This window comes from Prunus persica, chromosome G6 (assembly GCF_000346465.2).
Source record: "Prunus persica cultivar Lovell chromosome G6, Prunus_persica_NCBIv2, whole genome shotgun sequence".
NCBI lineage: Eukaryota > Viridiplantae > Streptophyta > Magnoliopsida > Rosales > Rosaceae > Prunus > Prunus persica.
In genome coordinates, this window is record NC_034014.1 from 19,292,455 (window position 1) to 19,364,303 (window position 71,849).

General features: G+C 40.1%; 6 protein-coding genes and 1 non-coding gene across 7 annotated transcripts in view; 6 read left to right on the forward strand and 1 right to left on the reverse strand.

Moving 5' to 3' along the window:
- On the forward strand, window positions 11,313–14,175 carry LOC18775561 (putative receptor-like protein kinase At4g00960). Its single transcript, XM_020565820.1, is given in 8 exon segments — window positions 11,313–12,119; window positions 12,434–12,565; window positions 12,678–12,757; window positions 12,760–12,810; window positions 12,906–13,116; window positions 13,240–13,477; window positions 13,582–13,732; window positions 13,834–14,175. Coding segments are annotated over 8 exon segments (2,010 nt in total). The 5' UTR covers window positions 11,313–11,314.
- LOC109949714 lies at window positions 31,598–33,334 on the reverse strand. The gene is made up of 2 exons (XM_020565821.1): window positions 33,236–33,334; window positions 31,598–33,091 (listed from the first exon to the last, which is right to left on the reverse strand). The coding sequence occupies exons 1-2, from the start codon at window positions 33,332–33,334 to the stop codon at window positions 31,598–31,600; spliced, it is 1,593 nt and encodes a 530-aa protein (XP_020421410.1).
- LOC109949902 lies at window positions 41,079–42,394 on the forward strand. Its single transcript, XM_020566790.1, has 2 exons — window positions 41,079–42,206; window positions 42,286–42,394. The coding sequence occupies exons 1-2, from the start codon at window positions 41,340–41,342 to the stop codon at window positions 42,331–42,333; spliced, it is 915 nt and encodes a 304-aa protein (XP_020422379.1). The 5' UTR covers window positions 41,079–41,339; the 3' UTR covers window positions 42,334–42,394.
- LOC109949715 (cysteine-rich receptor-like protein kinase 29) lies at window positions 51,584–54,438 on the forward strand. Its single transcript, XM_020565822.1, has 6 exons — window positions 51,584–51,777; window positions 52,520–53,037; window positions 53,266–53,373; window positions 53,500–53,737; window positions 53,842–53,992; window positions 54,094–54,438. Exons 1-6 carry the CDS (start codon window positions 51,584–51,586, stop codon window positions 54,436–54,438), a joined length of 1,554 nt encoding a protein of 517 aa, XP_020421411.1.
- Window positions 55,002–55,086, forward strand: TRNAM-CAU. The gene is given in 2 exon segments: window positions 55,002–55,039; window positions 55,051–55,086. It is a non-coding gene; the product is annotated as a tRNA-Met (tRNA).
- LOC18774634 lies at window positions 64,355–66,335 on the forward strand. The gene has a single exon (XM_007205141.2). It carries the CDS (start codon window positions 64,684–64,686, stop codon window positions 66,010–66,012), a length of 1,329 nt encoding a protein of 442 aa, XP_007205203.1. The 5' UTR covers window positions 64,355–64,683; the 3' UTR covers window positions 66,013–66,335.
- Window positions 70,703–71,849, forward strand: part of LOC109949716 (protein FAR1-RELATED SEQUENCE 12-like) — a 1,766-nt gene continuing 619 nt past the window's right edge. The window contains exons 1-2 of the mRNA XM_020565823.1: window positions 70,703–71,450; window positions 71,685–71,849. The exon at window positions 71,685–71,849 is cut by the window's right edge and continues 226 nt beyond it. Coding sequence (XP_020421412.1) covers window positions 70,703–71,450; window positions 71,685–71,849 — 913 coding nt within the window. The remainder of the gene's footprint in view (window positions 71,451–71,684) is intronic.

The window sequence follows — 71,849 nt, forward strand, 5'->3', positions numbered from 1 at the left end:
TAAATGACTTTCGGCGACAGTACGATCGGCAATTGAAACAAACTCATATTGTTGAAACAGATGATAAAAATAATAATAAACTTTTAAATTAAGGATGCCCTCGTCACCAATACGTTCAGAGTACATGAAAGTTTAAATCTAAATTTACAAGTACAAGTTCAAATTTAATAGGCCCTCAGGCTTCGTCGCCGGCAGCAGCCTCGGCAGAACCAGAGCCTTCCGCAGCGTCCTCCCCCTCGTACTCCTCGATCATTTCCTCAGTTATCCCTTCTGGTAAGGGGGAGGGTCGGCGATGAAGTTCAGGTTCAGCTTTTGCCCAGGGTTGTACCGTTTGAATCGGTACAACAGGTCCGCCATCTCCGAGCCCACTTCCTTATCCAGAAGGACAGTGAACTCTTCAGACGAGCGGTACCCCCGGATCGCTGACTGAACGGCACCTTCGATCTCCGCTGCCTTGGCCCGCTCAGACTCCTCCAGGGCCACCTGCACCGCCTTTTTGGCAGCCTCGGCATCCCTCGCTGCCACCAGCGCTGCCTCCAGGAGACCCTTCATCTCCTTCACCTTCGCCTCCGAAGCGAGAACCTGCCGTTCGGCAGACTCTTTCTCCTTCAGCAGATGGGCATGGTCCTGGAGCGCTTTGCCAGCCTCAGCAAACTTGGCCCTGCCGTCCTCGTACGCCTTCTTGGCGCGCTCGGCAGCAGCAATGGCCCGCTTGATGCAGAGCCACATGTCCATGGACGCCTGCACAAAACAAAGTCAGAAGCATGCTCCACTTACAAAAAAAAAAGGGCGAAGGAAGAAAGAAAATCTTACCGAGGCCTGAAGCAGAAAGGCGCGTCCAGCCTCCTCCCGAAGAAGCTTCTTCGGTAGCTCGTCGATCTCCGGCAGCTCCATCTGAGAGCCGAGGATCATATGGTTGACGAACGGGACCGTCTTCGCTGGGCAGGCAATGGTGACGGCTTCGGAAGGACCGTCCTCGTCCTCCACCTCAAGGACAGCCCTTGGGACCTCCGATTGGCGAGGGGGTTTAGGGACTGGCTCGGCTTCCAGATCGACTGTCTTCGGCAGCCTTGGAAGCGGCGGCCTCGGTATCCCGATGCCTCGGTGCAGAGACTTCATCGGCAGTACGCCCCAGAACAGGCTCGGCGCCCAGCTATCGCAGGCACTCCGCGAGGGTCTGATCCTCCGGATCCACCACCTCCTGCCGGACGGAAGCTGCCTCGGGCTGCTTTTTCTTTTTCTTGCCCTCCAGGCCCATCATCAGGCACCTCCGGAAGGACTCGTTCATCTTCTTCGCCTCGGCAGTCTTCCTTGCGTCCGTCACTAGTCAAAAGCGTTCGGTCAGTCTGCAAACAAGAGCAACACACGAAAACAAAACAAAAAAGGGGAGAAGGAAAGATGTACTCACTCTCGGCAGGGTTGACGAGGCCGGCTCTGACGAGGTTGTTGGTGAAGAGGAAGCGTGGATAAACTCGCTCGGCAGCAGGTACTCTCAGCCTCACTCTATCGAGCTGCCGGATCTCATTCTGCTTGGGACTCGGCTGCTTGAGTTTACCTGTCAGAAGAAGGAAAATTAGTAAAATAAAACAAGGAAAAAGAAGAGTGAAAAGCCGGCCTATCAATCGATATTTCGGGAACCTACCGGCAATCTGAAATATCGTGGGGACCGAGAAGCGGGGGGGTGTTCCCGATGGCGATTCCCAATCACCAGAGAGTAGCACCCGCCGATTCCTCCACGACTTTTGAGAAGTCGGCACCCGAGCTGATGAAGTGCCCCCGCTCGGTAGCCTTCAGGCAGTTCGCCTGAAACCCAGCCACTGTGATCGGCGCTCTTGGACTTGGTAATGCTGTATAAGTACGAGAACTGCTCGTAGGAAGGCTCCCCTCCTCGGCAATCCCGAAAGCAGCAATTACCCCCATCAAGGCCACCCAGAAGTTGGGGGTTGTACTGGCTAGGAGCGTACCCGATCTGGGCAAGGATCTTCTTGCACGGCAGGTTGCAACGGCAACCGAACCCCTTGCAGAAGAACATCGGTGAAGAAGGTCACTTCGCCGTTCGCTGGGTCGCTGAGGGACTCGACAGGGCTTGGTATCCTCATCTTCTCCGAGTCCGGAATGAGGTACTCGGCCCTAATCCTCTCCAGCTCTCGTTTGGTGATCTTGTTGGGCTCCAAGTAGTCGACCCCGAACAAAGTTTTCTTCGGCACACCCACCGGTATCCTAGGCCGCTCTGGGTGGATGATCGTCACCCTCGGCCGAGAGGGACCGGCAATGCCCTCACCACAACCGGAGGTGGAGGCCTCCGGCTGACGCTCAAAAGGACCAGTGAGGGTACCGTCCTTATAAACCACGACCAAAGGAAGCGATTGCCCCGTCATAAGCCCCTTGCCGATGTCATGGGTAGGAATGGAGTTCACCTCCTCACCGAATATCTCAACATCGGTGTCCTCTCCACCCTCGGCGTCAAGGCTCACAGCCCCGCTGGACGTATCCCAGTCCGATGACTCCCCATCGAACGCGTTGGGCTCACTGCTTAACGGCGACTCGCTATCGGACATCTACAAAACAAAGAAAGGGAAGCTAAGGCCCGTGCCACAAACTACCCTACCGATACCTACATCGCTACCTATGGCCACTAGACTACCGAAGGAAAATGCTACTTAACGTTCGGCTAGCCTATGCCATGGAAAGAAGTATAATTACATAAAAAGAGAGTATTCTGGGGGTACCGAACGGTATCTTACCTTGAGTAGTGTGGGATAATTTGATCGCCGATCAGAGACTTCGAAAATCGCCCTGTATGCCGAGAACCGCTGTAAAAATCGCCTTGATTGTCGTTCACTCTCTTCGAAAATCGCCTGCACAGAGCTCTCGCGTCAACTCACAATTGCAAAGTGAGCCTTATGTCCGGAGCAACCTCTATTTCTAGAGAGAGAGCTGTAACGGTACGCCTCGGAAGACTAAACGGCTCTTTAATGCGCCGTCAGACGTGCTTTTGCTGGCCACGTGTCACCAGACGAATGGCGCCGCTGACTGCATGCCAGGCACGGAAGACGAAGCGTCTCCCTGCCCTCTCGCCTCTCAGCATCGACGACCCCTCGGGTCCCAGGTCAGTCTCTCCCGAACGATATCTTCCGAAAGGATCGACACAAGCATCCTTTCCTCCCCCCAAACGAGCCTACCAAACGGCAGGTCAACCTCCGAACTGCAGTAGAGAACTTGGGGGACTACTGTTTATACTGGAAACAAACGGCCTATGACCATCGAACACGTGGACATGATCGATATTTATCGCAGAAACCCTTCGGCATGCTGCCTACCGAAGCCGTCTATCTTGACCCTTTTACTACCGAACACGTGTCATGCTCACAATCCCCGTCCACAGTCCCACATCGGAAATATGAGCACAGTGCACACCTCCCAAGGCCTATATAAGAAGACCCCTATCCCCAAAAGGAAGGGATCAGAACGAACGGTACGCTACCGATTGATCTGTCAGTTAACATTACTAAAACCGTACTTACTAAAGCATCGGAGAGCCTTCGGCCGGTACCACACCGGTACCCCAAGGACTTACCGAACGCGTCCTTTTGCAGGTACTCACCCTTCTGAAGCAAGACGTCTTCCGAAGATAGTCACCTGCCGAAGGCATAATATAACTAAGTTGGCGAAATACGTGCCGAACTACTTTTTCGCATCAACAGAAGTAAATCCTGAAAATAATTCACAGCATTAGAGGATAAACCAAATGGGGGAAATATAAATGATCATTCATTATCCAGAAAGAAAAGTTATCCCAATAGATTGATAAGTAGTAAGGAAGATCAGGGCAGCAGTAAAAACACTTTGCCATGCACGTGTACAAATTTCATCAACAAATACAAAAGAAGGTGCCTGAGCATAGGGAATAAAGATGATAAAAATGAGTATGTGCTACATCCTAGGGAACGGGCTTGAAACAACTTCTCAATCCTAACCCAAAGGCGTCACAGTGGTCGAGCATTTGCAATACGCCATGTTTTGCTTGCTAGTTTTGATGTGCTTTGGGGATAGATTGGATGAAAACCAAATCAAAGAAATAGAGTGTGTTCAGCGTTCTTTGTTCTTGAGTTCTGAGCGATATCATTTTCTCAATTTTTTGCCTGAATTAGAATCTTGGGGCTTGGGGCTAGGGCTGTGGGTGTTGAAGAATACATGAGTCTCACATCAGAAACTTAACAAAATAGAAAGTCCCATATAATAAATGGTTTCATTCCTAATAACATCGATGTCTTGTACACCTGCTAAACAGGTGTTTAAGTTGGGGACAATATCAATGTTGCTAGTGGTGGGCCAAGAGTTCATCCTTCTGAAATCTTAACATTGTATCAGAGCCAGGTTGGTTGCCTAGGCCCGATTAAACCAAATCAAACAAAAACCCCAAATTGAATCAAAATCAAACAAACCCCAAATTTTTTTAAAACAAATAATAATAATGTGACCGATGTGGAATTGGTTGCACGTGTGGCCCACTAAAAAGTAGTCTCACGTAAGGAGGAGTGTTAAAGAATACACGAGTCCCACACCGGAAACTTAACAAAATAGAAAGTCTCATATAATAAATGGTTCCACTCCTAATAACATCGAGACCTTTTGTATAAAACTCCACACCTGCTAAACAGGTGTTTAAGTTGGGGACAATATCGATGTTGCTAGTGGTGGGCCAAGGGTCCGTCCCTCTGAAATCTCAACAGTGGGTTGCGGGTGGGGATGGGATGGTTAGGTCGTGAGAGGGAGAAAAAGCAGAGGGATGTGTGGGGGAAGGCTGAGAGGGGGGAGGTTGGGGAGTTGGGATGTGAGTAAGTGTTTTTGTATAAATCTGGGTTTGTTTACTTTTTCAAAAAAATTGTTATTTTATTTTTGTATTTATCTAATTTTAAAATTTTTAATTAATTTAAACAATAGATAAATTTTTTATTAATTGTTTAGGTCAATCTCACGGAAAAAAAAAAGAAGAAAAAGAAGCCATGTGGCTGATGAGATTCAATGTTTTAAAATTTTCTAAGTTTTATAATAGTTTCCTTTAATTTTTAACTATATATTACTATTTTAATTCATAGAGACACTTTAACCCCTAAATTTCATGTCAAAATTGACAGACTTTGACAGTAGGATCATTTTGATACTAAATAGAGAGTTGAAGGACTATTGAAATGAAAATTTTAGTTGGTGGACTAAAATGAGATTGAAGCAAAAATTAGGGGACCATTTCAATCAATAACCAGGCTATAGTATTATATAATTGTTAAAGCCTTCAGTTGCTAGATTCCCTTATAGTATTATATAAGGTATGCCGATTCTTGTAACTAACAATTGCACCTAGTTCTTATAAGAACATGGGTGTTAAGAATTAGGAAAGTTATTTTTAATTTCCTTGTTTATATTGATTGTAATTGATTTGGAGTAGTCTACAAGTAATAACCTAGTTAATTTTCTTTGTAAATTTAGCTTGTAAAGTCTATAAATTTAGATGGGTGATGGGAATCAAAATCGATGTTATTTTCCAAGATGTTCAGGATCTGCTCACAGAACAAAGCTATGACAATTTCTAAACTTGAAAGGAACTTTGGGCTACTAACTAGCCTTTGTTTTAGTAGTATTTTTAGTTAGAGAAGGTCTCAAGTTTGATTCACATGGACATCAACGACGATATATGTTCTCAATGAGTTCAATACTTTTGTTGTGGCTAGACTCACATTGTTGTAATGTAGCTTTCTTTTAGGGCCAATTTAGTGGGCAGTATTATATGGTCGGATGAGATCATAATTCATAATTCTAGTCAAATATTTGATGTGGCATTAAATTATTTTTAATTTTCCACCCAAATTTAAATTGAAATTTAATTTTCCATTTAACGGTTTAATTAACGTCAGATTTTGCCAAATTGTAGATACTAGAATCATAATTTGCAAAAACAAAAAAGAAGAAAAAGCTGGATGCTTGAGTTGATCTCGGTCTAGTTTGGGATTGCTGTCACTTTTTAAAAAAAGTTGTTTCTACTGTACTTTGAAAATAATTAGCTATAAAGTAAAGTAGCTCCATGTTTGGTAAACAATATTTTTAAAGTGCTGTTAGTACAAAAAGCAGTGTCAAAACCGTTTGGTAAATTTTAATATAAAATTATTGTAACTATGAATAATGAGTAAAATAGACATAATGTTGAAAGTGTTATGTACTAATCATGTGGTGGTAGTGGTGGTGATGGAGTGGAGGTGGTGGTGGTGGTGGCAGTGGCAGCATGGTGGTGGTGGTGATGTTGGTTGTGGAGGTGGTGGTGGAGGTAGAGGTGGAGGAGGTGGTGGTTGTGGTGGTGGTGGCGGAGGAGGAGGAGGAGGATGTGGTAGTGGTGGTGGTGGTGGCGGTGGTTGTGGTGGTGCAAGTGGTGGAGTTGGATGTGGAAGTGGAGGTGGTGTCATTTTTTTTAAATGAATGATGGTATTTTGGGAATTAAAAAAAATTCATTAAAGGTTCAAGTCTTCTTCGTTTGAAAACAGTTTTGAAAAGTAACCCAAAGTTTGTTTTAAAAGATGCTGTCAAAAGGCCACTGCTTGTAAAATAATCGGGATATTTTATTTTTACCAAACACTTGAAACTGTTTAACTTTAAAGTAAAGTAGATTTTTGGCGAAAAAAAGCAATCCCAAACGGAGCCCTCTTATCCCTAAATGGATGTTGAGTTTCAGCTTAGATGTTTCCAATTTCAAATAAATTACATATGCTTTATTGTTGTAAATGCATGAGTTGGTGGATGACCACCATACCTCTTAATATTCCACCGTTGGATTTTATGTAACCTATGCATTAAGTATTTGTAATTAGTACTTGTAACCTATAGGTATATTGTAAATGATGGTATTCAATCTTCTATCTTGTAAGCCTATAAATAGGTTGTTCTACCAAAGATTAAGAGAGGAATAAACATGGTGAAGCTTTATCTTTAGCATATCACTTTTCTCTGCATTTTCTCCCTCTAGTTTTATAACACGTTATCAGCACGACATTGCTCTTGGTATGTTTTCTTTCTCTGAATTTTCTTTCTTCTTATATGAGCTAGAGTCATCACATGGTATAGAGTTTCTTTGTACTCACCATCAGACTTCATCATGCTTGTTTAAGAAAAAAAATTCTTATTCTTATTACACATGAATATAATGCCATGTTTTTATTTTTATTTGTTTGTTTATTTAATTTTAAGTATGATCTTAATTATTATGATGAGTTTGAATTATACAAAAGATCAGGGGCCCGAAGTTCCGTGATCCTCATCATATAACTAGATTAGGATATAGAGTCCTTTTGATTGAATCAGAACCTGAAGTTCTTTGATTCCAAATAATTGAGGGCGTGAAGTTCCGCGAATTTAAAGAGCACATAAGGACATAAAACTCCTCGATTTTGTATTAATCAAAATCAGAATTCCATGAGGCCTACATATGTCAAGAACTTGAACCAGAAGTTTCGAGTGCATATACATCGATTTGAGTATGAAGTTCAAAGCACAACTATTAATTCAATTTATTTAGATCTACGTATTCGTACCTGAAGTTTCGAATATATATTGATATGAAAGTTCATAGTTTTTCATGGATCTTAATACTATATATGAACTTGAAGTTCATTACTTATTTGTGCCTATATGAACCTGAATTGGTTGGAAATCCAATTCTTAAACTTGTAGTTTTATCTACATATTGAATCCACATTAATATTGGATTATCTTGGAATTTCATAATCTTTAATTAATTTATTTTATTCCTTGTTCATACCACTTTACTTATTTTATTATATTATATTTTATTTATGTTAGGTTATTAATTAATTTTGTTTTACAATGGTAATGTTTTGTATTACCGCCCCAATATTGATAGCCAGAGGCGTCTATTGGAGAAACTTCCTACTTTCTTTTGTGGGTAGGAAGTTTATGATGTTATGAACCAATAGTTCTTGAGGCCCCAATATTACACAACTATTATAGTTGAAGATTATGATGTCATGAACTAGAAGTTCATTGACCGAATAACTTTTATGTTGTGACATGACTATCTTGGCAATCCATGTCCCACAATGATGCATAAGATTTTTATAAATTTGTAAGGACATCGTTTAAAGACTCAAATTATTGTCTTATCCAACAATATCATTACAAAGAACGCTCACAAATAAAAGCTGTCATAAGATCATCTCAGTCAAAAATTGACTTTGAGCCATCTTTCCTGAAATAATTCAAGGGGATATTTGTGAGCCTATACAACATCTAATTATGGATCACTTCACCAGTTTTACTGAATGTGCCTACTAAAATGGTCACATATTTCATAACGACTGTGAGTTTATTTTCCTACATTTTGAGACAATTTTCCCGCCATTAGGGGAAGAAATGACAATTCCTAAAGAACGTCGTGAAATAGTGTTGAATCAATCCGCTTTTGTCTCATCAAGATAATGCATATATAAGTTGTACATATGCTAACATGGATTGATATTCTCATATCACAATCCATTAACATGGTGACTATATATATAATGCATGCCTGAAGCATGTCAGAAATATAGGTTCTAAAGACTTAACTCCTCAGAAATGGAGATTATTTGAAAAATTCAAGCCCTATAAAAAATAACGCTCTATAGGAGGTTATGATCCACATATTCTAAATAATTCATTGTAAAAGAGATGTTTGTCCCATAAGTGACAACATAAGCCCCTGAAGAGGCATTGGTACCCCAAAGCAATGAGATGATTATAAATTATGCATGTGCATGCACATAAGAATTGTGGGATCACAAATTGATGATACATTTGGTTTATTAGTAGCTACTACAATCATCAAGGGCTATGATTATATTAAATCACGTTTCATGAATGTCGACAAGTTAAGTGATTGGCCAAAAATGGAAATAGGCAATTCCATTTATCACTAAATAAGAAGAGTTGGATATTGAACCTATAACTCAAACACCAAATTACAAATGTTCAGTATGAAGGTTACGAATTGGTGTTTGTGAAGTGAAATAAGATCACTAATATGACATAAGGTTTCCTGGGAGAGACATGTAGTTTTAGTCTCCAATCTCATCGTAAATGCATCCACATTTCTATAAGTGCGGTTGTTACTTTAACGCAAAACTTATAGTATGTGTTAAATGCATATTTATTAAGACTATATGGTACATAGAAATCCTCAAAGCTCATGAAATATTTGAGATATATCGGATGAAGCAACCTCTTGAAGGATATAAAGTACCACAATATTCTTAATTAAGAGTTAACACTAAGAGTTTGAGTATTTTGAATTCAAATTTGATATTGTTGTAACATATTCTAACTACTAAATTAGTTGTTGATACTCCTAAAGATTTCAATCATTTGAAAAGTGAAAAGCAGGTTGAATAGTGTGATAGATGATCATGTATGAAGACAATGTTGCTTGTATTGCTCAAATCAGAGAAGGAGAGATATTAATCAGGGGGAGATATCAATCAGGGGGAGCATCCCAATTCTACTACATTCAAGGCAGATGCGCGTTGTACTCTTTTTCCCTTCGACTAGGTTTTTGTCCCACTAGGTTTTTCCTAGCAAGGTTTTAACGAGGCAATATAAGCTCATCCAACACCATATCAATGATTCAGAAGAAAGTTTTACTCTTTTTCCCTTCGCTTTGGTTTTGTCCCACTGGGTTTTCCAAGCAAGGTTTTTAATGAGGAAACAATGTCATTGTATGGTGGACATCCAAGGGGGAGTGTTGTAAATGCATGAGTTGGTGGATGACCACCATACCTCTTAATATTCCACCGTTGGATTTTATGTAACCTATGCATTAAGTATTTGTAATTAGTACTTGTAACCTATAGGTATATTGTAAATGATGGTATTCAATCTTCTATCTTGTAAGTCTATAAATAGGTGGTTCTACCAAAGATTAAGAGAGGAATAAACATGGTGAAGCTTTATCTTTAGCATATCACTTCTCTCTGCATTTTCTCCCTCTAGTTTTATAACAATGGAATTTTTTTTTTTTTTGTTTCCTTTTCATTTTTAGAAGTTTCCATTCCTTTGACCAGGATACGCACTTAATTAAGGTTGGTAAAAATAAAAAAAAGCAGTCCGTCCACAGTAGAAAATTCCTTGCAATATCTCCTTGCCTTGACATCAACCATGCACTCCCCCTTCCAATATTCAATTGTTTTATTTATTTGGAATCTCCAATTAGTCCTCATCAAAAATCACAAGAAGAACCAGTCCCGTCTCTGTCAATATGTGTTTGTGGGTGTGGCTTTCATTTTACTCATGTGATATATCAATGATGTGGCCAACGTTTAATTTGGTTCTAGAAAGAAAAAAAAAGCAATAGAGATAAAAGAAAGTTGGTCCCACTAGTAGAAAACTGCTCTAAAGACACGGACTTATACCGTGTGAATAGTTGTGAACGTAGGCACTACTCTCTTTTGTCCAGTCTCAATCAATCCTCAAAAGAAGTATTTTGATGAATTGGAATTGGCAGGATTTGGTCTGAGTATTATTATATCATTTGACAAATGAATTACATTTTCTTTTTTATGTATTATGCTCTCTTCTTTTTCCTTTTTTTTTCTTTTTAATGAACACGACAGGTAGGGGTGGGCACGGTTCGGTTTGGACCGGTTTTTGCCTCAAATTAGAACCGATCCGATACTATTCAACCGGTTTGGTTCAGTTCGGTTTTAATAAAAAAAAATTCAAAAACTGTCCGGTTCAGTTTGAACCGGTTTCGATCCGGTTCCGGTTCCAATTCGGTTTTGAACCGGATTATAAAAATTATTTTTTTAAATTATTTTTTAATACAATTCTCAACTGAAATATTATTTTTTTACTTGAAAATTAACAAATTATTCAATTTCATATAAATAAATAAATATTAAAGTGAGAAAAGAGAGATATTTTGACATTGAACTTGGATAAATATTAAGTTTTTTTTAGTAAAATTAAAAATATAGCATTAAATATAAATATATATTGAAATTATATATATTGTTAGTTTCACCGGTTCGGTTCGGCCCGGTTCAGTTTTTGAAGACATGGAACCGGATCCGGAACCGGTCCAAACCGGTCCGGTTCGGTTTTTGACCGGTTTTTGACTTTTTGATCAACTCGGTTTTTTTCCGGTTTGGTTCGGTGCGGTTTGGTTTGGATTTTCGGTTCGCCGGTTTGAGTGCCCACCCCTAACGACAGGAGAATAAAAAGTATATAAACCCAGTTTTGATTTGACCAACAATAATGTACAAACAGAATGGAGCCATTAATGTTCTCCTTCAGATTTCTGTTCTTCCTTTCTCCCGTTTTGTTCCTCATGATCAGCACTCAATCTCAATCCCCATATTGTTACAACGATAAAGGCAACTACACCACCAAAAGTACCTACCAGACAAATCTCAACACCCTTCTCTCTTCTCTTTCTTCCCCCTCCAACAACGGCAATGGCTACGGCTTCTACAACTCATCCTACGGGGAAAACCCCGACCAGGTTTACGCAATCGGGCTATGTCGAGGGGATGTCACGGTGGACAATTGCCGTGGCTGCCTCAGCAACGCCACACAACAGCTCACACAGGGTTGTCCCAATCAAAAGGAAGCTTTCGGCGTAATTGAACAGTGCACGCTTCGCTACTCCAACCGCTCCATCTACGGAGCCATGGAAACTTTCCCTGCTCTCATGTGGTATAACCCACAGAACGTGACCTCCGACGTCGACGGGTTTTTTCAAGAACTGAAGACGCTACTGGAGGACCTAAGGGGTCAAGCTGCAGGGAACGGTTCACTTCGAAAATTTGCGGCAGCGACCGCAACCGCTCCCAACTTCCAAACAATCCATGGACTTGCGCAGTGTACGCCGGATTTGACCGAGCAGGTCTGCAGTGATTGCTTGGGTAGTTCTTTGGCAGATATTCCAAAATATTTTCAGGGGATGCAAGGTGCTCTAATTAGTAAACCCAGCTGTAATGTTAGGTATGAGACCTATCGCTTCGTTGACCCTACAACTATCCGACCATTGCCGTCTTCTCCGCCGCCACTGTCTAGTCCTCCTTCCCTGTCAACCAGTACAGGAGGTATATATATATATATATATTTATATATAAATATATCTATGTTTATATCCCAATATATTATGTTTTGAAGAAATAAAGTTTCCTTACCTAGAGCAATTGTCCAGGAATTTGTAGACCAGTTACATTTTAGTCCCTCAATTCAATTTTTAGTTGATGTAGTTGTCTCGTGTACAAGTTGAGGGACCATTGCTACCATTAACACTACAATAATTTTGGGTCGAATAGATTTCTAATGCATATATATTTTGTTAGGTTCATATACAGATGTATGTATGTATTCAAATTAATGCAAATGAGATATCTGATTTTTGCAGGATCGAAGAGTAACAGATCTCAGACTGTCATCATTATTATTGTGCCAATTGTTGTTTATGTTATATTCTTCTGCATTTGTTTAAGAGTAAGGAGGACAAAGAAAAAACTTGAAACTGGGAAGTTAATTCAAGGTAAGGACGCAACTCTAGTGAACATTAATTAATCATATTATTCCATTTGATAGGGAGGAAGCCAAGTACTACCACTTTTATAGGCATTTTTAGAATTTCAATTGTTCCTCAGGCAGCGACGATACAGAGGAAATTGGAACTGCAGAATCCTTGCAATTTGACTTGGCCAACATTAGAGTTTCCACAGATGACTTTTTTCTGAAGCAAATAAACTTGGACAGGGCGGATTTGGATCTGTTTACAGGGTATTGACAAGTTAACAAGAACTTAACTTTCATATTTCTTGAATGCCACTTATCTCATATCTATTTTTTCATTCCATACCTATATATTTTTTCAGGGTAGGCTTTCCAATGGAAAAGATATAGCTGTAAAAAGACTCTCTACAAACTCTGGACAAGGAGATTTCGAATTCAAAAATGAGGTCTTGTTAGTGGCTAAACTTCAACACCGGAATTTAGTTACACTCTTAGGTTTCTGCTTGGAAGGAAACGAAAGGCTTCTTATCTATGAATATGTCCCTAATGCAAGTCTCGATCACATCATATTTGGTCTGAAATTATGCATTGTTTTCGTTTGACTTCGAATGTTTATTATAAAATTCCAATTTTGTGACATATACAGCAAACAAACATTGTAATTGAAGTCTTGATTTTGCATTAATATATTGGCAGACCCAACAAAGCGTGCACAACTAGATTGGGTGAGACGCTACAAAATCATAGTAGGCACTGCTCGAGGCCTCCTTTATCTCCACGAAGATTCTCGCCTTAAAATTATTCATCGTGATCTCAAAGCTAGTAACATCTTGATAGATGCAGAAATGAACCCCAAAATTTCAGATTTTGGTATGGCAAGGTTGTTCGTGCCTGATCAAACGCAAGGCAATACTAGTCGGATTGTTGGGACCTTGTAAGAATATGCACTTAACTGCCTGTGGGCTTATGTCTGTTATGTCAACAATTTCCTTTCCATATGTGTTGGTGAACGCAAACATTCTTTTTGTTGATATGCAGTGGGTATATGGCTCCAGAGTATGCAATGCGTGGGCACTTTTCTGTTAAGTCCGATGTCTACAGTTTTGGTGTGTTAGTTCTAGAGATAGTCAGTGGACAAAAAAATAGTGGCTTCCAGCATGGAGAAAATGCGGAGGATCTTCTAAGCTTCGTAAGTGAAAATATAATGTAGTTTTGGTATCTCAATACAATTTATTGCAACGAATCAAAGAAAGAAAACTTATCTCTGATCAAATTCACAAATCATTGCAGGCCTGGAGAAGTTGGAGGGAAGGGACATCTTCAAATCTAATAGATCCCACCTTGAAGACTGGTTCAAGAAATGAAATAATGAGATGCATCCACATTGGATTATTATGTGTGCAAGAAAATGTAGCTGATAGGCCAACCATGGCTTCTGTTATTCTCATGATGAATAGCTACTCCTTCACTCTCCCAGTGCCCTCCCAACCAGCATTTTATTTGCATAGCATTGGATCGGACATGTCGTTAGGATCGGAATATAATTCAGGGGCAACAAGGTCAGATCGATCCAAGAGTAACTCTGTTATGGTAATGGAATATGATACTTTTACTGAACCACATCCTCGCTAGTGGTTGAAGATCGATCCCTTTTGATTCATTTTAACAAAGGCAGGATGCATGGTCAATAGATACTTTTTCACAAAGGAAGGATGCATGCATGTACTCTTTGTTAGGAATTTCGACACATGAAGAACTTACGTTTTTCTGTTTAATATTCAGTTTAAAATATTTTCATCAACTTAAATATATTTTCGGAACCACGTCAAAAAATTACTTGTCACCATATTCATTATTGTAACCTCAATTATTGAGGAATGAATTGATTTTTATCTTTCATCTGGAAAAAAGTGAAATGGGTTTCTACGTTTGGGGATGATTGCACACTTAGACGAAAGTGGTTCGGATAGGTGTATTGATTAACATGAAGCTCATAGCTTTTGATATGTGATAATATGACTAAAAACGTTTAAAGCAGTTTGGGTCTAAATTTCACGCGCCAACCCAATTGACTATTGGCCCATGTCAAAAACAGGAGTTTTGGTTTTATTTTACTAAAGTCATAAGTTAGCCTAGATGGGTTTAGAGGCCCAGACCTTTGTGAACCAGTTACGAGGAATAAATTTACAATTATGGATTTATTGCCATTAATGGTGATTTAATCTGGACAAATCAGTTTCTAATTCGTTTAAAAACTAAGTTCAGCTTCTAATCGCTCCGAAGGATCAAAATTTGATAATCACCGTTGATCACAATTTCAGAAATCAAGTCAGTAGATTTTTGGAAAGATCTCTCTCTCTACAAGAGCCCACGTGACTCTAAAGTCAAGATTTCCACAGGGCAGAGGACATGATGGGGAGTTGGTAGAAGGTTTAATCGGAAAACCACTCCCCATAACCATTTAATACCTGAAAAGAGAGCCAAGTTTCTTTCCTATGCTAGTGAGAGCTTTGCATCAGGGCAAGTGGGGTTTAGGAGAGATAAACAAGAGTAAGATAGTTGGTAGACAGAAGATCAAAACTTATCATCATAAAAATTAACTTTTTGTGGGGGTTTTCTTTTGTCAGACTAAACTACTATCCCTTTTTTCGCGCTAGAACAAGGAATCCTCTCAACAGATCTGTCCTCCGGATATTAAGGAATAAACCCTCATTTAGATTCTCTATAAATATGAGAGGTGGTGAACAGGATTGAGGACAACCAAAAATTCAATCAAAACAAAAACTCTCAAGTCATATTGACAAATTCAAAACAAGATCATATGATCTCAAAAGCCTTCAGACTCTGAAGTAATCAAGCTCTTTGATTTATAAAAGACATCCAGTCTCTGATAGAACAGGCAGACCTCAGGTTTCTAACTTCAGTTCAACTTAAAGAAGCATTTCACATAAAAATGAGATTTCTCTCATTACAAATTTGGTTCAGCATAGGCCAATCAAGCAGAGTTTAGGCTTTTCATAATATGAAAACCTCAACAAATTTACGTAGATGCCTTGATGCCTGAGAATCATCAAAATAGATCGCAGGTGACCCACAATTAAGCAGAACATGTACTAAAGTGCAGTTCTGGACCAGAAATCGTCAATCCAGCCACTTCCAATCCAATCCAGATTGAAGAAATCCCAGTTTCGCCTATCCAATAAGCCTCTCTATGGCTAAAATAGATTAAAGCTCTTCCAATCTCAACATTGATATCGATTTCCAGCTAAACCTCATCAATTGAAGGTGCTGACGTTTGAATCCAGCACAGATACATCCACTCCAGCCTGAGTCACAGGCAACAATCCAAGCAGAAATAGAAGCCCAATGTTCTGTTGTCCTTTCAAACATGGCAGTTCCCTTTTGTTTTAAATTGTGTAATAGGCAATTCTCTTTAAAACAGTTTTATTTATTTTCAATATTCATTTAGGACAGAACTACTAGTTTTTACTGTGAGAAATTGTGAAGTCCTCACCAGCCTGAGGCAAGAAAAGAACTTACTTGGGAGATATTCTTCACCCAAATTCACAATCACTTGTTTAAAGTCAGTAACTTGGGGCACAAGTTATCTATTTTTCATAAGTCTGTTAGGGTCTTGACAGATAACAGTGGCACGCTCGCACACCAAAGAAAGTTGACTTGTTGACCACAAATGGTTTTCAAGTCAATAGGGAATTTTATCCTATCATCACAGGAAATTAAATCTAAACGGGTGAACAAAAGTAAATAAGCTCTATAACATTGTAGAACAAGCTTGTAAAGTGGTATAGTAAAATGCAAGTAGTAAATTCATTTGACTTGCCAGATTATATTTCAACAGAGTGTTATCTAATTTGAACAAATTTTTTTTTATAATTGCTTGCTAAATTGGAAGTCTCTTTGGAGGAAAAATGGGGGATTATCTTGCGAAACGCTTTCCCGATGCTGGGAGGATAGTTTTTTCGCAGATAAGCTCCGGTTCAGCTCCATTAGCAGTTATTTTGTTGCAGATGTTGCCGGATGACCAATCCACAGCATTCAGGCATGGGCTGGTCTTGTTCATTATGGGATGCTTCACTTCCTGGAGCAGTCCAGCAACTAACAAGTACGTATCCTTGATCTACTATAGTCTTCATTTTCCTTATAAAGAAATGAAATGTATCCATCTTTCGTAGTGACGCCGCAGAACAAAAAAAGGGAGAGAAAATCAGTTGCATGGGGAATTATAACTGCATGGTTCTCAAATCTGAGAGAAATTAATAGAGAAGCTGCCCAAAGCAGAAGCTGGACTTGGCTAAGTGCACCTTCCTCCGTAAACACAACTCAAATATGAAAAGGATGGTGATGATCTCATTGTCTTGGCAATCCCCTTGGTCTCAAATAAGATTGGAGAACAGTTGGAGTTGTAATAGACAGACTGAGGTTAGAAACTAAGGATTGTCAAGGCAAGTAGAGTATCCAAATTCATATGAAAAAGCTTCATCGACATGGTAAAAACTGGATTTTAAAGTTTACAACCAAGATGTACATGTTAGCTAGTAACACCATCCCATCCCATGTTTTTTTTTTTTTGGACAAATCCCATGTTTTAGTATCCGGATATTGTCTTTCCCATTTTCTCTAAGATAATGTAAAATATCAGAGACCCTTTGAAAAGTTATTATTTTATTACTATGTACACTGCCTACGTTAATATACTAATAGTGTGTCTTTACTAATCAGTAAAAACTTTGGAAATGATGCACAGTGAGCAGCGACGGACCTATGCTATTTATAATCTGGGCCATAGCTTAGGTTAAGTTTTTTCTTTTCTTAAAATTAGTGTTAATGTTTAAGCATATATGAAGAAAAGTTGCTAGCATTGTTAGTGTAAAATAGGCCTTTTAAACAAATAAAATAAAAATGATATGTTCTTAAATTAAATTTATATGTATTTATGATTAATTCTATAAGCCTCCCTTAAGAGTTTAGTCAAGCCTCAAATCTAACAGTCCAATAAAGTAAATCTAGCCCACCCCATTTTAAAATATTGGGTCCGTTCCTGACAGTGAGGCACAGTGAGGTATACCAAACACGCTCTGAAGGGTTACTTTGGAAATGATGACCCACGTTGAACGTGGGACCTGGTATGCAAGATTTGGGCTTGTCTGACACGTACTGTAGGGTTGGGATTGGTGTGATTAGGGGTGGAGTGAATGGATGGAGATTCGGGGATAAAAGATTTGGCCAGTCGGTTAGTTGATTCTTCTTGTCTTTGATGGAACCCTACACAGACGGGGTAGAGGGAGCTTTTCGATCGGCTTATGATTCCGTCTCCAACCTTATGCAGTGAAGCTAGTTATTAGTTAATTTATTATTATGTCACAGGCCAGCTTGCTACTTTTGGAACCTTCTAAAATTCTAAATTAGACATGGCCATGTTGAACCATATATACAAGGAAAAACAATCACAATTTCATCGGTTTTGCAGGAAAGGGGGAATATTCCAATGCTGTAACTGGGGAGGACAGCTCACCAATGTTCATGCCTGTGGAACTGTAGCCTAAGGAAAGCCTCTTGATTCCTCATAAATTGTCAATGAAAACCAATTCCAAGCTAGCCACCTAAATAAGTCAAATGTAGCACAATGGAAGATGCCCCAACCTTAGTTTCAGGCTGGGCATGGCTTCCAAGCATCATTCTGGATTTGATTCTCGAAAAGTTGATCCCAATCTCTGACTATATCCGATTTAGTGCGGTTTGCAAGCATTGGCAATCAGTCGCTTTACATCGCAAGAAGCAGCGCATCAAATCATGTCACAAGCAGATTCCTATGCTCATAATTCCCACCATAGACGGTAGCAGCGAAAGGCGTGGCTTGTATAGTGTGACACAAGGTAAGACTTGTAGCTTTGAGTTGAACGTGTATTACAGTAAGAGGTTCTGTGGTTCTTCCCATGGTTGGTTGGCCTGCGTGGATGAGAATCTGGTAGTAACCCTCTTAAACCCTTTTACTGGGCGTACCATTAGCCTTCCACCAGTCCCCAAATCCACTTGGAGATCGACGTTAGCTTATAGATGTGATTACTACATTAATAAAGTTGTATTGTCTGCAGACCCTTCTTTTCTTCCTAATGACTATGAAGTATTGGTCATCTATGATGGCTATGGGAAACAAATAGCCCATTTTAAATCAGGGGATGATGCTTGGACTAGCATAGATCAAGTGATCGGATTCGATGATGTAATTTATTATAAAGGCCAGTTTCTAGGTGTTAGTTTGGGTGGTAGTGTTTTTTCGATGAATGTTAGCAGGGATCAAACTATTAAACCCCATGTAAGCTTACTTGTGCCAATGGATCCAGGCACTGACAATAAAACATACCTTGTGCAATCATCCCAGGGAGATCTTATGCTGGTTAGGAAGTTCAAACGAGTAAATTATTGTAAGCGGTTTACGAAGTCTCTCCACTTCAAAATTTTCAAGTTTGAAAGGTTAAGGTTTGAACGAGTAAATGGTTATGATCGTTTTACGGAGACTCTAAGCTTCAAGGTTTTCAAGCTGTTCTGTGCTCATGGGGAGAGACCCCAATGGGTTGAGATTGAAAGTACTGGAAATGATGCTCTGTTTTTGGGTACCAATCAATCCATGTGTGTCTCTGCGCTGGACTTTCCAGGTTGTCAGCCAAATTCCGTATACTTCACTGATGATTGTGTGGATGTAGAATGCCATAAACCTAAAGGGCCTCATGATATGGGTACCTTCAACTTGGAAAACAGAAGCATGGGAACACATTACTGCTTGGATCGTTTGCAAAAGCACATGCCACCAGCAATTTGGATCTTGCCCTCTATGGTGTGAAAAGATGGTTCCAGTTTTGTTCTTTCAAGCTCTATTTTCATTTGTTTGTAATTCTAAATGCAAGCTCCAAACATCTCTTATAAGGACATTGAGCTTCCAACTCTGTATAAGTATAACCCTTGAAGATGGTAATAAAACTAACACAGCAACATGTTCTTACACCGCAACGCATTTTAGGGGAAGAACAGCTCTTGAGATGGATAATGGAAGTTTAATGTGAATTGAATTACAAGAGACGCAAAGTTTATATGGCAGTAGTCTAATTTTCACGAAGTCTTTATATTCGAATATAGACGACTGTATATCTGTTGGGAAAACCATACTCGCTATTTATAATAGTAAAGAAAGAAAGCAATTTGAATGATATGTAGGAAAGTGGTGGATGGCCACATTTACAGAGAAATTGGCTAACTGGGTTGCTGCTAAACAATGTTAGCTGTGGGGTTCTTTATTTTGGCTTACCACTACAGAGAAAACAAAACTTCTGATATTTGATATATGACTTTTTGAGATAGCATAGTGCCACTTTGCTACTGAATTTACTATGTTGTATGCTAGGCTGCCAGCTTTTTGAGAACTGTTTCAAAAATTTGAATCACATTTATATCCATTGACTTGTTGGTTGATTCTTGGAAAATAAATGTACGGGTCTATAAATCCTCCTGAACTTCTGTCAAAGGAAACCGCCCAGAATTCAGACTCTCTCTCTCTCTCTCACACACACACACACACTTATAGCTCATATCAAACTCTCAAGTCTCATGGACAGAACCAATAGTATACCTTTGCAGGGCCCAACCTGTGGAAACCTCATCACCTAAAGATTGATATTCAACCTGAGGCTCAGGTAGAATATCAATCTTTGGGTCCTGTGCATATGCTCACTTAAAATGTCTGCAATAATTCTATGTCAATATATCATCAAGTGCTAAATTATCCAAAATGTTTCATCATGTTGCAGAAACTGGATAGTGAAGATGCAAGAATCGCCAACTATTTCGATGTGATTGCGGGAACAAGCACTGCTGGTCCTGCTTACTCTTCCCCCAGAAACAGTAATGTTTACAAGTTAAATGTCAACTTTTTGTTAAATATTGATACAGAACATTGTTGTAAAAATAGATTCTGATATAAGCATTATTAATTTTTTAAACAACACCTGTCCAGTATTTTTTTCATACTACAAAGATTATCAAAGCCCAAGAGCAGGACCAAAATAAAATGGAACGTGCCTACATGATGACTTGGTTGGGCATAAACTTGGTGACAAAAAACTACACCAGACCAGACAGTAACTAACGTTGTCATTCCCGCATTTGACATAAAGTCCTAACAAACTAGCAATTAGATTAGTGATGCTTATCTTCACAATATCCAAATTCGAATCTCAACCCCCATCAATTAAAAGAAAAAGCACTGTTGGTGGGGTTTGAACTCTTTGATGTCCAAACATATAAAAGCAAACCTTTTGGATATTGATATACTATGGGTTCCGGATTGAGATTTCAAATTAAACTAGGATTGACACTACAAGAAAAATGTTTATTAGTGGCCCGCAAATTGGTCACTGAATACAACTAGTGTCCAAATATTGGTGGTCACTGGGTGGTCACTAGAAGCTTGTCATAAATTCTATTTAGTGACCAACTACAAGTATTGGTCAGTACAACCCAAAGAATTAGTGACTTCCTCTGTTTGGTCACTAACGAAAAAGGTATTAGTGACTGCAACTTTGATCACTAAAGGGCTATTGGTCACTAAAAGTGGTTCACATGACTAAATTACTGACCTACTTCGTTGGTCAATAATGTATTTGAAAAATTCATAACTAATTGGCTTATTTTCCCTCTTCTTTGTTGTGTAACAATATATGAAATAACATCTAATTCTTTTTCATACATAGTGCTGTGGAAACAATTTTGATAATAAAAAAAATAGTATAAAATAATTCATTGCATTAAAAAAATATCAACATTCTTCCACCAAATTCACAAGCTATCCAAATTTGAACAAATTCAAATCCAAGTCTAGACATGCATCTCTCTCAAAAACAAACCTAGATGACTCTACACCCCAAGCTAGATAGGTCAATTGATCCAAAAACATAAAAATAAGATTCACCACAGTTGACTGATTGCAAGCGTTTGCTCTTCTGGTGGAACCTTCAAAAGCAAGCATATCATCCATATGGTTGCAACTTCAACTCTTTTTCCAATTGTTTACCAAACTATGTGATCCATCTTACCTGCACCACCAAGTCATGAATTAAAAAATGAAAAAGAAAAGGCAGCAAAAATGTAAAGCAACTTACAATGAGACATTGTGGTGCAATTGTTCATAAGATTTCGGTTGTTTCTCATATGAAGAGACATTTTCATCACTGAGATCTCTTTTAGCATAAGGAATTTGGCATTTTCATGCTCTATTTGGCAAAGCGACTAAAAGTATCATGAAAATGCATTAATTACAATCAAAACCAATATTCCAATATTGGAATTTGGTTTCGGATTGAGATTTCAAATTAAACTAGGATTGAGACGCTTTATGTGATAGTTTTCTACGCGGTTTGAGATTGTTGGGACTACTTCTGTATAAAGTGGCAAACCCTAGGCCTGCAAATACGTACAAGTTGTGCAACTATTGATTTTTCGAGTGTGACGAAATTAACGAGCACTGTATATGGCGGAGGCATAATCATCAACCTTTGATTCCGGTTGGGCATGGCTCCCAAGCCACGTTCTAGATTTGATACTAGATAAGTTGATACAAATCTCCGAAGATGTCACCTAAAGAGCGCTCATCTTGAATACTCTTCAAGTTAGGATGATTAATGTATTTTGATCATCTTGGGTTTTGTAACTATATTTTTGTTTGTGCTATTTTGGTTATACGTTAGTTGAACTATTTTAGTTATAATTTTGTTAAACTATTTTGGTTGTAATTTGATTAAACTAATTGATGCTTGTGGTTATATGCTTTTGGTTCATTTGCAATTTGATTATTGTTTGTTTACCGTTGATTCTGTAATGCAGCAGCAATCGTGGTGCAAGTCCTGTTTGTTCATATTAATAGTTCTCAATTCCGAATATTATAGGCGATATAGTAATTTCACCTGAAACTTGTCTTATGAGTTTTGGTTGATTGGCAATTAATGTCACAATCAAGCATGTATGAAGGTAATGATGTAAAAGAAGAAAAAATTGATGACGAAGAAATAGATGAAGACGAAATAGATGAAGAAGAATTGGATGAAGAATTTTATAGGAGATTCGTTGTGTATCACCAAGCAAACCTATTAGTATCAAATTGGTCCTACTATCAAAGTTTGTCAATTTTATTGTTAAATTAAGGGATAAAACCGTCCATATAAACTAAAATATTAATAAAGTAAACCTCATCTCAGCTCTCTGCTCTCCCTCTCCCCTTCCACCCATTTCCCCCACCTCCCTTCTTTTTTTTTCTCCTCTACGAGGACATAAGCAGCAACCAACACAACATGACTCCGCCGTCTACGGTCCCACGTGGCGCCTCCTTAGCCTCAACCTCACCTGGTGGGGCCTGCAAATGGGTTCTCAACATCCTAGGGGATTGGCTTGAAACAAATTCTCGATCCTAACCCAAAGGCATCATAGTGGTCGAGCATTTGCAATACGCTATGTTTTGCTTGCTGGTTTTGATGTGCTTTAGGGATAGATTGGATGAAAACCAAATCAAATATATATAGTGTGTTCAGCATCCCTCGCTCTTGAGTTTTGGTCGATATCATTTCCTCAATTTTTTGCCCAAATTAGAATCTTGGGGCTTGGGACTGAGCTGTGGGTTGCGGGTGGGGATGGAATGGTCAGGTCATGAGGGAGAAAAAGCAGAGGGGTGTGTGAGGGGAGGCTGAGAGGGGGGAGGTTGCGGAGTTGGGATGCGAGGCAGTGTTTTTGTATAAATCTGGGTTTGTTTACTCTTTTAAACAAATTTGTTATTTTATTTTTGTATTTATCTGATTTAAAATTTTTTAATTAACTTAAATAATAGAGAAATTTTTTATTAATTTTTAGGTCAATCTCACGAGTGAAAAAAAAAAAAAAAAAGGCCATGCGGCAGGTGAGATTCAATTTTAAAAAACTTTCTAAGTTTTATAATAGTTTCCTTTAATTTTTAATTATATATTACTATTTTAATTCATAGAGACAGTTTTACCCCTAAGTTTAATGGCAAAATTGACAGACTTTGACAGTAGGATCATTTTGATACTAAATAGAGAGTTTGAGGACTATTGAAATGAAAATTCTAGTTGGTTGACTAGAATGAGATTGGAGCAAAAATTAGGGGACCATTTCAATCAATAACCCGACTATAATATTATATAAGTTGTTAAAGCCTTTAGTTGTTGGATTCCCTTTTGCAGAAGGTATGTCGGTTCTTGTAATTGACACAATTGCACCTAGTTCTCATAAGAACATGGGTGTTAAGAATTAGGAAAGTTAGTTTTAGTTTCCTTGTTTATATTGATTGTAATTGATTTTAAGTAGTCTACAAGTAATAACCTAGTTAATTTTCTTTGTAAATTTAGTTTGTAAACTCTGTAAATTTAGATGGGTGATGGGAATCGAAATCAATGTTATTTTACAAGATGTTTCGGATCTGCTCACAAAACAGAGCTATGACAATTTCTAAACTTGAAAGGAACTTTGGGCTACTAACTAGCTTTTGTTTTAGCAGTATTTTTAGTTTGAGGAGGTCTCAAATTTGATTCACATGGATAGCGAGGACAATATATGTTCTCAATGAGTTTGACACTTTTGTTGTGGCTACACTCATATTGTTGTGATGTTGCTTTCTTTTAGGGCCAATTTAGTGGGCAAAATTATATGGTCGGATGAGATCATAATTCATAATTCTAATCAAATATTTGATGTGGCACTAAATGATTTTTAATTTTCCACAAAAATTGAAATTTAATGTACCAACACCAATGTCAGATTTTGCCAAATTATAGAGACCATAATCATAATTTACAAAAACAAAAAAGAAGAAAAAGCTAGATGCTTGACTTGACCTCTTATCCCTAAAATGGACGTTGAGTTTCAGCTTAGATGTTTCCAATTTCATGAATTACATATGCTTTATGGAACATTTTTATCTTTTTTTCATTTTTAGAGGTTTCCATTCCTTTGACCAGGATACCCACTTAATTTAGCTGGAAGAGCTACTATAATTCAAGCAGTTACAGCTTCTATCCCTGTTTATGCTATGCAAACTACTAAACTTCCTGTTAGTGTCTGTAATGCTTTAGATCAGCTTAACCGTAATTTCTTCTGGGGCAGCAGTGAGAAGAAATATAAGATCCATCTTTGTCAATGGGATTTGGCTTGTAGGCTTAAAGGTAAGGGAGGTTTGGGGTTTAAAAAGACTGCTAGTATGAATCAAGCTCTTCTTGCTAAGATTGGGTGGAGATTGCATTCTAAGGACAATGGTTTATGGGCAAAAATTTATGAGGCTAAGTATCTTAAAGGGACTTCTATTTTTGATAGTTCTCTTTGAGCAAGGCAGGTTTGCTCCACTACTTGGAGGAGTATTGTTCATGGTTTGCAGTTGCTTGTGCAAGGGGTGTGTTGGAGAATAGGTCGGGAAGACAGTGTAAAATTATGGGAGGATAATTGGGTTACTGATGTCCCTTTAATGCAGCAGGCTGGAGTTCTCACCATCCATGATAGCAAATGTTATGTTTCAAGTTTTTCCAAGAATGGCTGGTGGGATATTGATAAGTTGAGAGGTGTTCTTTGTGAAGACCTTGTTCAATAGATCATTAGTGTTCCTGTGGGGTTTTTGGGCTCTTTACCTGATACTCAGATTTGGAAGGGTAGTGCTAATGGCAACTTTTCTGTTAAATCTGCTTATAGTTTATTCTTTGAAGGTTGTTCTACTCCTGACTCCTGCTGGAATTCCTTGTGGAGTTTAAATGTTCCTCCTAAGCTAAATACTTTGTGTGGTTAGGTAAAATTTTATCTAATGATCAGCGTGTTTGAAGCCAGTTGGCTTCTGACCCTTCATGTGGCTTTTATTCTTGGCCTACTGAAACTGTTCTTCACATCCTTCGTGATTGTGAGTGAGCTCGATCTACATGGAATGCTATTCTCCCTGCCTATGCTCATCATTTTTTCCATTTACATGCTCAGCCTTGGATGAAGGTCAACATGCTTTCCATGGAGAAATGGAATGGTGATGTTCCTTGGAGTATTGTTTTTGTGTTTACTTGCTGGCATTTATGCTGTTGGAGAAATAAGCATGTTTTTCAGAATGAGGATACAGTCCTTTTCAGCCCAAGACAAGTTATTTGTAGGGCTGCCCAAGAGTGGATTAAGTCAACTTCTAATCGCACTATAAGGGTAAATAAAGTTCAAATTCATGTTGCTTGGGAGCCTCCTAAGCCTGGACAGTTCAAACTGAATGTGGATGGTTCAAGGAGAAGCGTTATTGGCTGCATTGGTGCTGGGGGAGTCATTTGTGATCCTTTTGGTGACTGGGTAAGTGGTTTTGCTGTTAATCTGGGAAAATGTCAAGTTCTTGAGGCTGAGATATGGGGTCTTTTCTTTGGTTTGAAGTTAGCAATTGATAAGGGCATCTGTAGTCTCATTATTGAGATGGACTCAGCTATTGCAGTCAATCTCTGTCAGAATTCTGCTATGCTTGCTCTGCATCCCTTAGCTGATTTGGTTAGGAACTGTTGTGACCTTTGAGGGAGCAAATTTCCCCACAAGAATATTCGCCCAAGATTCCTTCGTCTTCTCCGCCTCTCTTTCTCCCTGCAAAACAGATCGGAGTAAAAGACCACACCCGGGGGGTGTTGGCCAAAGGCCCTCCGATGCCTAAGTTAGGTAGGGTAATTCAAGGAAAACCGGGTGGCCGAAGCCGTGTGTGGTGGCTGGAGCCTTGAGTGAGAGAGAGAAAGAGAGGAGGTGGCTAGGGTTTTTGACAAATAATTTCTGCAGAGCTTTAGTAAGAATTTAGGTGTACCTCAACCATTGTGTGTGGCTATGCTTTTATAGTAGTCTCGGAAGCTAGGGTTTCAGAGGAATAATTCCGTAGATGGAAGGGAATTATTCCTCCCTTTTTTGGAATTGATTTGATTAATTAGGGATTTGATTAATTAGGGTAAATCAAATCCCTAATTGTGGTAGGTATCAAATCAAATCCTGATTCAATTAGGTAACTCCTCATTTAATTGGGAATCGTGGTAATTAACCAAATCAATTCTCAACCTAATTAGGTAACGTTCAATTTAATTGGGTAATTCCCAATTAAATTGAGTAACTCCCAATTAGGTTGATTAATTCCCAATTGGGTCAAATAATCCCCAAATTGTAGGAATTATTTGACCTAGGGTTTGATTTAATTAGGTTCCCACAAATGCCCCCCAGCTTCTACATAGCGCGTGGTGGCATGTAGGAGATGTAAATTATCCGTTGGGCTGTCCAGCTGTAACTGGGCTTCCTTCATGGACATGGGCTCCCGAGTAAAAGAGGTGTTTGACTTGTGAACTGCTTGAGTAACCAGCCTATGTTTTGATTGCACGTCCTTCTTTAGAGATTTGTGAGTACCAGGGTCCCCCTTGAAGGACTCCGGGTATGCACTGCATATCCCGTAGGATGATTCCCCTTAGGAAGTTGGCGAGCACCAGAGTCCCCCTTGAGGGACTCCGGGTATGTTCTGCACATCCCGTAGGATGATTTCCCTTAGAAAGTTGGCGAGCACCACGGTCCCCTTTGAGGGACTCCGGGTGTGTTCTGCACATCCCATAGGATGATTCCCCTTACGAAGTTGGCGAGCACCAGGGTCCCCCTTGAGGGACTCCAGGTGTGTTCTGCACATCCCGTAGGATGATTCCCCTTAGGAAGTTGGCAAGCACCAAGGTCCCTCTTGAGAGACTCTGGGTGTGTTCTGCATATCTAGTAAGATGATTTCCTTAGGAAGTTGGTGAGCACCAGGGTCCCCCTTGAGGGCCTCCGGGTGTGTTCTGCACATCCCGTAGGATGATTCCCTTTAGGAAGTTGGCAAGCGCCAGGGTCCCCCTTGAGAGACTTCGGGTGTGTTCTGCACATCCCGTAGGATGACTCCCCTTAGGAAGTTGGCAAGCACCAGGGTCCCCCTTGAGAGACTCCGGGTGTATTCTGCACATCCCGTAGGATGATTCCCCTTGGGAAGTTGGCAAGCACCAGGGTCCTCCTTGAAAGACTCCGGGTGTATTCTGCACATCCCGTAGGATGCCTTGGTCGTCGCCCTGCGTCTCCCGTAGGACGCTACTTATGGGCAACTACATGATTATCCTGCCTCCCTTAGGAAACGGATAGGAACCTGGATATTTTCCGCAGGAAGCATGGATACCTCCTTTTAAGAAATTCCTGGCGCACCCTGCGTCTCCTTTAGGACGTTTTTTTAGAAGGCTACGTCTCCAAACGGACGCGTTTTGTTGTCACCCTGCATCTCCCTTAGGACGCTCTTTATGGGCAACTGTGTGACTATCCTGCCTCCCTTAGGAAACGGATAGGAACCTGAATATTTCCCGCAGGAAGCATGGCGACCCCTTTTAAGAAACTCCTGGCGCAACCTGCGTCTCCCTTAGAACACTGTTTTAGCTGGCTGCATCTCCAAACGGACGCTTTTAGTCGTCGCCCTGCGTCTCCCTTAGGATGCTCCTTATGGGCAACTGTGTGACTATCCTGCCTCCCTTAGAAAACGGATAGGAACCTGGATATCTCCCCTAGGAAATTCCTGGCGTACCCTGCGTCTCCCGAAGGACGCTGCTTATGGGCAAATGTTGTGTTTCGTGGGCAGATGAGACATTTTGGAATGAGAAACTGAACTTATATTGATATTCATAAGATTACAATCCTTTATTCGAAAATGGAAACAACTTAGCACAAAACATAGAACTTCTAGCAGTCGGGAGGAGGCTCTACAGATAATACTTTCGAAGATTGTGAGCATTACATTGTCGTGGTATTTCCTTCCCCTCCATAGTGTTGAGTGTGTAGCTTCCTCTGCCCCCAGACCGGCTGATCATGTAAGGACCCTCCCAGTTAGGATTCATCTTTTCTGACCCTTGCCTCGGTGCAGTAATGAAAGCCTTTCTTAGCACGAGGTCGCCTGGTTGAAATCGTCTGATCTTAGCTCTTTTGTCGTGGTAAGACTTCAACTGCTGCTGATAGGAGGCGACTCGGATAATGGTTTTCTCACACTCGCCTTGAAGAAAGTCGAGATTGAGCCTCATCTGCTCGGAGTTTTGATCAACACTGCCCACTTCCAGACTTATGGAGGGGACCGTGATGTGAGGTGGTATGATTGCTTCTGTTCCATAGGCGAGGGAAAAAGGGGTTTCACCAGTCGATCTTCGTTTGGTGGTGCGATAAGCCCATAGTACTCCGGGGAGTTCATCCACCCATTTTCCTTCGGCGCCTTCCAGCCTTTTCTTCAAGCAGTCCAACATGACTTTGTTAGATGCCTCGGCTTGTCCATTTCCTTGTGGATACCTCGGGGTGGACAAGTGTTGCTTGATCTTGTATTTTGCAAAAAAAGGCGGTGATCTGCTTACCAATGAACTGTGAGCCATTGTCGGTAACCAGCGACTGTGGGCAGCCAAACCGACATATGATGTTTCTCCAGATGAATCGCTCCACATCGGCTTCTTTAGTAGAGGATAGAGCTTCGGCCTCAATCCATTTAGTAAAGTAGTCGGTGGCGACGATCATCATTTCTTTCTTGGTGGGCGCTGGTGGCAAAGGACCCACTAGGTCGATGGCCCATTGCATAAACGGCCATGGACTGTTTTGCGGATGATAGACTTCGGCAGGCAGGTTAGGGATCGGCTTGTATTGCTGACAGCAATCACACTTCTTGACATATTCAGCGGAGTCGTCACGCATGGTAGGCCAGAAGTATCCTATGTTTAGAGCTTTCTGGGCGAGCGACCTACCCCCAGAGTGGTTGCCACACTCGCCGTCGTGAATTTTGCAGAGAACCTCAAGTGTTTGAGAGTACTTTATGCAGGTGAGATGAGGGCCAGAGTATGATCTGCGGATGAGCTTGTTGCCGTGCATGTAGTATCTCGCGGCCTTTTGCTGGACCTTTCTAGCTTCGGACTTGTCCGTTGGCAGGTTTCCATTCGTCAAATAGTCGATGATGGGGTCTTGCCAACTGGGGCCCTCGTCAATCTGCATGGTATCGATTAGCTCCATTTCTTCAATGCTTGGTCGGTCAAGGTGTTCGACCGGGATAGAGCGTTTGAACTGGGTATCCAGCGCTGATCCTAGGCTTGCCAGTGCGTCTGCATGAGCGTTCTCTGCCCGGGGCACTTGTTGGATGGTGAAGATGGGAAACGCCTTCAACAGCTCTTGGATTTTGTCAAGGTACAAGATCATCCTTAGGTGCTTTGCCATGTACTCACCTGAGGCTTGATTCGTGAGCAATTGTAAGTCTGAGTAGATGGCTAGCTTTTTTATTGCAAGCTCTTTTGCCAAGCGTAGGCCGGCTAGCAATGCCTCGTATTCTGCCTCGTTGTTCGAGGCCGGGAAGCCAAGCGTAATAGCTTGCTCCAACAGGGTTCCATCTGGAGTGGTGATGACGACCCCTGCTCCAACTCCTTTTTGGTTCGACGCTCCGTCTACGCGCAACTGCCACATGTCTCTGGGTTGGCTAGGTTCTACGGAGGTCCCGTCTGGTTTTGAACTTTCCTTCTTTTGGTTGACCAACTTCTCTTTTTCGGCTGATGGGGTGAATTCTACAACGAAGTCTGCTAAAGCCTGGGCTTTTGTTGCAGTTTTTGGCTGATAGAGGAGGTCATATTGGCTTAGCTCTATGGCCCACTTCATGAGTCGCTGAGAAGCATCAAGGCTGTGGACGATTGATCTCAAAGGAAAGTCGGTCATGACGATGACTCGATGAGCTTGGTAGTAGGGTCGCAACTTTCTCACAGAAACTACAAGAGCCAAAATAAGTTTCTCCAATTTTGGGTAGCGAGTCTCTGCATCGATGAGAGCTTTTGACGTGTAGAATACTGGATGTTGGGCCCCCAGCTCTTCTCGGATGAGAGCTGAACTGATAGCTGAGTTGGACACTGCCAGGTATACGAACAAGTCCTCACCAGGGACTGGCTTTGAGAGCAGAGGAGGTGAGGTGAGGTAAGTCTTCAGACTCTGGAAAGCTACTTCGCACTCCTCGTCCCATTTGTTTTTTTGTCCTTACTTCAAAACTTTGAAGAATGGTCTGCACTTGTCAGTTGATCTCGAGAGGAATCGGTTGAGGGCCACTGCTTTGCCCGTCAGACTTTGTATTTCCTTCACCGTGGAGGGAGATTTCATCTCGAGAATAGCTTTGATTTGACGTGGGTGTGCCTCGATACCTCGTTGCGTGACTAGGTATCCCAAGAATCGGCCGGAGGATACACCAAATGTGCATTTACTTGGATTCAACTTCATGCGATACTGGCGGAGCAAGCTGAATGACTCAACAAGATTTCCAATGTGATCTGCACATTTTGGGGCTTTGACTAGCATGTCATCCACGTAGACCTCCATAGTTTTGCCGATTTGCTTCTTGAAGATTTTATTTACGAGCCTTTGATAGGTTGCTCCGGCGTTCTTCAGCCCAAAGGGCATGACCTTGTAGCAGTAGGTCCCTCTCTCGATGATGAAAGAAGTTTTCGCCTTGTCATCCTCGTGCATCAGGATTTGGTTATAGCCGGAGTAGGCGTCCATGAAGCTGAGCAGTTGATTGCCAGAAGTGGAATCCACGAGTTGGTCGATTCTCGGCAATGGAAAGTTGTCTTTAGGGCATGCCTTGTTGAGGTCTGTGTAATCGACGCAAACTCTCCATTTGCCCTTTTTTTTGTTTTGCCACCAAAACAACGTTGGCAAGCCATTCTGAGTAGGAGACCTCTTCGATGAAGCCGGCAGCTAGGAGCATGTCAATCTCGGCTTCGATGATAAGCATGTCTGACTGCGACCATGCGAACATGTCTTTGTTGCTCTGGAGGAATGTGGTAAGCTCCACCTTCTCTTCTGGGCTTAAGCGCGAGCCGATCCGCGCTTTCCTGTCTGGCTGGTCAGGATCCAAGGGTATTCACTCGACGTCCTCCTCGGGTTTCCATCCTTCTTCAGGAAAGACCTCTAGGCGGATCTCCTCGGCTTGGTCCTAACGCTTTGATTGCTATAAGATAACAAGATTCGGTTGCTCAACCTCCTCCAGATCTGCCTGGCTCACAGGGAGAAACTGCGCTTGTTTGCCTTTCTTAAGCCCTTGGGCGGAGCATTTCCTCGTCATTGCTTGATCACTGTTGATTTGGCCGACACCACCCTCAGGAATTGGGTAACAAATTTTCTGATGTGTGGCGGAGGTGATGGCATTGATCTTGCCAATCCATGGTCTGCCGAGGATGCCGTTGTAGGGTAAGACCTCATTAATGACCATGAATGTTTGCAAGCTGATCACAGGTGGGAAGTAAACGTCAAGGTCTATCGTGCCCACAGTAATCGTTGTTGCACCATTAAAGCCAGTCAGCGATTTGGCTAACTTGTTGATCTTTATCTCCAAGCCCATCTGTTGGATGACCGCTAGCTGTAGGATATTGGCTGCGCTGCCCTCATCTGCATGGATTCGGTCGACCATGGCCCGAGCGATTTGAATGCTGATGACAAGGGCGTCGTTATGCAGCGTGTCGAGGCCGATCAGATCTTTCTTTTGGAAGCCGATCATAGGATCGTCTCCTGCTAGTGGAAGGTCGGTCGAGACTTGGGAGATCACAGTGGCCTGTTTGATCTTCCTCTTCTTTTCCTTGCTGGTCAGCCCAGACTCCTCGGAGTCGGCTAGGATTGTGTTAATCCTTATGACCTTTTGAGGCGGCTCCTTGGCGGTGTCTCGATCTTCAATCCGTTGGATGGCCTGCTTCGCAACGAATTCAGTGCAGTGGCCTTCTCTCACGAGTTCTTCAAGATGCGCTTTCCAAGCGAAGCAGTTGTTCGTAGTGTGTCCGTGCGTTCCATGGAAGGCACAGTATTTGCTAGTGTCCCTCTTGTCCGGATCTCCCTTCAAGGGTGGTGGTCTTCTTACCCAAGGTTTGTTCTTCACTTGGGCCAAGATTTGATGTATGGGGATGGTGAACTTGGTGTAGTTCTCTCCTGCCGTAGCCTCCCCTTGTGGGTGCGACCTGCGCTTGTCTTTGCTTCGGTTGTTAAATCCGTCGCCTCTTTGGCCTGCCCGCTTAGTTGGCTGATCTTCCTGCTTTGTAGACTTCTTTGCGGCGATTCGATCATCATCCCAGAGCGCGTAGCGTTTCGCAGTCGCGTAGACCTCTACCAGAGTCTGGCTGGGAGTGATAGTCAGCTCGCGGTACAAGTCGTGCTCAGCTGGAAGACCTTTCTTGAAAGCGGAGGACGCGATTTGGTCGTCACATCCTACAATGTTCGCCTTTTCTGCCTTGAATCTCTTGATGTAATCTCGAAAGGATTCGTCAGACATCTTGCGCAGGTTGTACAGGTGGTCAGGGTTCTTCTTAATTGTCCGGTAAGAGGTGTATTTTTTGGTGAAGACGTAAGCTAGCTCTTTGAAGCTGCTGATCGACCTGGATGGTAGGGTGTGGAACCGGTCTTGGGCTGCTCCTCGCAAGGTTATTGTAAATACCTTGCACATTAGCGCGTCGTCAGCCTGGTGGAGGATCATAACACTTTTGAAGTGTTTTAAGTGGCTCTCGGGATCGGAATCCCCTTTGAAGTGTATGAACGAGGGTGTCAAGAATCGCTTCGGGTGAGCGGCCTACTCGATATCGAGGGTGAAAGGTGTAGAGCTCACCTGGTCCATCTCCTTACGTAGTGAATCCTCGAAGTTTCCTCCGGTCTTCAAGTCTCGAAGTCTGTCATTCACGAGCTTCTCAACGTCTTCTGCGCACATTGCTGGTCGGTTACGTTGACGACCTCCACGAGATTGACTGACTTCCTCATTGTCCTCCGAGGATCGACCTTCTCGCCTGTGCTGCCTAGTTGGAGTGTTGGTGGACTGCGCCTGTGAAAGATTCTATGTAGCTTGTCGACGAGAATTAGTTCTTCGAGAGTGAGTAACGGAGCGTCTTTCCTCATGGTCCTCATGATAAGCTCATAATTTCACACATTTGCATGCCTTCTTTCCTTAATAATTTTTCTTAGCTTCTCTTTATTTTGAGTCTCTTACCTATGTTTGTGTGCTTTGTAGGTTAAGACAGCAAGGGGATGACATTTGATACAATTCATGCATGTTAAGGGCTGAGTGGCACAAGAGGAATATGTGCTTAAAGACAAAACCAATTTGTGCCACACTCCTTGTCAGTCCAATTTCGTAGGTCATCTTGCAGGCCTCATTTCAGTAACTTACACAGGTCGGATGAGGAGACATCCTTCATAGAAGTTGTTCCAATGGGTGTCTATTATAACATCTCCACATTTCAGCCTAATTGCATAAATCTGGAGCCCTCAACACGTCAAAGAGTGAACCAAGTTCACAGAAATGTCATGTTGGCTGCCATCACATTTAATGTGGCTACATCACTAGAGCCATGTGCTACACATGGGCAGCCATACATGGGAGTCAAATCAGCTCAGAAGCTCAGAAAGATGAACAAAAGTCAAGCTTTCCATAAAGAAACCATACCAAAGCATGTATTTGTCAGCTGGAGCAGTTGGCAAGTATGGGCAGCTGGAGCAGTTGGGAGCAGCTAAGAGAGGTGTGCTTCACCAGCCAAAGGGGAGCACGAAATTTCACTCTATAAATAGAGAGTTGCACACTCATTCAAGGGAGAGGGTCAGATACACACATTCACTTCATCCATTACTCTCATACACACATTCAGATTCACCACAAAGAGAGAAGGGAGCTTGGAGCTGTCAAGGGAGCTTGGAGCTGTCCTAGGAACTTCCTTGCTGCCATCATCTAGTTGTTCTCCTCTCTTTATCCTATCTATGTATTTCTTATTTTCTGTATTCATAGTTATGTCTAACTAATCCATTTAGTTAGGGCTTAGGATGAAGCCCTAGTCATGAATATTCAATGTTATGGATGATTTTATAGTTAATTGATTTCCTTGCTTTTATTATCAAGTTGTTAATCTCCAGTTTATTATGTGCTTGATGTATGTTTTCTTGGAGTAGCTAACTAGGATTTTATGCATCTAGCACAGGTTGGGAAGGGGTTTAGATTCACCAATTCTACTCTCCTTTCACAAGCAACACATGAATGGCCTAAGAATCATTCAAGGGGTTAATAACCATAGGTTGACTAGGACAGATACCATGTTCTAGGACTTGTGTGATTATCATATTCTCAAGGAGCTTAATGACTCTTGTATGCTTTATTCTAAGTAGATACCATGCTTAGGTTGCATATTAGAGATCACGTGTTGTGTAGATACCATGCATAATCACATGCCTTAGGAGAATCATGCATCCTGCACCTAGATACCATAGGCTTGTATGCGATGATCTATTGTTGATGAAGCTTGAGTCAATTTCTATGCATTCATAACTTGGATAGGAAAACTAGTGGTGGATTCCAAGGCTCTAACACATTTCAATCATTGTTTCACAACTTGTTGATTGCTGCCAGTGTTTACTTTCGAGCACTTTCATTTCACTTTCTTGTTTTCATTTCAACAACAAAACCCCCCATTTCGAGCGCGTGTGTGGTGCTAGGATTCTGTCATAGACCTTGAGTAATTAGCAAGAGGCATTGTTGAATTCGACCTTGCCTTTAGCTAGTTAGCCAGTTTCTTTGTTCTATGTTTTTCTAGCATTCTAAGTAATTTAACTTGGAACCAAGTTACCATTCTCTGTGGGATCGACCTCGTATTTACATAAGCTATACTATAAACGGTTCGTGCACTTGCGAGAATTCAAGTTGCTGTTTTTAATAACTCATTTTAGTTGTTAAGAATATGCTCAACGTTATAAAATGAACTGGTATATCTGCGAATATTGAGCTGCACGTAAAGTAGATGAGACACAGTATTTAACGAGGTTCGGCTATGCCTACATCACTCAATTTTCTCTCTTGGAGAATTTCTCTCTTGCTCTCTTTCCTCTCAACTCTCTCACCCTCATTCTTCCTTCTCTTCCTCTTCTATGTGTGTAAACTTCTCTTGATGGAAGTATCTATTTATAGGCCTAAGACATTGGTTGTTCACCTCACAATATAAGTGGTAGACAACATCATTAATATTCTTCAATCAACAACATCATTAATATTCTTCAATCAACAACATCATTAATATTCTTCAATCAATTGGGTAGTGGTTTGGTTTGGTGGGTGTGTGGTTAGGTTTAATGGATATTAGTTGGCTATGTGGGCTTCACCTATTCTTCTTTACTTATTCTTCTTTTACAACACTCCCCCTTGGAGACCACATGTCCCTAGATTGGTTGCCTCATTAAAACCTTGCTTGGAGAAAAATCCAGTGAGGTAGAAAACTGATGGAAGGAAGAAAAAAGAGTACAGCAATCTGTATAGCATACTTCTGGATGCTCCCCCTGATTAATATCTCCCCCTGATGTCTTCACGACTATCTTTTGGAGTGAGAATCTTTCGGAGTGAGTGGAGGATATAGCCATTAATAATTCTCGTAGTTGAGTAAGTAAATATATTTCCAGTGAGCTATCTCTATGTAAATCATAGAAATTTTCAGAGTCCGCGTTTCTAACAAAACTTGGGCTATTTGTAAGTTCACTTGAAAGAATATGCCCGTACATGGTGTTATGCGGAGATAGCATCAAATATACCTCACATCATCCCAAAATGATGGTGATGGAGTTGAGCCCTATCTGGAAAATATGATGTCCGGTCCAATATACTTCCGGAAAATCATTAAAGTGTCCAACGGATAATCCTCATAAAAATGCTTCAATACTTTCTTAGTATAAGCAAGAATCTCGTTGGCATAATGCTCGATCCTTAAGTCGAGACAAATATTTCGTGAATTCTGCAGAAGCTTTAATGTGTTGCAATCACATTATAATCAATGTACTCACTGAGGTAATTTATGCATATTAATATTAAGTACAAATTGTGTGCTTCAAGCACATGTCCTTTAGGGACTTGCTTTATGCAATGTCAATCCTCTCAACGGATTTTGTTTAAAAGGGATTAAACTTTATGACACATTATATAGCTTTAACCCAGCTATTTATACATCCTTAGGAAATCGCTTCTGGCGATATGCTCCGTGCATTTAATAACCCTTAAAGATAATATGTTGGTCTCCGTAATTGTGTAATAAGGGGGGGCACAATTGAATCTGTAAATATGGAGAAAAACCCATCATTCCTTGTTTCTACCAGAAACAGTGTGTCATACAAAGCAGGTATATTCCCTTTTATTCCGAACACCCAAGTATAAATTTCAGTATTAACATCTTTTGGAGTTCGTACTGTGGGTTTGTTCTTTCACGTTCATTCTCATCTATAATGGAATTACCTCATTCCATTTTGGCCAATAATATTGTCGACATTTAATAATTGAACGTGGTTCCAATCAACACAGCCCATTGATGATTTGAGTAGCTACTCCAAAATAAAAAAAATTGTCATTCATCAATTCATGATCCCACCATTCTCATGTGCATGCGCATGCATCAATTATAAGCATTTATTTGCCTTTGGGTACCCAAGCCACTTCATGGGGCTTTTATTATGTGAGAATGTGGATTATAACCTCCATTGGAGCGTTATTTAGCAGTAGGGCGTGAATAATCTCCATTTAGGGAGTTGGAACATTTAGAACCCATATATCTGTCATGCTGCAGGCATGCCACAGATTAATACATACATGTCAATTAATTTCTGGGACTTTAACCCATATTATGGGACTTTAACCCATATAATTTGCTACGCATTAGGCGTGCATAATATCAATATTGACATGTCAAAGGATTGTCCTTTCGGGACTTCAATCCATATCATTTGCTACGCAACAGGCGTGCATCATATTGATCACTGCAATACCCATATTCTGTTCTTATGGTACATTAATCTGTGCAGTGTATTATCAATGTATCCAACTTGCAATCTGTAAAATTTGCATTAATAATTCGTGGATACATACAAGCCATTCTTTTGGAACGGACTTATCTTCCCATTTGGTTACCTTTCAAGATAAAATATCAAATAAGTATATAAGAAAAAAATAACACAAGTATTGCTTACATCCTTAGGTGGGAGAAACTTTTCTCAAGTATCATTCAAGCTTGTATCGGCCCAGTAAATGTAGCGCTTGATGATCTAGTTATATCCTGCAATAGTAAAGTCACAACTCTTTTCTCTGTCAAAAACAAATAATCCTCAGAAAGTTACAGAAAGAGAAAAAATGCAAAAAGAGAAGGTAAGCAATCAGGGAAGGAAGCTGGTGGGAGCAGACAATAAGCTCTCATATCTCCTAGTCTAGAAGGACTTCCGGAGATTAGAGCATAAGATAGCCTTCACAGTTTCCTGATGTAGCGGAAACGTGATTAGGGATAGTCTCGCTTCCTGAATGGATGATCAGAGATAGTCTTGCTTCTCGGGCATATTAAGTGCTCACTGATAAGAAAAATAAGTAGATATCGCATCACTAGGTATGGAGTAAACTGGATGTCTTCTGCAAAGAAAATTTCGTTAGTAACACATTTATACACAAATACAATGAATAGGTAGAACCGGTGAATTTCAAATTAACCATAGGAGAATTGCGAGATTCTCGGGATACTTTTGAAAAAGTAGCTCCGTGAAATCCGTAAAGCAAGATCGGCTTTTGACGAAAATAATACTTTGAAAACGCCGAAAGTGCCGACAAACATTAATGGAGGCCACGTGAAGTTTTGGAATCTGGAAAGAAAAAGATAATATGGGGATCTGAGATAATATTGGGATCCTGGAAACTGTAGCCATATTTCCTCCTATAGATATGGCCTTTGCAAAACTTGATTGGAGCAACTGCGTTTCAACTTGCTCCTTTCCTGTTATAATAATTGCGCAATTCTTAAAATTTGCACCTGTGGTTTTTACGTCTTTTCAAAATGACGGTTTGGAACCTTGTGCCTTATAGGTTCAAATAACCACATCGACTCTCCCAAATTTCATATTTCAACGTATGGGAGCCCGGAACTTTTGGCCTGGGCTAAACACAAACTCAGAATTTATTTGCCCCTTTTAAATGGACATGAAATATGAATTGAGTAAAAGCTACGATAATATCGTAATATAGTAGTGAAGAGCATTAACTACTATATACCCACAATCTCAAATTCGGGATTTCTCATAGATATATCAAAATGTGTGGGGAGCCTCAATTCATCATTTGAGGTTTATGTTGATATTATCAATTTCACGGTGTATTCTTAACAACCGGAATTCACAAAATATATTTCTTACTTGAGGTGTCGATTATAACAGAATCGAACTTTATTAAATTCATCAATTTCTTGTGCCAAAGAAATATGTGGCGTACCACAATTTGCAATAGTACCTCAAGAGTTGTCCATTTAATTGTTGGAACTTCAGGTTCTCAACACTGTTAGATTTTGAACTTCAGGCCAAAATCACATATTCTCATGGTATGGACATTCAATCCCCTTAGATTTTGAACTTCGGGCCAAAATCACATATTCTCATGGTATGGATATTTTTACAATTTTCTGTACATATTTCTGGACTTCAAGCCCTTACATAATTGTCCATATTTTGAGGAACTTCTGGCATCTCATTTAATTGTTTATCCATGAGTTTAAGGAACTGCAGGTTCCCTTTTGAATGGTGATAGTTTACCCAAAATGGTAAATATTTATGCATACATCACAATTCATGTATACGGCACTATTCATGTGTACAGTACATTTGCCAGTACAGTTATCATCCATGTGTACGGCATTATGAACCAATACGGTACTGTTACATCATTAAGGAACCCCAGGTCGTTATTTACATGTCAGGGATCAAGGACCCTCAAGTCCAATTACATGTCTACAAATATAGTACCGGAGAGACTGCCAGCTCTCATATTAACATCATCATCAAGGATCTTCAAGTCCTGATGTAATTGTATGATGAGGATCAAGGAACTTCTGGTCCTGATCTGCATACTGTAAAAAAAAAAACTCATCATACAGCACATTTAATCCATAAAATAAATTGCTGGTAAATAAATTACTGGTATGGACGATAAACCCGCATCACACTTTAAATAAATGTAAATGTGCGGTAAATTAAATTCATAAAGTTAAGGTGCTTGTATGGGCATTAATTCTGCTCCATACATTTAAATAAAAGTAAAGGCGTGGACGATAAACCCGCACCACCCTTTTAAATAAATGTAAATGTGCGGTAAATTAAATTCATAAATTAAATTGCTTGCTGTATGGACGTTAATCCCGCACCATACCTTAAATAAAATTAAATGTGCGGTAAATTAAATTCATAAATTAAATTGCTTGCTGTATGGACGTTAATCCCGCACCATACCTTAAATAAAATTAAATGTGTGGTAAAGTAAATTGTGCTTGTATGGGCACTAATTCAGCTCCATACATTTAAATAAAAATAAAGGCGTGGATGATAAACCCGCACCACCCTTTTAAATAAACACTGTTGTATGGGTAATAAACCTACACCATACAGTAAATAAAATAAATGTGCGATAAAGTAAATTCATAAATTAAACTGCTTGTTGTATGGACGTTAATCCCACACCATACCTTAAATAAAATTAAATGTGCGGTAAAATAAATTGTGCTTGTATGGGCACTAATTCTGCTCCATACATTTAAATAAAAGTAAAGGCGTGGACGATAAACCCGCACCACCCTTTTAAATAAATACTGTTGTATGGGTAATAAACCTACACCATACAGTAAATATAATATGTTATATCACTTTAAGTAAAAGTAAATTTGCGGTAAAGTAAAGGCAATTATTGGTGGGTTCTCATCAACACCACGATCAAATAGTATAGCAGATAATATTATTATCGTTTGTGGAAGGCATCATGCTTGTCTCTCAAATCAAATGCTTTCCACCTGTAATCTGCACACAGTTGGTTTGCTCGTATATCTCTCTCGCAGACCACAGCTCCTCCACTACTTTTCTTCCTTACATCAACATAAGGGTTAGTAGTATAGATAATAGTGCAACACAAAAATTATACCTGAGAGCTTCTCGTGCTGATAAAGTGTTATAAAATGAACTGGTATATATGCGAATATTGAGCTGCATGTAAAGTAGATGAGACACAGTATTTAACGAGGTTCGGCTATGCCTACATCCTCGGAGAGCAGCAGCAATAACTTTTCCACTATGTAAAATAATAGGGCTACAACTTTGTGTTTACAATATGTATGGCTCACTCAATTTTCTCTCTTGAAGAATTTCTCTCTTGCTCTCTTTCCTCTCAACTCTCTCACCCTCATTCTTCCTTCTCTTCCTCTTCTATGTGTGTAAACTTCTCTTGATGGAAGTATCTATTTATAGGCCTAAGACATTGGTTGTTCACCTCACAATATAAGTGGTAGACAACATCATTAATATTCTTCAATCAACAACATCATTAATATTCTTCAATCAACAACATCATTAATATTCTTCAATCAACAACATCATTAATATTCTTCAATCAATTGGGTAGTGGTTTGGTTTGGTGGGTGTGTGGTTAGGTTTAATGGATGTTAGTTGGCTATGTGGGCTTCACCTATTCTTCTTTACTTATTCTTCTTTTACAACACTCAACAAGTTTTTGGCGTCGTTGCCAGGGAACCGGTAATGATGGTGCTATAGTTAGATTACTTTGATTGTTCTGTTTTTGTTTGTTTCATTTGTTTCTTTTCGTTGGTTTTTCTTTTTGGTATTCAGTTTTTGTATTTTGTTGTTATCTCCATTGAAAGCATTGAATTGACTTCCTTGGTGTGTGCATGTCCGAATCTGACCAGGAGCAAAGTTCACCTGAGCCACTTTCACCAAGAACCGCTGCTGTACGTGCTGGTTTGAGGAGGAATTATAGTTCTTCAAGCGTTGAATCTAAAAGTTACGAATCTGAAGGTTCAAGCAACATGGCAGAGATTCCGAACAACAACAATGATGAAGGAGGTGGTGCGCTTGTTGTCCAACCAAGAAAACCCCTGCGTGAGTTTTCCATTCCCAAAGTCACCGATCAACCTTCGTGCATCGTCTATCCTCAACTCACAGTTGACAGGTTTGAGCTTAAAAGTGGTATGATTCATCTTCTTCCAACTTATTATGGTAATACCACTGAGGATCCTTACATGCATATTAAGCAATTCTTTGAAATATGTGCTACGATCAAAATTCAAAACCTTGATGATGAGCAGATTAAGATGAGGCTATTCCCATTCAGTTTAAAAGATAAAGCTAAGTCTTGGTTATACTCTTTGCCTAATGCTTCAATTCATACTTGGGAAGAGCTTTCTAATAAGTTTTTGCAGAAATTTTTTCCGGCTCAAAAGACTAACAAGATTAGAAAGGAAATTCTTGGTTTCACACAAAAGGAAGGAGAAGCTTTTCATGAATGTTGGGAGAGGTACAAGGAGATGATAAGTTCTTGCCCACACCACAACATAGAGAGTTGGATGCAAATGCAATCTTTCTATGAAGGTTTGCTTGATTCCGAAAGGATGATGGTAGATGCAACAAGTGGAGAAGGACTGATGAACAAAACAGCAGATGAGGCTTTTACTCTCTTTGAATCCTTGAGTGCTAACTCTCAACAATGGAGCCACAATAAAGGAAGAGGAGCTCCTATGAAAGCTGTGGTCTCTGAGGTAAGTACTAATAATGAAATTGCTGCAAAACTTGATGTTATGTGTTCTTTGCTTCAACAAGCAGTGACTGGCCCTCTAGGAAACAAAGTGGAAGTTCAAGACCAATCTTTTGCGGAGCACATGCTAGAACAAGCAAATGCCCTTCAAGCAAGGAATCCTCAAAATGATCCTTATTCAAACACGTACAATCCGGGAATGAGAAATCATCCTAATTTCAGGTGGAACAACAATCCAAATGTGCCACAGTCTCAAGGACCTCCCCCAGGATTCCAAACACAACCAAGGCAATTCCAGCAAGCTCCCCAACAAGTGCAAGAGCAAAGGGGTGATCAAATGGGAGAATTGCAAGACATGTTCAAGAAGTTCATGGAGCAACAGATGCAAACCAATCAGAACCTTCAAAATGCAGTGAACAAACTAGAAGTGCAAGTTGGGCAGATTGCATCCTCCATGAGCAATAGAGCATCCGGAACTTTCCCAAGCCAAACGGAGGTGAATCCAAGGCATCAAGAGCATGCTAAAGCAATACACATCTTGAGAAGTGGTAAACAAGTTGATAATAAGGTTGGAGATGCCAATGAAGAGCAAGAAGATGGAGAACATGTGGAGATCATTCAGCCACCACATGGGCAGCCCACAGCTTCCAACAAACAGTCCATCAATGGTCCTGGAAAGAGCATAGGCCCTAAGGTATCATCTAATGCTAATCAAGTTCCAATTTCAACTAATGCTTTTAGGCCTATTGCACCCTTTCCCAGCAGGTTATCAAAGTCAAAGAAAGATCAAGGCTTGGATTAGATAATGGAAACATTCAAGAAGGTGCAAATCAACATCTCATTGCTCAATGCCATTACTCAGATTCCAAAGTATGCAAAATTTTTGAAGGATCTATGCACTAACAAGAGGAGATTCAAAGAGCATGAACAAGTTGCATTGAGTGAAGAGGTAAGTGCAGTGTTACAAAGAAAGCTGCCTCCAAAGCTAAAGGATCCAGGTTCCTTTTCTATACCTTGCATAGTTGGTGATTTTAAGTTTCAAAAAGCTTTGCTTGATCTTGGTGCTTCTATAAATCTTATGCCATATCATGTTTATGAGAAACTTAACCTTGGTGAGTTGCAAGCCACATCTGTGAGCATTCAATTGGCAAATAGAACTATTAGGTACTCTAAAGGCATTCTAGAAGATGTTTTGGTGAAAGTGGAAGAGCTAATTTTGCCAGCAGATTTCTTGGTGCTGGAAATGGAAGAAGCACCAATTCATGACAATCAGTTGCCACTCATTCTAGGCCGGCCATTCATGGCAACTGCCGGTGCTATTATTGATGTGAAGAAGGGTACATTGACCATGAATGTGTTTGATGAGACAATAGCATTCAAAGTGTTTGAAGCCTCCAAGTTTCCAAGTGATGAGCATGAAGTTTTCCATCTTGATGCAATTGATACTTTGGTGAAAGAAGCACTGCCAATGAGTTATTTGGAGCCCATTGAAGCATGCATCACACAAAGCATAAGGAAAGAAAAAGTGGACAGCTTAGAGGCTGTGATCTCTCCTTTACTTCTTGAGCTTGTTTGCAGCATGGATAGCTACATAGAAATTGGAAAGAGGTATGCAAACCAATTTGAATCATTACCCCCACCTACTAATAAGGTTTTACCTTCTATTGTGCAGGAACCAGAGTTGGAATTAAAGCAGTTGCCAAAACACCTTAAATATGCTTATTTAGGTGAAAATGAGACTCTACCTGTTATCATTGCCTCACATCTCGGACCAAATGATGAAAAGAAGCTTTTGAGAGTTCTAAAAGAGCACAAAACTGCAATTGGGTGGAGCATTGCAGATATCAAAGGCATAAGCCCAACACTGTGCATGCACAAGATATTATTGGAAGACAATGCAATGCCTAAGAGGGATGCCCAAAGACGTCTTAATCCGAACATGAAGGAGGTGGTAAGAAAAGAGGTAATGAAGCTTTTAAATGTTGGTATTATTTACCTATTTCTGACAGTAAATGGGTGAGCCCAGTGCAAGTTGTCCCCAAGAAGTCAGGTATCACAGTGGTGAAGAATGAAGCAAACGAGCTTGTACCTGCACGGATGACCACGGGCTGGAGAGTTTGCATTGATTATAGGAAGCTCAACACAGCGACAAGCAAAGATCACTTTCCTCTTCCATTCATTGATCAAATGCTTGAGAGATTAGCTGGGCATAGCCACTATTGCTTCCTTGATGGATATTCAGGCTACAACCAAATCGCCATAGCCCCAGAGGATCAAGAGAAGACGACCTTCACATGTCCCTTTGGCACTTTCGCTTATAGGAGGATGCCTTTTGGTCTCTGTAATACCCCAGCCACTTTTCAAAGGTGCATGATGAGCATTTTCTCCGACATGGTAGAAAGGTTCATTGAGGTATTCATGGATGACTTCTCTGTCTTTGGTGATTCTTTTGATCAATGCTTGCATAACTTATCCAAGGTGTTGGCTAGATGTGAACATACTAACCTTGTGCTTAATTGGGAAAAATGTCATTTTATGGTTAACCAAGGCATAGTTCTTGGTCATGTCATCTCTAGTAAAGGAATTGAGGTAGATAAAGCTAAGATTGATTTGATTGCCTCTATGCCCTCACCTACTTCTGTCAAAGAAGTACGTTCTTTCCTTGGCCATGCAGGTTTCTATAGGCGTTTCATAAGGATTTTCTAAGATTGCAAGGCCTATGTGCAATCTCCTTGCCAAGGACATGGATTTTGTGTTTGATCAAGACTGTGAGAATGCTTTCAATGCTTTGAAGAAGATGCTCACAACTGCCCCAATCATTATACCACCGGATTGGAGCTTGCCCTTTGAATTGATGTGTGACGCCTCAGATTATGCTGTTGGAGCTGTTTTGGGATAGCGAGTTGATAAGAAGCCACATGCCATTTACTATGCTAGTAGAACCCTCAACGATGCCCAACTCAACTATTCCACCACAGAGAAGGAGTTGTTAGCTGTCATATTTGCTTTAGAGAAGTTCATATCATATTTGATTACTAACAAGGTTATTGTTTACACTGATCATGCAGCACTGAAATACTTGTTAGCTAAGAAGGATGCCAAACCACGACTCATTAGATGGATTCTCTTATTGCAAGAGTTTGACTTGGAGATAAAAGATAAGAAAGGAAGTGCGAATGTCGTGGCTGATCACTTGAGTAGATTGGTGCATGTATCTAACGAAGAGGAGGATTCATTGCCATTACGTGAAAGCTTCCCTGATGAGCAACTCTTCTCCATTTATGCTTTGAATTCTCTCAATCCATTGCCTTGGTTTGCTGATATTGTTAACTATTTGTGCACTAACGAACTCCCTACAGGGTTATCTACGTTCCAATGTGACAAGCTTAGGAAGCAAGCAAGATACTACTTTTGGGATGATCCATATCTATTCAAGCATTGTCCAGACCAAGTAATTCGAAGGTGTGTGCCTGAAGGTGATTTTAAGAGCATTCTAGAGTTTTGTCACTCCCACGCATGCGGAGGCCATTTTGGAGCAAAGAAGACTGCCAGCAAAGTGCTACAATCAGGTTTCTTTTGGCCTACCCTTTTTAAGGATGCATATGTTTTTTGTGCTTCATGTGATAGATGCCAATGGATGGGTAATTTACATGCTAGAAATCAGATGCCTCTCACCAATATCTTAATCATTGATATATTTGATGTTTGGGGAATTGATTTCATGGGCCCTTTTCCTACCTCTTATGGATTTGAATATATATTAGTTGCTGTCGATTATGTTTCTAAATGGGTGGAAGCCATTGCCACTAGAACTAATGATGCTAAGGTTGTGATCGGTTTTCTCAAAGGAAATATTTTTACAAGATTTGGCACACCTAGAGCAATCATTAGTGATGGTGGCTCCCACTTTGTTAACCAAGCTTTTGCAGCACTCTTGAAGAAATATGGAATCACGCATAAGGTGGCAACACCCTATCATCCTCAAACTAGTGGGCAGGTTGAGATAAGCAATAGGGAGATTAAGCACATACTTGAAAAGACAGTGAACACCGCAAGGAAGGATTGGTCCATGCGTTTGGATGATGCATTGTGGGCTTATAGAACTGCTTATAAGACCCCTATAGGTATGTCTCCGTACAGACTTGTTTTCGGTAAACCTTGTCACTTACCAGTGGAGCTTGAGCACAGGGCTTATTGGGCAATCAAGGCCTTCAATTTTGATATGAAAGCCGCTGGTGAGAAGAGGAGGCTTCAACTCAATGAGCTGGAGGAGTTGCGACATGAAGCGTATGAGAATGCGAAGCTTTACAAGGAGAAAACAAATCAATATCACGACAAGAAAATTCTTAGGAAGACGTTTGAGAAAGGGCAGAAGGTTCTCTTATTCAATTCACGCCTTAAGCTCTTCCCAGGTAAGCTTCGTTCTCGGTGGATTGGCCCTTTTGTTATTACTAATGTGTTTAATCATGGCGCAGTGGAGATTCAAAACATTAAGGATGGCAGCACCTTCAAGGTGAATGGACATCGATTGAAACCTTACTTCGATGCCAACTTTGATGCCAATATTGAGTCTCAAGCACTCAAGGAGCCTCCACCACTCTCTTAAAGCTCACCAGAGTTTGGATGTCCGGCTGAAGACGTGAAACTTAGCGCTTCTTGGGAGGCAACCCAAGGTGATGAGGAGAAGATAGAATATGCGAGGAAGCTTGCTTGCATCCTAATCGCTTCAAAGGGGAGTTTTTCTGAAATCTAACCTTTGGTTTTGTCTTTCCCTTGTCTTCTTTACTTTCATTTATGTGGCATTGCTTTTTCTTACACTCTAAACATTGAGGACAATGTTTCATTTAAGTTTGGGGGGAAGGATTTAGTTATGTTCTTTCAAATTGTTAAATTTTAAAATTTTGAGTGTGTCTAATGGCCAAAAACGCAGGATTTTGTGTCTTGTTTCATTATCCTTCCAAACACCTATGATAAGACTTGGATCTAATACTAATATGGTTTCTCATAAATTGATAGTCATTGTTTATGGACTTTGTGTGGTTCTGAGTTAACTCTGTCTTGCATGCCATCCTTGCACTTATTGATCACTTTGCCGAGTTAGTCCAATTTCTTGCTACTTGGAGACGATATGCAATTCTACTTATCTCAGATCTTGGTTTCGTACTCTAGAACTTATTTGAATATCTCTTGAAACATTTTGTTGCCATACAATGCTTAGGAAGTGATTTAGGCCATGTTTGAACCGTTTGAGCTTTTCTAACAATCCCTCTACATGTATTCATCCCTAGTCAACCCATTTGAGCCTACGTTAAGCCTTTCTTTGTGTAAACCATTCTTACCATAATGAACCTCTGTTTTCTTATTCTTACTTATTCTATGAGCAATTAAAGTTGTCTTCAAAAGAGAGTTATAAAGAATGCAAGGTTTTTGGAGCAAAAGTGAATCATTAGTGCCATAATCCAAGTGTTGAAAGAAATAAATTTGGGGGTATTGGTAACTAATCAAAAGAGGTAATGAAGTGTGACCAATGTAGTCACGGCCCTAGGGTGTTATAAAAGAGAAGATCATGGTGATCTAGGGTAAAGAGCCACAAAATTAGGCCAAAGAAACAGATATGAAGGTGCTGAAATTATGTTGAAAATGTGCTCATGTATGTGTTCCTTGCTTGTTACAAAGTTCAGTAATCTCTTATGCTCTTACCTGTGCTTTAATTGTGCTCAAAATATTGTATATCTCATATCCCTTCTTTCATTCAACCATTGCCCTAAACCTCATTACTACCCTTGTAAAGTCCTTTTGATCGTTGGTATTGTATGGTATTACTGTGGAGAGCTGATTTGATAATGAGCTTATGGGGTTCGGAATTCTTGATTTTGCTCTAAGTGTGTGCGCATGTACTTATCTGAGTTGCAGGTGTTGTACTGATTCGGAATTCACACACTACACTTAAGGATGTCATTGTGAGCTTTGGTTACCCTTGAATCATATGTGGAACTTAGATTGTGATTGTTGTGTTTCTTTGGGACCATATACGTTGGTGATTCTTTGAGGATATTGTTTGGAAGGCTAGTTGCTTATTTCCTGTTTCCTAAGTTGTAGTTTTATTTTGTTTTGCTCGAGGACTAGCAAAATCTAAGTTTGGGGGTATTTGATAAGCTCATAATTTCACACATTTGCATGCCTTCTTTCCTTAATAATTTTTCTTAGCTTCTCTTTATTTTGAGTCTCTTACCTATGTTTGTGTGCTTTGTAGGTTAAGACAGCAAGGGGATGACATTTGATACAATTCATGCATGTTAAGGGCTGAGTGGCACAAGAGGAATATGTGCTTAAAGACAAAACCAATTTGTGCCACACTCCTTGTCAGTCCAGTTTCGTAGGTCATCTTGCAGGCCTCATTTCAGTAACTTACACAGGTCGGATGAGGAGACATCCTTCATAGAAGTTGTTCCAATGGGTGTCAATTATAACATATCCACATTTCAGCCCAATTGCATAAATCTAGAGCCCTCAACACGTCAAAGACTGAACCAAGTTCACAGAAATGTCATGTTGGCTGCCACTACATTTAATGTGGCTACATCCCTAGAGCCATGTGCTACACATGGGCAGCCATACATGGGAGTCAAATCAGCTCAGAAGCTCAAAAAGATGAACAAAAGTCAAGCTTTCCATAAAGAAACCATACCAAAACATGTATTTGTCAGCTGGAGCAGTTGGCAAGTATGGGCAGCTGGAGCAGTTGGGAGCAGCTAAGAGAGGTGTGCTTCACCAGCCAAAGGGGAGCACGAAATTTCACTCTATAAATAGAGAGTTGCACACTCATTCAAGGGAGAGGGTCAGATACACACATTCACTTCATCCATTACTCTCATACACACATTCAGATTCACCACAAAGAGAGAAGGGAGCTTGGAGCTGTCCTAGGAACTTCCTTGCTGCCATCATCTAGTTGTTCTCCTCTCTTTATCCTATCTATGTATTTCTTATTTTCTGTATTCATAGTTATGTCTAACTAATCCATTTAGTTAGGGCTTAGAATGAAGCCCTAGTCATGAATATTCAATGTTATGGATAATTTTATAGTTAATTGATTTCCTTGCTTTTATTATCAAGTTGTTAATCTCCAGTTTATTATGTGCTTGATGTATGTTTTCTTGGAGTAGCTAACTAGGATTTTATGCATCTAGCACAGGTTGGGAAGGGGTTTAGATTCACCAATTCTACTCTCCTTTCACAAGCAACACATGAATGGCCTAAGAATCATTCAAGGGGTTAATAACCATAGGTTGACTAGGACAGATACCATGTTCTAGGACTTGTGTGATTATCATATTCTCAAGGAGCTTAATGACTCTTGTATGCTTTATTCTAAGTAGATACCATGCTTAGGTTGCATATTAGAGATCACGTGTTGTGTAGATACCATGCATAATCACATGCCTTAGGAGAATCATGCATCCTGCACCTAGATACCATAGGCTTGTATGCGATGATCTATTGTTGATGAAGCTTGAGTCAATTTCTATGCATTCATAACTTGGATAGGAAAACTAGTGGTGGATTCCAAGGCTCTAACACATTTCAATCATTGTTTCACAACTTGTTGATTGCTGCCAGTTTTTACTTTCGAGCACTTTCATTTCACTTTCTTGTTTTCAACAACAAAACCCCCAATTTCGAGCGCGTGTGTGGTGCTAGGATTCTGTCCTAGACCTTGAGTAATTAGCAAGAGGCATTGTTGAATTCGACCTTGCCTTTAGCTAGTTAGCCAGTTTCTTTGTTCTATGTTTTTCTAGCATTCTAAGTAATTTAACTTGGAACCAAGTTACCATTCTCCGTGGGATCGACCTCGTATTTACATAAGCTATACTATAAACGGTTCGTGCACTTGCGAGAATTAAAGTTGCTGTTTTTAATAACTCATTTTAGTTGTTAAGAATAGGCTCAACACCTCATTGTGAGGGTTGTCCAACTTGCCTCCCTGGGGGCCTAGCCTTTCGAGAGCGCTTCTCTGTGAGTTGACAGCTGAGCGCCTTTTTTCGCGATCCTCGTTGCGATGGTTGTTTGGCTGACCTCCTTGGGGGCCTAGCCTTTGATGTACATTTCCCTGCGAGCCCAAGCGGGCACGGACGTCGAGTCGTCTACCGACGTGTTCATCCATCCTTCTCTCCTCGCCTGGTTGTCCAAGGCCAATGTTTTGAGCAAAGCCTATTTGGTTGATGAGCTGCCTCATTAGATTGCTTTGGTCGTCCATTCTCTGAGCTAGCTGGTCAACTCTTAGATTAAGGTCTGCTTGACTTCATGGATCGGGAGGAGAGAAGTGTGTGGAGCCCAATTGCACACGGGCTAGGTTTTCACTGAAGGTGTATGCAGGAGCGTGCGTCGCGCGTGGAGGCAATGGAGGGAATGCTTGGAGTTGCTCCAAGACCGGCCCTAGGTCGGAGGTGGTAACGAGTCCACCTTGATGGGAAGTTACGCCATGTTCGGCGGCGATGGCCGGTGCGGTGGTGAGAGGTGGCGGTGCCACCATGTCGATCACGGGATCGTGGGTGGAGTGGCTTTGGGTCGTCGCGGATCTAGCCATCGCGGCGGCTTTGCCTCTCGTGTTCATGCTTCCAACCATGGTTGTTTGGAAGGCTTCGGTGAATTGGAAAATAGGAGGAACGGATTCCTTGAGCACGCGTTGAGTATACCTCGTGCTCTCAATGAAAGCACCAATTTGAGGGAGCAAATTTCCCCACGAGAATATTCGCCCAAGATTCCTTCGTCTTCTCCGCCTCTCTCTCTCCTTGCAAAACAGATCGAAGTAAAAGACCACACCCGGGGGGTGTTGGCCAAAGGCCCTCCGATGCCTAAGTTAGGTAGGGTAATTCAAGGAAAACCGGGTGGCCGGAGCCTTGAGTGAGAGAGAGAAAGAGAGGAGGTGGCTAGGGTTTTTGAGAAATAATTTCTGCAGAGCTTTAGTAAGAACTTAGGCGTACCTCAACCATTGTGTGTGGCTATGCTTTTATAGTAGTCTCGGAGGCTAGGGTTTCAAAGGAATAATTCCGTAGATGGAAGGGAATTATTCCTCCCCTTTTTGGAATTGATTTGATTAATTAGGGATTTGATTAATTATGGTAAATCAAATCCCTAATTGTGGTAGGTATCAAATCAAATCCTGATTCAATTAGGTAACTCCTCATTTAATTGGAAATCGTGGTAATTAACCAAACCAATTCTCAACCTAATTAGGTAACGTTCAATTTAATTGGGTAATTCCCAATTAAATTGAGTAACTCCCAATTAGGTTGATTAATTCCCAATTGGGTCAAATAATCCCCAAATGGTAGGAATTATTTGACCTAGGGTTTGATTTAATTAAGTTCCCACAACCTTATGCAGCAGGTTCCCAAGTGTGCCCTTCAGCATGTCTTTCGTAAGAAGAATATTGTTGCTGACCGTTTGGCTAATTGGAGTTATCAAGTGGATCTTGGGTTGTGCGTGTTTGAGCAGGCCCCTAGTTGGTTAAGTGCTTATCTTGTTGATGATCTGCTTGGAATTGTTCATTCTAGATTAGTCTGTTTAGACCAGTTTGTGTAGTCTGGTTCTTGGGGCTTTGACCCCATACTTAGTCCAAAAAAAAAAAAAAAAAAAAAAAAAAAGAAAAGAAAAAAGCAGTCCGTCCACAGCAGAAAATTCCTCGCAATATCTCCTTGCCTTGACGTCAACCATGCACTCCCCCTTCCAATATTCAATTGTTTTATTTATTTGAAATCTCCAATTAGTCCTCATCAAAAATCACAAGAAGATTAGTCCCGTCTCTGTCAATATGTGTGTGTGGCTTTTTTTTTTACTCATATCATGATATATCAACGATTTCCATAATCTTCGTCCATGCTAGTAAATAATATTGATGTCACTCCGAGTTAAATATATTTTCTGAATCACGTCAAAAAAATTACTTGTAACCATATTTATTATTGTAACCTCAATTATTGAGGAATGTATTGGTGTTGTATAGGATTGACACAAATTGTTAATTGGAAGTGGGAGAGGAGACTAATTTTTTGTTTTTTTTTTTAATGAGAAAAACTTTAGGAGGAGGGGAGGCTCTCTCATCTCAAGGTCAAGACACCAAGGTATTTTTGAGGACTTACGAAAGGAGACTAATTTCGATACATTGATAGTTAATTTATATTTTGCTTTAGATTTAGAAGTTTGATCAAAACTACATACTTTTTCTTTTGTGGAATTTTCCTTTCCTTTGACCCAGATTACGCAGTAGTTAACACAAATGCTAATGGATGTGGCCAACGCTTAATCTGGTTGCAGAAAGAAAAAGCAAAAGAGAGAAGAAAGTTGGTCCTCAACCACTCCTGTTTCAATCAATGGTTTAATATTCAATCAATCCTCAAAAGTCAAAATCAGTACCACTCCTGTTTCAATCAATGGTAATGGCTACGGCTTCTACAACTCATCCTACGGGGAAAACCCCGACCAGGTTTATGCAATCGGGCTATGTCGAGGGGATGTCACGGTGGACATTTGTCGTGACTGCCTCAGCAAAGGCACACAACAGCTCACACAGGTCTGTCCCAATCAAAAGGAAGCTTTCGGCGTATTTGACCTGTGCACGCTTCACTACGCCAACCGCTCTATCTACGGAGCCATTGAAACTTTTCCTGCTTTCCGGTGGTATAACGTACAGAACGTGTCCAACGTCGACGGGTTTTTTCAAGAGCTGAGGACGCTACTGGATGACCTAAGGGGTCAAGCTGCAGGGAACAGTTCACTTCGAAAATTTGCGGTAGGGACCGCAACCAGAGACGGATCCATTAAGGCGCAAAGAGGTACAGTTGCACCTCTCTTTGCCGAAAGAACCATTGTAGGTGCTTCAAACTGCTCCTTTGCTCAACTGGTGTACAGATTACCTTATTTCCATTTTCAACATTTAAGTAAATATCTTTGTCCTTTTACTTTAATTTATTTTTATATTACTCCATTTACTTAAGTTTACAATGTAAATAAGGAAGTACCTCCCATAAAATCCCATAAAATCAAGTTTTTTTATTTGAAAGGCGCACACCGGAATTTAGTTAGACTCTTAGGTTTCTGCTTAGAAGGAAGTGAAAGGCTTCTTGTCTATGAATTTGTCCCTAATGCAAGTCTCGATCACATCATATTTGGTATGTCTGGAATTATGCATTGTTTTCGTTTAACTTCGAATGTTTATTATAAAATTCCAATTGTGTGACGTGTATGCAAGCAAACATTGTAATTGAAGTCTTGATTTTGCATTAATATATTTGCAGACCCAACACAGCGTGCACAACTAGACTGGGTGAGGCGCTACAAAATCATAGTAGGCACTGCTCGAGGCCTCCTTTACCTCCACGAAGACTCTCGCCTTAAAATTATTCATCGTGATCTCAAAGCTAGTAACATCTTGATAGATGCAGAAATGAACCCCAAAATTTCAGATTTTGGCATGGCAAGGTTGTTCGTTCTTGATCAAACGCAAGGCAATACTAGTCGGATTGTTGGGACCTTGTAAGAATATGCACTTAACTGCCTGTGGGCTTATGTCTGTTATGTCAACAATTTCCTTTCCATATGTGTTGGTGAACGCGGACATTCTTTTTGTTGATATGCAGTGGGTATATGGCTCCAGAGTATGCAATGCATGGGCACTTTTCTGTTAAGTCCGATGTCTACAGTTTTGGTGTGTTAGTTCTAGAGATAGTCAATGGACAAAAAAATAGTGGCTTCAGGCATGGAGAAAATGCGGAGGATCTTCTAAGCTTCGTAAGTGAAAATATAATATAGTTTTGGTATCTCAATACAATTTAGTGCAACGAATCAAAGAAAGAAAACTTATCTCTGATTAAATTCACAAATCATTGCAGGCCTGGAGAAGTTGGAGGGAAGGGACAGCTTCAAATCTAATAGATCCCACATTGAAGACTGGTTCAAGAAATGAAATAATGAGATGCATCCACATTGGATTATTATGTGTGCAAGAAAATGTAGCTGATAGGCCAACCATGGCTTCTGTTATTCTCATGATGAATAGCTACTCCTTCACTCTCCCAGTGCCCTCCCAACCTGCATTTTATTTGCATAGAAGCATTGGATTGGACATGCCGTTACGATCTGAATATAATTCGGGGGCAACAAGGTCAGATCGATCCAAGAGTAACTCTGTCATGGTAATGGAATATGAGACTTTTACTGAACCACATCCTCGCTAGTGGTTGAAGATCGATCCAAGCCTGTTGATTTGTGGAGAAAACTATCCAAGTCTGTTGATTTTCAGGATCTGGATCAATGTGAATCAAACCAGAGTGTAATTTATTATATTTTTATGACAATTCTGTATAATGAATATCCTGTTTTTGATGATTCATGCATATAGAATAATATTGCTGATGAGCTCCCGTTCAACCATTCCTTTAGCAGCTGTTTTGTTGCCGGTGTTGCCTGATGAGTCATCATTCAGGCTGAGGCATGGGCTGGTCTTGTTCATTGTGGGATGCTTCGCTTCCTGGAACATTCCAGCAACTAAAAAGTCATCATTCAGGCTGGGGCATGGGCTGGTCTTGTTCATTATGGGATGCTTCACTTCCTGGAACAGTCCAGCAACTAACATATAAAAAGTCATTTATTTTATTAGTTGATCCACTATGCCTTTTTTTGGTTGTTAGCATCTAAGATAACGTAAAATATCAGAGACCCTATATATGAAAAGTCATTTATTTTATTAGTGTAGACTGCATATGTTAATATATAAAAAGTCAAGGATATTATCAACATCGGGGTGGTGGCGCAGTTGGCTAGCGCGTAGGTCTCATAGCTTCTGAGTTATCCTGAGGTCGAGAGTTCGAGCCTCTCTCACCCCAACAATCTTTTACAATTTTAAATTAAATTTTCACCCACCCACCCAAAGAAGTGGGTTGCTTTTACCATTTTGGACATGGCACTCTGAGAAATGGGAAAGGAGAATTTGTGGGCATTTTGGGATTCCAGAAGTCCAGGAACACAGAAGCCCCTCCAGTCCTTTGTAACCTTCTGTTATATAATATCACGTGGGCTTGCATAGACAACTAAATAATGAGAAGGCATATGACCCACTTATAGCACAGGAACATCCATGTACAAAAAGATGAAAAAAGAAGGGAACAAAAAAAGTGGTGGCCTTTCACTTTTTTCCTTTTGTTCTTTTAGTTGCTTTGCTTTTGCATGGCCTTTTTCACGTGACTTTCTTCACGTGATCAATCCAAGAAATGTTCCCTCGAAAGCACCCAGTGGGAAGCTTGATGTATAGTTGTTGGGAATGTTGTCATGGGATTGAAATGGCATGGAACGACGAGTGGAAGCATAAATGGGCCTGGAGTTGGTAAGGGAGAGGAGTTTTCTCACACACGTGTTGTTAAAGTGTCACCACCACTACCCAATATCACCACCATCATATAGTTAGTACATAATACTTTTAACATTATGTCCAATTACAACAATTCTATATTAAAACTTACTAAATAGTTTTGACATTGTTTTTTATACTAACTACACTTTAAAATATTATTTACCAAATATGAAACAGTTTTACTTTAGAGCAATCACAAATGCTCCCTGCCGTTAGGTTCTGTCAAAAACTCTGTTAGTTTGCTGATGTAAGATCCCACATCGACCAAACGGAGAGGGGGTGATGTGCCTTATATGGCACACCTCGCATCCATCTAGCACGAGGCCTTTTGGGAGCTCACTGGCTTCGGAGTTGTAAGAATTCCGAAGTTAAGCGAGTGGGAGGCTGGAGCAATCCCAGGATGGGTGACCACCCTGGGAAGTTGCTCCGTGAGCTCCCAGAAACAAAACCGTGCGGGCTGGTGAGAATGTAGCCAGGCCCAAAGCGGACAATATCGTGCTACGGCGGAGTCGGTCCGGGGCGTGACAATTTGGTATCAGAGCTCTAGGTTCAATTCCCTGTGGACCCTGCACTTTATGTGCATCCCTAAATTGTGGGGATCAAAATGGGTTCCATCTCGGAATGGCACATTCGCGACGTTGAGGACGTCACAAAAGTCAAATTATTTCACAAAGGAAAGGTGCATAGGCCGCCGGAGCATGAGTAGAGCTGGAGCTTTACCACAGACAGTGGTTGTTTCGGAAGTTCCGGAAGATTGCGAGTAGAAGCCGAAGGTTTTGCATAGGGTAACACCTGTACTTAGAGTACAGTTGGATGTTCCTATGACAAATTTGTTTATGCGTCCGCATAAGCGGGAGGATATGGAGTTGATCAACCTGCTTCTAGGGATCCTCCATTGCCTGAACATGTTACTAATTTTCGACTGTGTGCCTAAAGCACCGAGTCGAAGCTACTAAGAGCACAACCTTTCCCTAGGAGGAGCAACTCCTTGATATTGGATCAAGGGATCCAAGATCTGAAAGGTGGCGTTAGAATAATCGAAGTTACAAGTGTCTCTTACAGAAAGAGGCTCGTGTGTGGTGGGATACTGTGGTCAAATCCAAGGATGAGACCCAGATGGATTGAGTAATCCTACCTACGGAGATGGAGAGTACTTTGGGGTCTCATCTCTTGTGAGCACGTCTGAGTAGAGGTCTTTCATTGGAATCAGAAATGGATCATGGTCGAGAGAGATCGATGATGATTACAATTCGGTAAAAATGATCCTCTCTGACTTTCCTCTCAAAGAATCGTGTTGGCAAATTAAAGGGAGAAGTAGTGGAGTTGGGCGGAATCATACCTCATTCGCGTGGACTTGAATGCCGCGATTGACAGGAGTGGAACATTAGGGTTCTTCCTCCTTGCTCTCTCACGTGGGCTCGCCATAGTTAGAGAAGGAGACTTTTCTTTCTCTGCTTGCTTAGTTAGAGCTTTTGGCTTGGTTGACAACACGGTTGTGGAGAAAGAACTTAGGAACCCAAGTCGTAGATGCGGGCCCCATGCTCACAACCCTTCGAGTGACAGGTAGGAAATTTCGGGGACGAAATTTTTATAAGGGGGGTAGTCTGTAACACCCCGACCCCAAATTTCCCCAAATTTTACCCTCATTTAATTATTTAATTATTTAAGGGTATTTTAGTCATATTTTTAACCGGAGAGAGTTTGGGACCGCGACTTATATTTTTGGATAGGTCGTACTGAGACGAGTTCATAGACACGTAGTGGGCTCGAATCGGAGTTGTAACGAGAGAGATATGGTCAAGAGAAGCCCAGTGGCATAACCGTAAATATTTTGAAATGGGATTTTTTATAAAAATCTGGTTTTCTCTCTCTCTCTCTCTCTCTCTCTCCCCCGCGCGACCTCTCTCTTCTCTCTCTCTCCCGTTGCTGCCGTCGCCTTCCAAGAGGCGCCGGCGCCGCCACAGGGCACCACCGGCCACGGGACCGGTGGCGTTCGAACCGCCGTCGCCCCTCCTTCCTTCCCCGACCGATCTCCGCCGGCGACGCGACCTGTGCTGGTCGGAAAATGCAGAAAACCGCCGGGAAGTCGTCGAAACTTCAACGCCGTCGATCTCCCTCCTCCGGCCACCAATTCCGTCGACCCAGGTATGGATTTTGAAGCTCTCGAGCTGCTCTAGCTGATGGTTGGGTAGGATTACATCAATTCTTAGCGTAGGCAACTCAATTTCGAATTGAAAATCGGTCGAAACTTCGGCCGCCGTGATCGGGCATTTCCGGTCACTTTTTGGGGTAGGTCCAAGAACAAAAGTGACTCCAAATGAGGTGTTTTACCTAGGATAGGAGTTTGGAGTCTTGGTTCCGAGATTTTTCGACGAACCATAATCGCTTTGGACACCCGATCTGCCCGCGCGTGTGGCAGCGCGTGGGCGAGGGTGGTGGAGTGACTCTGGGCAGTTTTGAGATCCTCGTGCCGTCACGAGTGCGTAGGATTTCGCGGATCTCAATTCGGACGTCGTTTGACTATCGAACGGATAATCGCATATTATGCGTTATCCGGGTTCGATAGGTTGGGACCGTCGGATGGTCCCAAATTTAATATATGTCGATCTAGGTATTTCTAGGATCGTGTAGGAATTCACGGATCGCGAATCGGAGCCCCGGATGTTCCGAATAATAATTTTAAGTTTATATTTTATATTAACCGTCGGATCGTGCGATCGTGAGAAATCCGACCGTCCGATCTGAACCAAACTTGCAGGACAAGTGTCCTATACCTGGTAGAACCCATAGAGACTTTCAGATCGGAAATTGGAGGTCGTGGATTCTGCAGGTCCGGTTGACCAGGGTGAGAGTAGTTTGACCCTTGGTTGACCGTGAGTCTCCCGGAGTAATCTCACCTTTCTAAGGGAGATTATCGGGTACTAGATGGTTGTGGAGGGTTACACAACATAAGAAGTAATTTATATAAATATAATTATATGTGGTTGTACAAGGGTACAACAAAGTCTAGAATGTCAGTTTGGAGTGCTATACGCACTACTTTAGGTACCTCCTCGGATGTTGGATCCACTACAAGTACCACCAAGTGAAAGTAGGTCCCGCGTGGCGTAGGTTATCCGGCGTTGGGACAGACCCCATACGTGGCGTTGGTTGTACCGGCGTATGGGGAGCTATGTAATATTATGTTGAGGTCGCACGTGGCGTAGGTTATCCGGCGTGTCGACAGACCCCATACGTGGCGTTGGTTGTACCGGCGTATGGGGAGCTTTGTGATATAATATTGAGGTCCCACGTGGCGTAGGTTATCCGGTGTTGGGACAGGCCCCATACGTGGCGTTGGTTGTACCGGCGTATGGGGAGTTATGTGATATGATGTGCAGGTCTCACGTGGCGTAGGTTATCCGGCGTTGAGACAGACCCCATACGTGGCGTTGGTTGTACCGGCGTATGGGGAGATTATATGAAATGAAATAAGGTATCGCCCAAGTGGGGAATTGAGTTTTAGTGAAGAACTACGTGTGGCTTGATCCCTCAAGGAGGGTACGTAGGCAGCCTGAGGTTATTAGGTGCAGCCGCAGACTAAATATTAGTCATAATTTGGATTTGAATGGTTTGGTAGTTGGATAGGAATTATTGAAAGGCCGAAGGCCATTTGTGTGAATTGCATGAAATTATATTGTGCATGCTGCCAGTTGGGAATATTAAATGCGTTTTTATGCAGGTTGAAATTTTGGGAAATGTCCAATTTATAGGGGAGACTCTGCCGAAATTTCGGCAGGAAGTCTCAGTTTTTAGTAAGCGGGCCTGACATCGGGGTGATGTCAGGAATTCCAAAGGTTTCGTCTCGGGTTTTTGAGAAAATTCGGGGCGGGTCCTTAAAGTTGGTATCAGAGCCACTCTGCCGTGTGGTGCGAGTGTGCCGACGAGGACGTCGGGCCCTTAAGGGGGGTGGATTGTAAGATCCCACATCGACCAAACGGAGAGGGGGTGATGTGCCTTATATGGCACACCTCGCATCCATCTAGCACGAGGCCTTTTGGGAGCTCACTGGCTTCGGAGTTGTAAGAACTCCGAAGTTAAGCGAGTGGGAGGCTGGAGCAATCCCAGGATGGGTGACCACCCTGGGAAGTTGCTCCGTGAGCTCCCAGAAACAAAACCGTGCGGGCTGGTGAGAATGTAGCCAGGCCCAAAGCGGACAATATCGTGCTACGGCGGAGTCGGTCCGGGGCGTGACAGCTGACGTGGCATATAGTACATCACAAAACATCCCTGAGGTTTACACACTTATCATAAAAAATTAAAAAATTTCATAAGGACCATTTGTGATAGGTGTGTGAACCTCAAGGATGTTTTGTGATATACATATATGCCATGTCAACAAACTAACGGAGTTTTTGACGGAACCTAACGACATGGACCATTTGTGATCATGCATACTAACCTTGAGGACCACGAATGACAAAAAAAAACATTAAGGATGCAATTTGATAGTTTCGTAAACCTTAGGGACGTTTTGTGATAATAAGCATAAAAAGAAGGTGAAATTCAAATTTCTTAGAATGAGATTATACCAAATTGTAGATACCTAATCCACTAATAATCAACCTTAAAACATCCACGTGACAGTAGAAGAAAACAACGTTATATATAGTCACTGACATCCGTGACACATGATAAGGTGACTAAAAATAATGAACACAAATACTCATAAGCCATCCTCTTGTGCCAAGTGACTATTAATTATTTTTTTCTTGTAGTGGATAACTGACCCTCTTGTCTTAGCCAAATCTCATATTTGAATCATGAATTCAAAATAGAAGCATTACCCCTCCCATGTCAAAAGAGAAAAAGTCGTGTACATAGGGCGCGAAGTATCATACTTTTTATAAATAAAAAAAATTAGAAAAATATGCTTTATTCATAATATAGAAGCACTCTAAGAATATACAAATGATACCGATCACACTTGCTTTCCTTTTCACTAAATAAATTATGGCATATACATACATATGGTTTTGGACCGAAATTTTTCTTGTTGTTTTCAAGAGGTTAGGCGCTACCATTAATATATGCTGCTCAAGGACCGAAGTTTTTGTGGTCAAGAGGTTAGGCATATTGAAACTTTTGAAGATTGCAATAACGTCAAAAAGGACTCTATTTGATACTATATTTGTAATCACATTATGTGAAAAAGTACGACAGAATATAGTTCCTAATGTGATATATAATTGTGATTTCAATCAAAAGCAGAGTCACTTTTAAATTGGGCTAAGCTTTAGCCGATTGCAAGTTTTCAAAATATAGCAATTTGGTGTTAATTTTTTTGAAAATTCATTCTATGAATTGAAAATTATTCAACCTCGTTCCATCAAGAATTAGCTCGACTGCATCCGAATAACTCCTCATACAAAGCGCTCACACATAATAGACGGAAGAAAAAAATTATAACCTAATCTTGAGTAAATTTCTAGCTTCGCCCTCGATTGTTATAGTAGTAGTGGTCAGAGAGAATTTAGGAGAAACTTTCATGAAAATGCATAAAAAGTCACTACTATTCATCCCCAAGGGACAGCCACATAAAAGAAGAAAAAATCTGTACAGAAATGAGTTAAAAAGGAATGGGACGTTGCCAATGATTGATGTGCTCACCTTAAGACTGGCTCGGAATCACAAGATGATTACAATAGTCACCTGCCCTTGTTTCATGGGTCCCTTCCCTCTCATATCATATTAACTTGGGGTCAGTTGAGGAATTACATAGTCACCGACTACTTTGTGCGTCAATTTTCATTAATATTTAATGTTCCCACACAGGTCAGTTTTAAATCTAGAATGGAATCCATGAAAAGAGGACGAAACAAGAATTATTCATACCCAAAAAAAAAAAAAGGAACAAATATATTGTATTATCTTGTCTATATCAATGGAATTTCATGTCATAAATTCAACACTAAATTATTTTTAAAACAAATATTATAATTAGGGCTTTAACGTCGTAATGATTTATGAATTCTTATGTTGAGTATTAAAAATATTTTACTTTAACGTGTTCATTTCATAATAGAGTGTGATGTATTTTCAGGATTTAGAGAAAAATACTTCCCTCTTTATTAGGTAAGTATAAACTTTTACATTCTTATTAATAGTAATGTGACACGGTACAGAAGTTTTCTTTTTATATTTTTACTAATTTTTTTTTAATATATATGTCAAACTATTATCGTAAGAATAAGAAGTATTTCCTTATTAATAAAGAAGCAAGTAATATATATATTTTTTTAATGTTTTACCGTTTGAGGCATGTAAACTGTTTAAATTGATTTCACTATGGCAGGGTAGGCAATGGGAGCTATTACTTAGGATACTCACATCTGGGTCCCATCAATCCTTGTGCTCACAACGTGGCCTCATGCAGGGACATACGTGTCATGGCCCTACCCTACAGTGTTAATTATGTCCTTGATTCCCCCAGTCTCTCCCCCCAGTCTCAGTCCCAGATGGGACAGCATTAACGCAAGAGAAGCTTAATAAACTAACTACAACTTGAAGAGGGAGGGAGCACAGAAGTCAACTATTTCAACCCTCGGTCTCACACCATGCTTTCCCAGATCGCAGATCTGACGGCTGTGAAGACTAAGGTGGAGTACGAAGTCAAATGCCCCCATACTGTAGAAGGACGTGGCACTGTTTTTTTAAATTTATTATTTATTAGGGTTAGGACTTGGAAGAACTGATTGAAGTCAAAATCCCAGCATTGATTTTCCCAAGTCATAATAATGGGGAATTTTCGGGCTCCATTAAAATAATTGTAAGTATTGCAAAGAACAGGACTCGTTGCCGACAACCTATCTGAAGAAGATCGAACCCCACTATGTTTCTCTTTTTGTTTTTCCCCTCTATGTAACGGATTTTCTCTATTGGAACTTTGCATTGGAATCAAATAATTTAGATATAACAAAAGTCTAAATTTGTGTGTTCTTAAAACTACATGTATATATCACATCAACTAATTAAAAGGACATAATTCTTATATTAGTTTTAGATTTTGCCATAGTATCAGAACACTTTTAGTAATCGCTATAAACCTTTTACAAACTTATATTATCATCTGATTAAGTGAGGTATAATAAAGGGTTATATTAAACTTACTTTGTGGATCAATGTCACATTTTTATTTTTTATGTATTAAGGATTATGCTTTTCATGAGGTTTGTAGCTCTAATGGTCAAACACAATATTACAATAGGCTTAATATCACAAAACGTCCTTAAGGTTTACGAAACTATCATTTTGCATCCTTATTTATTTTTTATTTTTTGTTATTCGTGATACTCAAGGTTAGTATGTGTACTCACAAATGGTCTCTGCCGTTAAGTTCTGTCAAAAACTCCGTTAGTTTGCTGACGTGGTGTGTGTGTGTGTATATATATCTATTACAAATGGTCATTGCGAATTTTTTTTATTTTTTCATTTAAAATTCATAAAATTTTAAATTATTTATTGGAGATGTGGGCTCCACATATATGCCACATCAACAAACTAATGGAGTTTTTTAAAAACAATTTAAAAATGAAAAAACCAACATTTTATAAATTTTAAATTATTTTTTTAAAATATATATGGTATTTTAAATACACGTGGTACTATAATATTGGAGATGTAGGCTCCACACATATAAATTTAGAAATGAAAAACCAAAATCTTAAATGAAAAAACCAAAATTTAATGCACCAAGGTTTTTTCATTTTTCAATTTTATGAAGGCTTTATATTACTAAACCTTAAACCCTTGGTTTTTTCATTTAAAATGCATACAATTTTGGTTTTTTTTTATTTTTAAATTTTATGAATTTAAATGAAAAAACCAAAAAATTTCACTAGGACCATTTGTGACCGTGAACCTCAAGGATGTTTTGTGATATATATAAACAACGTCAGCAAACTAACGAAGTTTTTAACATAAACTGACGTCAGGAATCATTTGTGAGCACATATACTAACTTTGAGGATCACGAATGACACAAAAAAATAGAACAACAAAGATGCAATCTGATAGTTTCATAAACCTTAGGGACATTTTGTGATATTAAGCCTATTACGATAATAATAAACTCGCCTATTTGGGACTTGAGTTCAATTTATGACGACAATAAACTCACCTACTTTGGTCGACACTAGACTAGTGTCACACCATATAACATGTTTTTGTTGTTTTCTTTCAAAAATTTCAACAAACAAGCATAGTCAGTGCCAAACTCTATCGTTTAAGATATATACGAACTCCTTAAGCTTGTGGTCTTCTTTGAAGCAATGTTTTGTTGTTTTGTTGAATACAAACGATATTTGAAGAGGGAAAACGAACATAAAACCTCATATGCATGAGTAAATGCTCTTAATCACTTCAGCCTAAAATGGGAATTAAACTTGAAAGACTTGTGATTTAAAAGTTGATGGGGGTGAAAAAAGTCAAAAACATGTAAACTCGAAAGTAGGATGAGGTTTCTGATAAACCCTTTTCGTCTTTCTAATGGCCAATTAAAAAACTGACAAAACAAAAGTGGGCAGACTTTAATTGTAATTATTGACCATTGAAATTTGAAGTCATTGTCTAAAAAAATTTGTCATTAACTCAAAATATCATAAATGGATGACACTAAAATAATAAATCCACTAAGCAAAGAATATATATAGTGGTTTAATTTCTAACTAAATTGCTCTCACACCCAGTAATCCAGCAGAGGGACCCCCGGTAAAACCGCGTGTTGTAGAGAGAGACAGAGTGAGGGAGCGCGCGCTCTCCTCCACTCTCCACTGCCTACTTGCCCCATGTGACTGATCTCATCACTTGCTGCCTTCCCATTAAAGTCTCCCTCTTCCTCTCTTCCTTTCTTCACTTCTCTCTATGTACAGGACACCCACCAAGCTATATATAAATCCAAGCCTTGCTAATCTTTCACTCTCTCTCTCTCTCTCTCTCTCTCTCTCTCTCTCTCTCTCTCTGTCTTGTATATATATATATATATATATATAGTTCTAGATCTTTGAAGCCCTCATCAGAGATCTTGGTTTCAGAAATGGCTCCACTCATGTACTTGAGTTTCAGAAAGGTACTTTTGCTTTCTCTTGTTAGTGTGTTCCTCTTTTCTACTCTTCTCCTTTCTGTCTACTCAGAGCCTCAACTTGAGAGCTCACAGTTTCTTGGTACAAGGAAAATGTCAGAGTTAGATAAAAATCAAGACCAGCCTAAGAAAATCAAGCCTGCCAATTCCCTTTCCTCCAAAAACCAAACCAAGCTCATCAAGCCCGCCTTGTCTTCCTCCAAGAACCAGACCAAGCTGATCAAATCTAGCCTATCCTCTAAAAACCAAACCAAGCTCCTCAAACCCAACCTCTCCTCCAAGAACCAAACCAAGCTTATCAAATCCAGTTCCAATTCCATCAAGACATCCTCATCCCCCACCAAGAATATTGAGCTCAAAAAGCTCAATTCCACATCAAAATCCTCCAATTCTGTCAAACCCAATTCAATTTCTAGTAAGAAAATCTCAGATCTAACCAAGCCAAGCACTCCCAAGAACAAAACAACCAAACCCACCACCACCACAAAACAATCCCAAAACCCACCAAAAACAGAGAAGAAACCCACCCAACAAAAACCCAAAAAGCCAATTGAGCCCAGCTGGATTGATCAAGAAGATGACACTGATTTTGTCTCAGATTTCACTGATTTGCCTGGAAAATTCCAGCAAACCTTGATTCCAGATTTAGAGAGAATCTCAACCACTTCAAAGATTTATCTCAACAAAGCCAACAAGCAAATGACAAACCAGTTCAAGCCCATTGTTGGCAACAAATATGCTGCCACAATTGCCTCCATAGTCTCCTGTGCCTTCCTCTTGATCCCTCTGCTCTTAGTCTCTCTCCTCTTCAACCGCATCAAAGCCTATTTCTCTCTCCAGAAGCTCTTGATCTTCATCCAAGTCTACCTCTCCATCTACTTCTCCATCCTCTGCCTCTCCTCCCTCGTCACTGGGCTCGAGCCCCTCAAGTTTTTCTACGCCACTTCGCAGTCCACCTACGTTTGCCTACAGGTGCTGCAGACGCTCGGCTACGTGCTGTATCTGTTGCTACTTTTGATGTATTTGATCCTGGTTTTCTCGACGGATTCTGGGCTGGGCTCGAAAATGTTGGGCCTGGGCCAGACCTTCGTGGGCTTTTCTGTTGGGCTTCATTACTATATGTCGGTGTTTCACAGAGCCGTGCTGAGACAGCCACCCAAGACCAACTGGAAGGTGCATGGGATTTACGCCACGTGTTATCTTGTGATTTGCCTGTTTGCTACAGCTGAGAGGAGGAAGAAGGCTTACTTGGAAGAGGGGGGTGAAGAGGGCAAGAAGAGCTAATTTTGTTGAATAAAAATTAGTGGGTTAAAAACCAATCAAATTCTTGGTATACAAAGTGAAAAATCACCTCCTATTTTCACCTCTCTTTTATTATAGTAGTTTTTTGTTTTTATTTTTTTAGATTTAGGAAGAATTTATTATTTATCCTGCCATAAGCTCTGGTGGCATGTAATACCATTGGCCAAGAACCCTGGTGTTATGAAATAAATTATGCAATTGGGACAAACTTGTCATATTGCTTCTTTTTTTTTTAATGTAGTTGCTATTTACGTGTAATTCTGCATTCGAAAAGTGGTAGTAGCATTTCCCTAAGTTAAACTCAACTAATTTAGTTATGATGTTATACAATTGCACATTTGTTTGTTTGTTTGTTTGTTTGTTTTTAGAAAAAAAAAAAAAAAGCGATAGTTAAAATTATTGTAAATTAATCTATTCGTAAGAAGAAGGATTTGAACTTGAGGTATTCAAACTTAAGTGTAAAGAGACGGACTCTTCCCTGACCAATTATCATAAACAAAATTTGTTGAAAGTTAGTTTTTTTAATTCTAATTGATACACATCTCCATGTGTACTTTAATTTGGGAACATGTGAATTTTCCATGGGAGGTTTATTGTCACATCTCCTCAAAAATGGAGGAATGCTCAATGAAGTGTTTCTTTTTTTTTTTTCTTTTTTTTTTAAGTCAAGGGACGTGTTTCTTTAACTAAAATGGGTATTGAGATTATTCCCCAATATCTCTCTGTTAATATACATTTGTTGTGATTCGTAATTTCCCCGATATTTATTAGGCACATAATGAATTCCTGCACCGACTGGATTGATGTAGGTGTCGGTGGCTGCATGGCCTAATGTACAACCGACATTTTTGCTGCTGTAATTTTATCCTAATATTTTGTCCTGTACATTTATAAGTAATAAGTCTCCGTTATATCCTCGTCAAGTCAAGGGTGGAGTTGCCTTCAATTCAATTGATGGAGATTTGGAGTATTTGAAAGCTAGCGACTGCCTGCCAACTACTATTTTCCACCATATACCTAAATTCTATTGACATCATGTAGCAAAAGCTCCCGGTCATTTTCACCATTCACCTTCCTAAGAGCCCTTTTATTTATTTCATTTGTCACATACTTTTTGTTTGTTTGTTATCATCAGAAGCGCAACATGATACCATTCAAGGCCAAATATGTTTGGGGATATTTTAACTTGTTTTTTCAGTATAAGTGATAGTCTAAATTATAAAAGAGATAGATTTTTTTCACACACACAACTATAATGCTGTGAGGATTTGAACTTGAGACTTATCGTGTGTTTGGCAAAAGGAAAAAAAGACGGAATTTGAAAAAAAAATCGTGATTTCACCAATGGAAAAGGGAAATCCATGTGTTTGGCAAATCACTTGCGGGAAATATGGAGGGATTTCCCAATCCAAAATCCCAAGTTTAAATCCTATCATAATTGGTGGAATTGTGCAAATCTCAAGAGCGAGGGAAATTTCATTTGTTGCATGCCAACAAAGACACCTATATCAGTTTTCTAACAAGAGTGGGAGAAGAAGGCCATCTATCCAAGTTTCGCTGGTAAGCTTTCAATCTAGTTGCAATTTTGAACTTTTTTGTGTTGATATTATTGATGGGTATTCAATTTAATAGGTTTGATAAATCTATCTCTACTTTGTTTTGGTTATCTGATTCTTTATCTAATGGGTTTGATTGGGCTCTGTTCGTATTCTCTCTCTTTTTGTCTCTTTTTGAAACTAGAATTTGACCCAAAAAAACAAAAGTTAATCATCTTTTTTTATCTGATACAGAGTGAGTGGTTTTCAGATTTTGCCATCTATCATCTTTCAGTCTAAGACTCTGTTTGCTCTAGTAAAGGTATAGTCTCTCAACTTATCCTTGCTTTTTCAATCTATGTTGTTCCAATAAAGGATAGATTATTGTTGTGAAATTATTGTTTCTTGTAGTTTGCATGATTTCTTGTAATTTCTGTTATGGTCTCTTCTTCTGTCTATTTGACTAAGTTTTGGGTTTAAGAATTTGTTTTTGTGGTTTGTCAAACCAGTGAAAAAAGGTATGTATTATTGGAAATTGGGATTTTATTGCATAAGACAAAATATTTAGCCAAGGGCGTAGAACACATTTTTCATTCTCATGTTATCTTTATTAATTATTTTTATTTATTACAAGTACCTTAAATAGTAGTTGGAATGATTGGATTCATTTGTTTTGACTTACTGTTACACTTGTTTTATGAGTAATATAGATGACTTTATCTTGATTACAATTTTGAGTAATAACAGTAGTCGATTATGAATGTTTTTTTTAAGGGATTTGAATGTTACCAGCTTTACAATTGCATGCTTTTGGTTAATCCAACTCTTGCAGAAGAATCAAATGCAGACGTCTTTTACTTCAACTCATAGAAGTTGCCAAGTTCAAAAAATGAAGGGGATTCTTTATCTTGTTTTACTCGTTCTTATGTTGTATTGACTTTTGAAGGGGAGACAGAGACGGTTTTATTCTATGCGAATTTCAGTTTAAAAATTCCTTCTATGATTATCCAAACAGGGAAAATCGTAATTTATGTCAATTCCTAAATTCTATATATAAGATATCCAAACACTGAAATTTGGAATTGACGTAATTTCAAATGTCGTAATTACAAATTCCATCATTTACAAATTCCATGAAAATTAGAATTCCTTCATCTAAATGTATAGTTATAATCTGTAAATGAAGACCATTTTTTACTGAGTTAGACCCTGGAGACACATTGACTTTGAATGCATATAATTAAGACATTGTTTGTTGAGAGCTAGCATCCATTGTTTTTATATTTCCTGTCACCATTTGGGTAACAAGTTTATATGCTATTTTTGGGAAAAAAGGGATTTTAAGATTGTTGACTAGTCTTAAAGGCCGAAAAGGTGCAATATGAAAAGCCCATTTTAGAGAATGGCCCATTCACCAAGGTTTTTAGTTTGGCCCAAATCTTTCTTCAGCCCAGTGCCTGGGTGATGATCATTAAGATGACTCCAAATCTCCATTAGACACAGTTGAATTGATGGAGGTTTGGAGTATTTGAGATTTGGTTTTGGGAGCTTCTATAGTGAGTGGGAAGTTATAAGGGGTGTTTTTGAGGGGTATGTAAGAGCCGTTGGATTTCATCCAACGGTGAGTTTTTAAAAGAGGGTGCATGTAGAATCGGGTTGAAATCTAACCCGTTAGAAACCCAACTTCAGTTGTTCCCCTCTTTCCCTCTCTGTGAAAAACTGAAGCCTTTCTTTTTGAATGTAAAGCAAACCCACAATTAGAAGGATCCAAATCTCCCAAACCTTATAGTCACTCGACTGTCATTAGCTCGTTGGGAGGCCTGCGATCTATAGTATCCTGGGTATTACGAAGAATGGCTCTTACCTAGCTGTTGCCCTGTTTTGATTCTATGGCTCAAGTGAAAACCCCTTCTCTTTTCATTCAGCTGACAAGATTCCAGATGAAAGCAAAGTAGCTTATCTGTTTTTGTAGCTAGAAGCCGCAGCAGCAGTTGTTCCTCGATTTTGGTAGAGATGGAGTCTCAAATACCAAAGAGTCTTCTCTAATGTCCACCACAGTCTTTCAAGCTAACTGACTTCAGAGCTCCCGATTGATTTTGAGAGGTAAGTTCACTTGCTGGATTGATTTTATTGGGTTAGGTTTATTTTTTGTGAGGGTGGGAAATTCGTCATTTGTGGCATCAATAATGTGTCATTTTCTTATGAATATTCAATATACTTAGTTCATTGTTGTTGGTCGGGGTGGAAAATTATGAAATGTAGGTAAAAGAACCTAAACTTAGGCTTAATGACGTTAGGAGTAAGTAGTTGGAGAGGATATTGGGTGAAGTTCTGTAATTGGTGGTTTGAATTACATTTGTGTTCTTAGTTGAACATGTTGGTTCTAATGTTATTTTGACCAGATTATTTCCCAAGAGATGACGTAACTTGTATGAAATTTTGCTTGTGTTTTGTGTAATCGGAAGTTAGGCTATGCGTATTTTGTGTCAATTTGGGCAATGTTTTGTGTAAGTGGAATGCATTGATATGTTGTGATGCAGTAATGACTGATTAATGAATGAATAATTGCTATGCAGTAATATAGAAGTGGATCAATAATATACGTAGATAAAATGTCTGGGGGCTCAGAGAGTGATGAATGTGCAACAGCTAATGGGAGGGTTTATATTCCTGAAGTAAGAAATGAGGAAACACCAGCAGTTGGGATGAAGTTTGACTCGCTTGACCTCGTTTACAATTTCTATAATAGATATGCATTCTTGGCTGGCTTTGGTATTCGACTTCATTCTAGCTTTTGGGGGAAAAATAAGAAAGAGATTCTGAGGAAAGAATTTGTATGTTGCAAACAAGGTGCATACAGGAAGGATGAAACTCGGGAGAGAAAAAGACAACGGGGAATAAGTAGATGCAATTGCAAAGCAAAGATTGTGGTTGTGAAGACAAATGGGAGCAAGAAGTATACCATTTCTCTTTTTGCAGAGGGACACAATCATAAGATGACACCCTCAGAAAGAATGCATTTATTGAGATCACACCGTCATATTTCAGATTCTACAAAAGTACTCACAAAACAGTTGGGTTCAGTTAATATTCCCATTCATCAGAAGGTAAGTATATTCGAGGTGCAATCCGGAGGAATGGATAAAATCGGTTTTATCAAAAAAGATATCTACAATCTTGAATGTAGTGTGAATGGGAAGCTGAGGAACCACGATGTTGAACTAGTGACCGAGTATTTTATGGCTGAACAGAAAAAAAATGAGGCTTTTTATTTCAAGATTGAGGGAGATGGGCATGACAGGTTTAGTCGATGTTTTTGGGCAGATGCAACTTCTAGACGGGCGTATGGGTTTTATGGAGATGTTGTTGTATTCGATACCACATTCAACACGAATCGATACGACTTGACATTTGCACCAATGTTGGGAGTTAATAACCATGGTCAGACAATTGTCTTAGCATGCGCATTTTTGAGCAAGGAAACGACTGAGTCGTTTGTTTGGATGTTTGAGGAGTTTAAGAAAGCCATGCCAGGTGGGGAACCTAAAACGATCATTACAGATCAAGATGCGGCAATGGCCATAGCGATTTCAATAGCCTTCCCGAGTACATTTCATCGACTTTGCATATGGCACATCACATCAAAGTTCTCTGTTAAGTTACCACGTGACGCTTATAAGGAGTATTGGCCTGAATTTCAGAAAGCCATATGGGATACTGACAATAAGGATGAGTTTGATGCAAAATGGAATATTGTGGTTATAAAGGCTGGTTTGACTGACCATCCATGGCTAAGTTCAATGTTTGATTTAAGGGAATCTTGGGTTCCAGCCTACGCACGACAATTTTTTACCGCTGGAATGTCAAGCAGCCAAAGAGCGGAAGGTTCTCATGGTTTTTTCAAGCAATACATATCAAGGAGAAATTCGTTGATGGATTTCATAATACGATTTGAGAGGGCACTTTCTCATCAACGTGAAAAAGAGTTAGTTGCTGATCACGTAGATGCATTTAAAGTGGCTCAATGTCTTCTACCGATGCCAATGAACAAACAAATGGCTACCTTGTACACAAGGACAATGTTTCAAAAGTTTGAGCAAGAACTAATACAAAGTACAGCATGTTTCCTAGAGCTCAAAACAGAGGATGCGTGTAAAGTTGTGTTCAACGTGAGCGAAAGGAAAAATTGGGAAACAAGAGTGGCAGAAGTCGTATATGTCAAAGATTCTGACCACGCATCGTGTAGCTGCAAAAGATTTGAATTTGTTGGAATTATTTGCAAGC

Excerpts from the sequence above, each read along its gene's own strand:
- LOC109949714 (XM_020565821.1), bottom strand. The coding sequence starts at position 33,334 with ATGTGCGCAGAAGACGTTGAGAAGCTCGTGAATGACAGACTTCGAGAC. Across the intron at positions 33,092-33,235 it reads TACGTAAGGAGATGGACCAG|GCTGACGACGCGCTAATGTG; the intron begins GTGAGCTCTACA and ends ATCCTCCACCAG.
- LOC18774634 (XM_007205141.2), top strand. The coding sequence starts at position 64,684 with ATGGCTCCACTCATGTACTTGAGTTTCAGAAAGGTACTTTTGCTTTCT.
- LOC109949902 (XM_020566790.1), top strand. The coding sequence starts at position 41,340 with ATGTCCGAATCTGACCAGGAGCAAAGTTCACCTGAGCCACTTTCACCA. Across the intron at positions 42,207-42,285 it reads TGAAAGCTGTGGTCTCTGAG|GAAACAAAGTGGAAGTTCAA; the intron begins GTAAGTACTAAT and ends CTGGCCCTCTAG.
- LOC109949715 (XM_020565822.1), top strand. The coding sequence starts at position 51,584 with ATGCAGCAGGTTCCCAAGTGTGCCCTTCAGCATGTCTTTCGTAAGAAG. Across the intron at positions 51,778-52,519 it reads AGATTAGTCTGTTTAGACCA|AAAGAAAAAGCAAAAGAGAG; the intron begins GTTTGTGTAGTC and ends ATCTGGTTGCAG. Across the intron at positions 53,038-53,265 it reads ATCCATTAAGGCGCAAAGAG|GCGCACACCGGAATTTAGTT; the intron begins GTACAGTTGCAC and ends TTTATTTGAAAG.